The 71,630-nt window shown below is 46.3% G+C and overlaps 3 protein-coding genes, 1 long non-coding RNA gene and 1 pseudogene across 8 annotated transcripts in view; 4 read left to right on the top strand and 1 right to left on the bottom strand.

The window, feature by feature from the left end:
- Positions 1-32,496: 32,496 nt before the first annotated feature.
- Positions 32,497-33,507, top strand: LOC109752697 (BTB/POZ and MATH domain-containing protein 3-like). The gene is made up of 2 exons (XM_020311598.2): positions 32,497-32,695; positions 32,871-33,507. The coding sequence occupies exon 2, from the start codon at positions 32,878-32,880 to the stop codon at positions 33,301-33,303; it is 426 nt and encodes a 141-aa protein (XP_020167187.1). The 5' UTR covers positions 32,497-32,695; positions 32,871-32,877; the 3' UTR covers positions 33,304-33,507.
- Positions 33,508-33,577: 70 nt separating this feature from the next.
- Positions 33,578-34,833, bottom strand: LOC109752701 (probable serine/threonine-protein kinase PBL7; annotated as a pseudogene).
- Positions 34,834-37,458: 2,625 nt separating this feature from the next.
- LOC109752698 (probable disease resistance protein At1g61300) lies at positions 37,459-42,805 on the top strand. 5 transcript variants are annotated; one of them, XM_020311599.4, is made up of 4 exons: positions 37,467-37,800; positions 38,095-38,246; positions 38,662-39,879; positions 39,961-42,805. In XM_020311599.4, the coding sequence occupies exons 3-4, from the start codon at positions 38,689-38,691 to the stop codon at positions 42,601-42,603; spliced, it is 3,834 nt and encodes a 1,277-aa protein (XP_020167188.1). In that variant the 5' UTR covers positions 37,467-37,800; positions 38,095-38,246; positions 38,662-38,688; the 3' UTR covers positions 42,604-42,805. The 5 variants fall into 5 exon arrangements, with proteins under 5 accessions (XP_073358837.1, XP_073358836.1, XP_073358838.1 ...); XM_073502736.1 differs by having other exon boundaries at positions 37,459-37,800; positions 38,149-38,246; positions 38,662-42,805; XM_073502735.1 differs by having other exon boundaries at positions 37,459-37,800; positions 38,662-42,805.
- A 9,048-nt stretch (positions 42,806-51,853) lies between these two features.
- LOC141025459 (uncharacterized) lies at positions 51,854-52,465 on the top strand. The gene is made up of 4 exons (XR_012186923.1): positions 51,854-52,000; positions 52,079-52,114; positions 52,238-52,327; positions 52,409-52,465. It is a non-coding gene; the product is annotated as an uncharacterized lncRNA (long non-coding RNA).
- A 15,296-nt stretch (positions 52,466-67,761) lies between these two features.
- The window catches only part of LOC109752693 (alpha-1,3-mannosyl-glycoprotein 2-beta-N-acetylglucosaminyltransferase), a 4,976-nt gene continuing 1,107 nt past the window's right edge, over positions 67,762-71,630 (top strand). The window contains exons 1-15 of the mRNA XM_020311593.4: positions 67,762-68,018; positions 68,179-68,250; positions 68,358-68,433; positions 68,712-68,774; positions 69,240-69,274; positions 69,342-69,418; positions 69,691-69,736; positions 69,824-69,886; positions 70,586-70,652; positions 70,736-70,804; positions 70,894-70,963; positions 71,064-71,125; positions 71,215-71,305; positions 71,399-71,492; positions 71,617-71,630. The exon at positions 71,617-71,630 is cut by the window's right edge and continues 49 nt beyond it. Of these exons, the coding sequence (XP_020167182.1) occupies positions 67,950-68,018; positions 68,179-68,250; positions 68,358-68,433; positions 68,712-68,774; positions 69,240-69,274; positions 69,342-69,418; positions 69,691-69,736; positions 69,824-69,886; positions 70,586-70,652; positions 70,736-70,804; positions 70,894-70,963; positions 71,064-71,125; positions 71,215-71,305; positions 71,399-71,492; positions 71,617-71,630 (968 nt within the window). The 5' untranslated portion in view covers positions 67,762-67,949. The remainder of the gene's footprint in view (positions 68,019-68,178; positions 68,251-68,357; positions 68,434-68,711; positions 68,775-69,239; positions 69,275-69,341; positions 69,419-69,690; positions 69,737-69,823; positions 69,887-70,585; positions 70,653-70,735; positions 70,805-70,893; positions 70,964-71,063; positions 71,126-71,214; positions 71,306-71,398; positions 71,493-71,616) is intronic.

Here is a 71,630-nt window from a genome sequence, read left to right as displayed (position 1 = left end):
TCATGGTACAACCGTACAGCTTGATCTCCAAAAGTTCAAAGCATGGTTGACAACGCCGGTAATTTTGGTTGATGAGTACTATCTTTAGCCCCTGCATTCCTCAAGCTTCTGCTGCAGCCTCACGTTGTGCTTTAACTACAGAGTAGTGGAAAGATATGTTAAAACACAACAAATTAATTGTTCCTGATCATATATTTTAGCAGTCTTCACCAAATTTGTTGAAACATGAACGAAATGTTTTAGCAGTACCAATGATACATGTCAAATTAATTGTTCCTATCATGACAATGTAAAAGTAGTACTTGCATGCCAATGAAGACTTGCTAGTGTCAGATTCTATGAGGTTCAGGACATGTGTAATTGTGCCAAGTTCACTTGTAATGCCATTATTCATGATCTGAACTTTATCCTCCACAAAATAAAATAACAGTTGATCCATGCGAATGATATTTAATTTTGAAGCTACTGTTAATTTATAAACTGAATATAAAGTGAGTTTATAAATTCAGAAACAGAAAATTCAGTTAGGCTACTGTTAACTGAATTTTGCAGTGTATACTTAACAAAGGCTTCATTTGAATGTATGGTCAAATTAAAAAAAATGTGTTCATGGGGAATGTATTCTTGAGGCAGCAAGCAAGCAAACAATGCAACGATGTTTATCTCATTATAAGCACTAGGGTGTGACAACAGTAGCAGCAAGTTGAATTCTGTCAAGCATGTGAGTGGATTCAGACCAGCAGCAAACCAAGCAATTTGTTTCACACTTTAAACAGGCAGAGTATTTGTAGAGTTGAATCACATGAGAAAAACAGTGACCACCATAGGCTGCCTAAGAATGCTAGCTAATCTGGACGGCCATGAGTAAGAGCAGCAACAAGCAAGCAAATAGGAAGCAAGTAAGCACAGAGGTAACCCATGCCAGCCTAGGATTTCAAAACGAGAGAGGAGTGGAGGAGAAAATTGACCTTGAGCTGCTGCTGCTCCTCTCCATGGGCGGGCACATCGCGTGAGAGGACTTCTCCTGCAGCACATCACGAACAGGGCAGACAGAGAGGCGTGAGGAACCCACATCCACATCCGCGGCTGCCGGACTGAATCAAACAGAGAAGGGGGAGCACCTTGACCTCGAGTTGCTGGACGACGGCGCCGTGGAGGTCAGGATCCAGGTCGTAGAAGCCCTCGACGGCGGCGACCTTGGGGGCTAGGTGCGCCCCACCTGCTCCTGCTCCTCCTCCTCGAGTAGGAGGAGGCCAGCGGCTGCAGCGTGAGGAGAAGGGAGCCCTGCCCCCAGATCCGGCGCCCTCGTCGCCGGCGCTTGGCCCGCCCGCACCATGCCCGACCTCCAGAAAAATGGACGGGGGCGGAACCCTAGCCGCGGGTGAGACTAGAGGCCGCGAGCGCCGGATGCGTGGAAGGCGCTGGGGGAGGGGAGGAAAGGGGCGTGCTACGCACCGCCGGGTCTCGCGGGAAATGGCCGGCGTTCGTGGCGGCGGCGACGAGGAGTCAGTGGCCGGGGCTTCCCTATCTAGATCGAAGTCGAGGGAGGTGGGTGGGTGTGTCAGGAGGAAGGGGAGGGGAGAGAACGTGACTAGACGGAGGGGATAAGGGGTGATAGCAATGGCGCACTGGTAGGGGGTGCGGCATACGTATAGATAGTAATGTCACATCTCTTACTGGTGCGCCATTACTAGTTAAAACTAGTAATGGCGCACTATCCCCTGGTGCGCCATTAGTATTTTTGAAAAAAAAATTACTAGTGGCGCACCGTGGATGTGGTGCGCCATTAGTATTTGGACACTAATGGCGCACCAACACATGGTGCGCCATTAGTATATAGTAGTGGCGCACATTAGTGTCCATATTATCTATAGCCCTTTTCCTAGTAGTGCTTCCATGGTGCCATAGCTAATGAGCTGGCTCTGGCCCAAAGAATTGTGGACATCAAGAACAAGATTGATTACGAGAAGGCACACTTCAAAAAGAACAAGGACAAGCTCAGTGTGGCAGACGTGCAAATCTTCATGAAGATGTTGCACGATCTCAAGGCAGAGTTCATCACCAAGCGTGAAGAAGCAAAGGGTTCGCGCGAGCGCATGAAGTACTTTGCTGCAAAATGCGTTCAAGCGCATAATGAAGCTGAGAAGCGCAAAGCTCTTGGTCGTCCTGGCATCGACCCCAGAATGGCTGCCAAGAAGCTCAAGAAGTCTGCCGCAGCCCCAGCACAAGCACCAAGGCGAGAAGAGACCAGCATTGTCTTCCCAGCAAGCATGACCGGCACGAAGCCAAAGGTCACCTCAGCTGCTTCGGAGCTGAAAAATACAAGGGCTGCTGAAGCTGAAGCCAGGAAGCGAAAGAGCAAAGATGCTTCTGATGATGCTCCTTCCACGAAGAAGAGGAAGACAAAGTCTTCAAAGAAGGATCGGGCTGCTACCACAAAGCCCCTCGTTGTTGAACCCCTCTCCGTTGCCCAACCAGCCTCCACCAACCAAGAGAGACGTCTTGTGATTCACGAGCCTGCTTCCATAGAGGCTCCTGAAGACAAAGAAGTTCCAGCTGTTGACCCCACCGCAGCTGAAGACATTGGTCCCCAAGACAATGTGAATGATGATGAAGTCCTTCCTAAGATCGAGCACTCAATGGTATCATCGCCTGTTCTCACGACCATCAAGCTCATCAGCATTGGTCGTCCTTTGACGCCAATTGCACAGGATGCATCATGGGTTGATCACCCACAACCAGATACACCAAGTACTCCACAACCTCAAGTCACCTCATCGGTGCTTGACGAAGACTATGAGGCCCAGCTAAGTCCATCTCCAAAAGCGTCGCCCATCTTCCGAAGGCTTCGCAAAGGACCAAGGCCTCAAGTCGCTCTACCGAGCGTTCCAGAAGGAGAAGTGCAACAACGCTCTGTGGCACGTCAAGTGTTCCCAGATGCCACTCCAACTGTGAACATCTCCATGTCTGAAGCCAAAGCGGCTGAAGACATTCTGGCTGCATCAGCCGACGACAACCAAGAACCACCCCCAGCAGAAGACAAAGTTGCAACACCCCCTGCCAACCAGGAAGTTGTTCTCGAGGAGAACGAGTCTGTGCCCGACCCTCCTGCTCCTGAAGAGGAGGTTGAAAACAATCAGACGGCCACAACCAACACTGCTGACGCCAATGACGTTGTCATGGCTGAAAACAATGTGGCGTCTGAAGACTCTGTGGCGGCTGAAGCTCATGCGGTGCCTGAAGCAAATGCAGCTCCTGAAGCTAGTGATGCGCCAGAAGCCAATGCTGCACCTGAAACCTATGTTGCACCTGAAGCTGTGGTGCAACCTGAAGCCAATCTTGAATCTGAAGCTTTTGTGCCACCACCAAGACCACACACCATCGTGCAGGCATTCGATCGCGGCAATCCTGTCACAGTGAAATGGCCTGTTCTGGTTTCTCCTCCTGCTCCAGGACCACAATATGACTATCACGTGGAGCAGAGGCCTCAGGTCCAGAAGCCAAAGCCAAGGCTGCCAAGGTTTACCAGGTACTGCAACGTCACCTGGCTCATTCAATGTGAATAGCTTCAAGGCACACAACACCTTCTTTGACAGTGCAAAGAACCCATACTCGAAGCCAAGAATTGCCTCAGATCGGTTCTGGAGCTACCAGCAGCACAGCTACTACTCAAGCGTAATGTACAATCAAGAGCGCATATTCCCTCATATGCGTCTCGACAGTGAAGCCATTGCTGGCCTGCCCTTCCTGGAAGAAGCATTGGACTGCTTCAGAGATGTTGGCTGAAAGATCGTGGATGTCACCTAGAGGGGGGTGAATAGGCGCTTTAAAATAATTACGGTTTAGGCTTGAACAAATGCGGAATAAACCTAGCGGTTAATTTGACAAGCACAAAACCTACAACAACTAGGCTCACCTATGTGCACCAACAACTTATGCTAAGCAAGATAAACAACTAAGTGATAGCAAGATAAATGACAAGAAACAATATGGCTATCACAAAGTAAAGTGCATAAGTAAAGGGTTCGGGTAAGAGATAACCGAGGCACGCGGAGACGACGATGTATCCCGAAGTTCACACCCTTGCGGATGCTAATCTTCGTTTGGAGCGGTGTGGAGGCACAATGCTCCCCAAGAAGCCACTAGGGCCACCGTAATCTCCTCACGCCCTCGCACAATGCAAGATGTCGTGATTCCACTAAGGCACCCTTGAGGGCGGTCACCGAACCCGTACAAATGGCAACCCTTGGGGGCGGTCACCGAACCCGTACACTTTGGCAACCCTTGGGGGCGGTCACCGGTACCCGTCAAATTGCTCGGGGCGATCTCCACAACCTAATTGGAGACCCCGACGCTTGCCCGGAGCTTTACACCACAATGATTGAGCTTCGAACACCACCAACCGTCTAGGGCGCCCAAGCACCCAAGAGGAACAAGCTCAAGGGCACCAAGCACCCAAGAGTAATAAGTTTCTCAATTTGTAACTTCCACGTATCACCGTGGAGAACTCAAACTGATGCACCAAATGCAATGGAAGGGCACACGGAGTGCCCAAGTCCTTCTCTCTCAAATCCCACCGAAGCAACTAATGCTAGGGAGGAAAATGAGAGGAAGAACAAGAAGGAGAACACCAAGAACTCCAAGATCTAGATCCAAGGGGTTCCCCTCACATAGAGGAGAAAGTGATTGGTGGAAATGTGGATCTAGATCTCCTCTCTCTTTTCCCTCAAAAACTAGCAAGAATCCATGGAGGGATTGAGAGTTAGCAAGCTCGAAGAAGGTCAACAATGGGGGAAGAACACGAGCTCAAAGGATAAGGTTCATTGGGGAAGAAGACCTCCTTATATAGTGGGGGGAACAATCCAACCGTTACCCCCCACACCAGCCCCGCAGAGAGCGGTACTACCGCTTGGACAGCGGTACTACCGCTCCCCCTCGCGGTACTGCCGCTGGGCCCAGAGCGGTACTACCGCGGTGGTCAGGGCGGTACTACCGCATACGAGCCGTACTACGGCCCCCACTGCCGCGGCTAGTACCGTAAAACCCGACACGAAAAAGACCCCTCGAATCGAGGCGGTACTAGCACGAGACCGCAGCGGTACTACGGCTGGGGGCTACCAGCGGTACTACCGCTTGTAGCACCCAAGCGGTACTACCGCTCCGGCCCGCGGTACTACCGCAGGGAGAAAAACAGAACTGCCAAAACTTCTTCATATGAGCTCCGAATTGAGCAAACTCAAGCTTGTTGGATAGAGGAAGACGAGTAGCATCAAAACAGCGGAGTGAAACCTCCAACCGAGAAGAACCGGCATAACCTCCAACATCGAAAACATCATAGAAGATGTGAGTGAACTCCATTTTCGATGAACTTGAGCTTGTCATCAAGATGACCATAAGCTCCAAAACTCACAAAGAGAAGAACCAAACAAGAACCAATAAAGATGATGCAAGGATGCAATGGTTTGAGCTCTTTATGAACGATACGATCAAGCTACTCATCGAGAGCCCCCCTTGATAGTACGGCAATCAATCCTATAACCCGGTCTCCCAACTACCATTATGAGACCGGTAAAATAGAAAACGTATCAAGAGCAAACCTTTGCCTTGCACATGGTCCACTTGAGCTAGATGATGACGATCTTGACTCCCTCAAGATGGACCACCTTTCTTGATTGCGTTGGCTCGATGAAGACTAGTTGATTGCTCCCCCATACTCCACTATGGGTGAGCCACTCTTCCGCACATCTTCACAAGTCCATTGTCACCACAATGGACGGCAAGCTTCAAGAATTTGATCTCTTCATGATGCTTCACTTGAACTTGCACACCGCAACATCTTCACAAGTCCATTGCCACCACAATGGACGGCAAGCTTCAAGCATTTGATCTCTTTCATGATGCTTCACTTGAACTTGCACACCGCAACCTAACCCCACAAAGAACTCTCATGAAGATCATGGGTTAGTACACAAAGCGTAATTGACAATGCTTACCACACCATGGGATCGCTTGATCCCTCTCGGTACATCTTCTACGCTTTGTGAGTTGATCAAGTTGATTCACTCTTGACTTAGTCCTGATCAACCTTGAATCTTTTCAACTCTCTTCTTTTGGATGATGTCTTGAAGATATACATGAATGATCACACAATCTTCTTCTCCAAGACATGCTTGCAATAAGCTCAACTCTCACATGACCAATCTTTGGATAATTCCTTAATAACACCTTGATCACCACATAAACTCCTTGAAACCAACACATGAACTTCAAGAAATGCCTATGGACAAATCCTTCAAATATAACTCAAGGCAACCATTAGTCCATAGAGATTGTCATCAATTACCAAAACCAAACATGGGGGCACCACATGTTCTTTCACTGGCCTTTTGCAGTTTGTAACAGATAAAGAGCATTGGAATGAAGAGCTTCTCCTACAATTTTATCCAACACTTCACATCCGTGGCTACTACCGGGATATGAAGACTTGGGTCCTCGGGTGGATGACAGGCGATGTGCACCATGAAGCCAAAGCTCTTGATATTATCGAGCTGTCTTCCCTGCCCACTCCTAGCGAACTCTATGAACCTGGTTGCAAGCTCCACAGTGATGCTTTGGAAAGCATATTCCAGAAGCCTGAGCCAAACATGAGCCAAATGCTGATCATGATGAAGCTTCTGCCCCAAGATGCTGAATATCCCAAGGAGTTCTTTATTGAAGACCTCGAGTATCTGCCTCGTACCATCTATCATATTATCAGGCGAACTCTCTGGCCTGTCAAAGGACATTCTCCAACAGCAAAGCTTGAAGGTGCAATGAAGACATTGGTCGTCTATATTCTCAATGGCATTAGCTTCAATGCTCAGGATTTCTTCATAAGGCAACTTGCTGCATCTGGCTCCGATATCTTTGGCCTCAAATTTTATGCTCCATGGGTAATGCGCCTCATCAAGCTACACTCATCGGTCAACTATCAGCCCTCAGCGTGCAATCATATCATCTTCTTGCCTAAAGTTGATATGTCTGTCGAAGCCATTTACCCTGAGCCTGCCAAGGAACCACTTTATCTTCACAATGTAGATCATCAGAGCTTCACGCAACAACTTGAAGGGACTCATGTACCCTATGCTGCTACTCCTGCTTATCCATTGGCTGGCAATACACGTGCACCTCTTCAAGCCAATACTAAAGCCACTGAAAGCACAATTGCTCAAAGGCCTCGGAAGCGGTCTCGCATTCTGAATGACCGAGAGCTTCTTTTTGCCCTTCATCAGAAGCAGGATAAGCATCATGATTGGATGAAGCATCAATTTCAAAGCCTCTTGGTGGATGTCAATCGCATTCGCAACCTTGCCACCAAGAATGCCTTTGTCTCTCATGAAGCCTGTCGGCGATCGTGGAAGAGTCTGACCCTGCTGAGCTCTGAAGATGATCTTAGAGAGGATGGATTCACAGAGCGTTACAAGTTTGATTCCACTCCTCCCAGGAATGCAGTTCCGCGTCGGACTGCATCTCTTGAAGACTCTGAGTACTCCTCTTCTGCAGCAACAGTCAATGCCAGAGTCGTCGATGATGAAGATGATGTCACTTCACTAACCGCTACTTTACCGTGCATCGACACTGCACCAGGCTCCTCTGCACCACCGGACTCCACCGTCATGTTGGAAATATGCCCTAGAGGCAATAATAAATTGGTTATTATTATATTTCCTTGTTCATGATAATCGTTTATTATCCATGCTAGAATTGTATTGATGGGAAACTCAGATACATGTGTGGATACATAGACAACACCATGTCCCTAGTAAGCCTAGTTGACTAGCTCGTTGATCAATAGATGGTTACGGTTTCCTGACCATGGACATTGGATGTCGTTGATAACGGGATCACATCATTAGGAGAATGATGTGATGGACAAGACCCAATCCTAAGCCTAGCACAAGATCGTGTAGTTCGTTTGCTCAGAGCTTTTCTAATGTCAAGTATCATTTCCTTAGACCATGAGATTGTGCAACTCCCGGATACCGTAGGAATGCTTTGGGTGTACCAAACGTCACAACGTAACTGGGTGGCTATAAAGGTGCACTACAGGTATCTCCGAAAGTGTCTGTTGGGTTGGCACGAATCGAGACTGGGATTTGTCACTCCGTGTAAACGGAGAGGTATCTCTGGGCCCACTCGGTAGGACATCATCATAATGTGCACAATGTGACCAAGGAGTTGATCACGGGATGATGTGAGTTACGGAACGAGTAAAGAGACTTGCCGGTAACGAGATTGAACAAGGTATCGGGATACCGACGATCGAATCTCAGGCAAGTAACATACCGATAGACAAAGGGAATTGCATATGGGATTGATTGAATCCCCGACATCGTGGTTCATTCGATGAGATCATCGTGGAACATGTGGGAGCCAACATGGGTATCCAGATCCCGCTGTTGGTTATTGGCCGGAGAACGTCTCGGTCATGTCTGCATGGTTCCCGAACCCGTAGGGTCTACACACTTAAGGTTCGATGACGCTAGGGTTATAGGGCATAGATATATGTGGTTACCGAATGTTGTTCGGAGTCCCGGATAAGATCCCGGACGTGACGAGGAGTTCCGGAATGGTCCGGAGGTAAAGATTTATATATGGGAAGTCCTGTTTTGGTCACCGGAAAAGTTTCGGGTGCTATCGGTAATGTACCGGGACCACCGGGAGGGTCCCGGGGGTCCACCAGGTGGGGCCACCAGCCCCAGAAGGCTGCGTGGGCCAAGTGTGGGAGGGGACCAGCTCCAGGTGGGCTGGTGCGCCCCCCCACCAAGGCCCAAGGCGCAGGGAGAGTGGGAGGGGGCAAACCCTAGGTCCAGATGGGCCTTAAGGCCCACCCTAGTGGCGCCCCCTCTCTTTTCCCCTTGGCCGCACCCTAGATGGGTTTTGGGGGCTGCCGCCACCCCTGGGGAGGGAACCCTAGATGGGGGCGCAGCCCCTCCCCTTCCCCTATATATACTTGAGGTATTTGGGGCTGCAAACACACGAGATGATCTCTCTCTTGGCGCAGCCCTACCTCTCTCCCTCCTCCTCTCCCGCGGTGCTTGGCGAAGCCCTGCAGGATTGCCACGCTCCTCCATCACCACCACACCGTCGTGCTGCTGCTGGACGGAGTCTTCCCCAACCTCTCCCTCTCTCCTTGCTGGATCAAGGCGTGGGAGACGTCACCGGGCTGCACGTGTGTTGAACACGGAGGCACCGTTCTTCGGTGCTTAGATCGGAATCAACCGCGATCTGAATCGCTACGAGTACGACTCCTTCATCCGCGTTCTTGCAACGCTTCCGCATCGCGATCTACAATGGTATGTAGATGCACTCCCCTTCCCCTCGTTGCTAGATTACTCCATAGATTGATCTTGGTGATGCGTAGAAAATTTTGAATTTCTGTTACGTTACCCAACAGTGGTATCAGAGCCAGGTTTATGCGTAGTTTCTATGCACGAGTAGAACACAAAGTAGTTGTGGGCGTCGATTTTGTCAATTTACTTGCCGTTACTAGTCTTATCTTGATTCGGCGGCATCGTGGGATGAAGCGGCCCGGACCGACCTTACACGTACTCTTGCGTTCCACCGACTGACATGCACTAGTTGCATAAGGTGGCTAGCGGGTGTCTGTCTCTCCCACTTTAGTCGGATCGGATTCGATGAAAAGGGTCCTTATGAAGGGTAAATAGAAATTGGCATATCACGTTGTGGCTTTTGCGTAGGTAAGAAACGTTCTTGCTAGAAACCCATAGCAGCCACGTAAAACATGCAACAACAATTAGAAGACGTCTAACTTGTTTTTGTAGGGTATGCTATGTGATGTGATATGGCCAAAAGGATGTGATGAATGATTTATGTGATGTATGAGATTGATCTTGTTCTTGTAATAGGAATCACGACTTGCATGTCGATGAGTATGACAACCGGCAGGAGCCATAGGAGTTGTCTTAATTTATTGTATGACCTGCGTGTCAATGAATAACGCCATGTAATTACTTTACTTTATTGCTAACCGTTAGCCATAGTAGTAGAAGTAATAGTTGGCGAGACAACTTCATGAAGACACGATGATGGAGATCATGGTGTCATGCCGGTGACGAAGGTGATCATGCCGCGCCTCGAAGATGGAGATCACAGGCGCAAGATGATATTGGCCATATCACGTCACTTTATGATTTGCATGTGATGTTTGTCATGTTTACATCTTATTTGCTTAGAACGACGGTAGCATAAATAAGATGATCCCTCACTAAAATTTCAAGAGACGTGTTCCCCCTAACTGTGCACCGTTGCGAAGGTTCGTTGTTTCGAAGCACCACGTGATGATCGGGTGTGATAGATTCTAACGTTCGAATACAACGGGTGTTGAGGAGCCTAGCATGTACAGACATGGCCTCGGAACACATGCGAAACACTTAGGTTGACTTGACGAGCCTAGCATGTACAGATATGGCCTCGGAACACAAGAGACCGAAAGGTCGAACATGAGTCATATAGTAGATACGATCAACATGGAAATGTTCACCGATGATGACTAGTCCGTCTCACGTGATGATCGGACACGGCCTAGTTTGACTCGGATCATGTATCACTTAGATGACTAGAGGGATGTCTATCTGAGTGGGAGTTCATTAATCAGATGAACTTCATTATCATGAACATAGTCAAAAGGTCTTTGCAAATTATGTCATAGCTTACGCTTTAGTTCTACTATTTAAGATATGTTCCTAGAGAAAATTTAGTTGAAAGTTGATAGTAGCAATTATGCGGACTGGGTCCGTAAACTGAGGATTGTCCTCATTGCTCCACAGAAGGCTTATGTCCTTAATGCACCGCTCGGTGTGCTGCACCTCAGCATCGTCTGTAGATGTTGCGAAACATTTGACACACACGTTTTGATGACTACGTGATAGTTCAGTGTGTGATGCTAACGGTTTAAAATTGTGGCACCAAAGACGTTTTTGAAACGTCGCAGAACATATGAGATGTTCCGAAGAGTGAAATTGGGATTTCAGACTAGTGCCCACGTCAAGAGGTATGAGACCTCTGACAAGTTTCTTAAGCCTGCAAACTAAGGGAGAAAAGCTCAATCGTTGAGCATGTGCTCAGATTGTCTGAGTACTACAATCACTTGAATCGAGTGGGAGTTCATCTTCCAGATGAGATAGTGATGGTTCTCCATAGTCACTGCCACCAAGCTATTAGAGCTTCATGATGAACTATAACATATCAGGGATAGACATGATGATCCTTGAGCAACTCGTGATGTTTGACACCGCGAAAGTAGAAATCAAGAAGGAGCATCAATTGTTGATGGTTAGTAAAACCACTAGTTTCTAGAAGGGCAAGGGCAAAAGGGATACTTCATGAAACAGCAAATCATTTGCTGCCCTAGTGAAGAATCCCAAGGTTGAACCCAAACCCGAGACTAAGTGCTTCTGTAATGAGGGGAACGGTCACTGAAGCAGGGCTACCCTAGATACTTGGTAGATGAGAAGGCAGGCAAGGTCGACAGAAGTATATTGGATATACATTATATGAATGTGTACTTTACTAGTACTCCTAGTAGCACCAGGGTATTAGATACCGGTTCAGTTGCTAAGTGTTAGTAACTCGAAATAAAAGCTGCGGAATAAACGGAGACTAGCTAAAGGTGAGATGACGATATGTGTTGGAAGTGTTTCCAAGGTTGATGTGATCAAGCATCGCATGCTCCCTCTACCATCGAGATTGGTGTTAAACCTAAGAAATTGTTATTTCGTGTTTGCGTTGAGCATAAACATGATTGGATTATGTTTATCGCAATACGGTTAATCATTTAAGGAGAATAATGGTTACTCTGTTTATTTGAATAATACCTTCAATGGTCTTGCACCTAAAATGAATCTCGATCGCAGTGATACATATCTTCGTGCCAAAAGATATAAAATAGTAATGATAGTACCACATACTTGTGGCACTGCCATTTGAGTCATATTGGTATAGAACGCATGAATAAGCTCCATGTAGATGGATCTTTGGACTCACTCGTTTTTGAAAAGATTGAGACATGCGAACCATGTCTATTGGTATATATGCATGAAGAAACTCCATGCAGATGGATCGTTTGGACTCACTTGATTTCGAATCACTTGAGACATGCAAATCATACCACATGGGCAAGATGACTGAAAGGCCTCGTTTTCAGTAAGATGGAACAAGAGAGCAACTTGTTGGAAGTAATACATTTTGATGTATGCAGTCCAATGAGTGCTGAGGCAAGCAGTGGATATCGTTATGTTCTTAATTCACAGATGATTTGAGTAGATGCTGAGTGTATTTACTTGATGAAACACAAATCTGAATTATTGAAAGGTTCAAAGTAATTTCAGAGTGAAGTTGAAGATCGTCGTGACAAAAGGATAAAATGTCTGTGATATGATCATAGAGATGAGTATCTGAGTTACGAGTTTGGCACACAATTAAGACATTGTGGAAAGTGTTTCACAATTAATACCGCCTGGAACACCATAGTGTGATGGTGTGTCCGAACATCATAACTGCACCCTATTGGATATGGTGCATACCATGATGTCTCTTATCGAATTACCACTATCGTTTATGGGTTAGGCATTAGAGACAACCGCATTCACTTTAAATAGGGCACCACGCAATTCCGTTGAGACGACACCGTTTAGAGAAACCTAAGTTGTCGTTTCTTAAAAGTTTGGGGCTGCGATGTTTATGTGAAAAAGTTTCAGGCTGATAAGCTCGAACCCAAAGCGGATAAATGCATCTTCATTGAATACCCAAAACAGTTGGGTATACCTCCTATTTCAGATCTGGAAGCAAAAGTAATTGCTTCTAGAAACGGGTCCTTTCTCGAGGAAAAGTTTCTCTCGAAAGAATTGAGTGGGAGGATGGTGGAGACTTGATGAGGTTATTGAACCATAACTTCAACTAGTGTGTAGCAAGGCACAGGAAGTTGTTCCTGTGGCACCTACACCAATTGAAGTGGAAGCTTATGATAGTGATCATGAAACTTCGGATCAAGTCACTACCAAACCTCGTAGGACGACGAGGATGCGTACTACTTTAGAGTAATGCGTGATCATGTCTTCGAAGTCATGTTGCTAGACAACAATGAACCTACGAGCTATGGAGAAGCGATGGTGGGCCCATATTCCGACAAATGGTTAGAAGCCATGAAATCCGAGATAGGATCCATGTATCAGAACAAAGCATGGACTTTGGTGAACTTGCCCGATGATCGGCAAGCCATTGAGATAAATGGATCTTTAAGAAGAAGACGGACGTGGACGGTAAGGTTACCGTCTATGAAGCTCGACTTGTGGCAAAGAGTATTTTCACAAGTTCAAGGAGTTGACTACGATGAGATTTTCTCATCCGTAGCGATGCTTAAGTCCGTCGGAATCATGTTAGCATTAGCTGCATTTATGAAATCTGGCAGATGGATGTCAAAACAAGTTTCCTTACCAATTTTCGTAAGGAAAGGTTGTATGTGATGCAATCAGAAAGGTTTTGTCGATCCTAAGGATGCTGAAAGGTATGCTAGCTCCAGCTATCCTTCCATGGATTACTGCAAGCATCTCGGAGTCAGAATATACGCTTTGATGGAGTGATCAAAGTTTTTGGGTTTATACAAAGTTTGTTAGAAACTTGTATTTACAATAAAGTGAGTGGGAGCGCTACAACATTTCTGATAAGTATATGTGAATGACATATTGTTGATCCTAAATGATGTAAAATTTCTGGAAAGCATGAAGGGTTGTTTGAAAGGAGTTTTTCAAAGGAAGACCTGGATAAAGCTGCTTACATATTGGGCATCAAGATCTATAGAGATAGATCAAGACGCTTGATGACACTTTCAAAGAACGCACACCTTGACATGATTTTGAAAGAGTTCAAAATAGATCAGCAAAGAAGGAGTTCTTGGCTGTGTTACAAGGTGTGAGTATTGAGTAAGACTCAAGACCTGACCACAGCAGAAGAGAGAGAAAGGACGAAGGTCGTCCCCTATGCTTTAGACGTAGGCTCTACAGTATGCTATGCTGTGTACCGCACATGAAGTGTGCCTTGCCATGAGTTGGTCAAGGGGTACAATAGTGATCCGGGAATGGATCACATGACAGCGGTCGAACTTGTCCTTAGTATCTAGTGGACTAAGGAATTTTCTCGATTATGGAGGTGAAAAGGAGTTCGTCGTAAAGGGTTACGTCGATGCGAACTTTGACACTAATCCGAATGACTCTGAGTAGTAAACCGGATTCGTATAGTAGAGTAGTTATTTGAAATGGCTCCAAGTAGCGCGTGGTAGCATCCACAAGATGACATAGATATTTGTAAAGCACACACGGATCTGAAAGGTTCAGACCCGTTGACTAATAACCTCTCTCACAAGCATAACATGATCAAACCAGAATTCATTGAGTGTTAATCACATAGTGATGTGAACTAGATTGTTGACTCTAGTAAGCTCTTTGGATGTTGGTCACATGGTGATGTGACCTATGAGTGTTAATCACATGGTGATGTGAACTAGATTATTGACTCTAGTGCAAGTGGGAGACTGTTGGAAATATGCCCTAGAGGCAATAATAAATTGGTTATTATTATATTTCCTTGTTCATGATAATCGTTTATTATCCATGCTAGAATTGTATTGATAGGAAACTCAGATACATGTGTGGATACATAGACAACACCATGTCCCTAGTAAGCCTCTAGTTGACTAGCTCGTTGATCAATAGATGGTTACGGTTTCCTGACCATGGACATTGGATGTCGTTGATAACGGGATCACATCATTAGGAGAATGATGTGATGGACAAGACCCAATCCTAAGCCTAGCACAAGATCGTGTAGTTCGTTTGCTCAGAGCTTTTCTAATGTCAAGTATCATTTCCTTAGACCATGAGATTGTGCAACTCCCGGATACCGTAGGAATGCTTTGGGTGTACCAAACGTCACAACGTAACTGGGTGGCTATAAAGGTGCAGTACAGGTATCTCCGAAAGTGTCTGTTGGGTTGGCACGAATCGAGACTGGGATTTGTCACTCCGTGTAAACGGAGAGGTATCTTTGGGCCCACTCGGTAGGACATCATCATAATGTGCACAATGTGACCAAGGAGTTGATCACGGGATGATGTGAGTTACGGAACGAGTAAAGAGACTTGCCGGTAACGAGATTGAACAAGGTATCGGGATACCGACGATCGAATCTCGGGCAAGTAACATACCGATAGACAAAGGGAATTGCATACGGGATTGATTGAATCCCCGACATCGTGGTTCATCCGATGAGATCATCGTGGAACATGTGGGAGCCAACATGGGTATCCAGATCCCGCTGTTGGTTATTGGCCGGAGAATGTCTCGGTCATGTCTGCATGGTTCCCGAACCCGTAGGGTCTACACACTTAAGGTTCGATGACGCTAGGGTTATAGGGAATAGATATATGTGGTTACCGAATGTTGTTCGGAGTCCTGGATGAGATCCCGGACGTGACGAGGAGTTCCGGAATGGTTCGGAGGTAAAGATTTATATATGGGAAGTCCTGTTTTGGTCACCGGAAAAGTTTCGGGTGCTATCGGTAATGTATGGGGACCACCGGGAGGGTCCCAGGGGTCCACCGGGTGGGGCCACCAGCCCCAGAAGGCTGCGTGGGCCAAGTGTGGGAGGGGACCAGCTCCAGGTGGGCTGGTGCGCCCCCCCACCAAGGCCCAAGGCACAGGGAGAGTGGGAGGGGGCAAACCCTAGGTCCAGATGGGCCTTAAGGCCCACCCTAGTGGCGCCCCCCTCTCTTTTCCCCTTGGCCGCACCCTAGATGGGTTTTGGGGGCTGCCGCCACCCCTGGGGAGGGAACCCTAGATGGGGGCGCAGCCCCTCCCCTTCCCCTATATATACTTGAGGTATTTGGGGCTACAAACACACAAGATGATCTCTCTCTTGGCGCAGCCCTACCTCTCTCCCTCCTCTCCCGCGGTGCTTGGCGAAGCCCTGCAGGATTGCCACGCTCCTCCATCACCACCACGCCGTCATGCTGCTGCTGGACGGAGTCTTCCCCAACCTCTCCCTCTCTCCTTGCCGGATCAAGGCGTGGGAGACGTCACCGGGCTGCACGTGTGTTGAACGCGGAGGCACCATTCTTCGGTGCTTAGATCGGAATCAACCGCGATCTGAATCGCTACGAGTACGACTCCTTCATCCGCGTTCTTGCAACGCTTCTGCATCGCGATCTACAATGGTATGTAGATGCACTCCCCTTCCCCTCGTTGCTAGATTACTCCATAGATTGATCTTGGTGATGCGTAGAAAATTTTGAATTTCTGCTACGTTACCCAACACGTCGACCCTGCACCTTCTTCTACTCCTCAAGGGAACGAGTAGAGGCTCTATGTCTTCAAACCTTTTTGGTCCTTACTGACAAAAGGGGGAGAAGCATATGAGTTGATAGTCTTCAAGCGGGTCATTATGGGTGGTTGCTATATTTTTGCCAGGGATTACAACTCTCGCTTTTGATACATTTGGTTCTTTGAGTTGTAACACTGAAACTTGACGGTCGTCTACTACTTTGTCTGTCAAACTATGTGATGCGATGATAAATTCCGCATGTGCGACGATAAATCCCGCACGAAGTCATTCCGCACACGTTCATTTCTCATTATGCATGTCATTATCATTGTTATATCTTTTCGTGCATGATGAATTGTCTTCATAAGTTGAAGAGGATCTCCATAAGTACAACCTGCCATGTGCATTTGCATTCAAAAGCAAAATACCTATATGCACATCTTCAGGGGGAGCCTTTTGCAATTTATGAAGACAATGCCTCAATACTTAAACTTTCACATACTTTTATCCCCGTTGAAAACTTCAACCAGTTCGTCATCAATCACCAAAAAGGGGGGAGATTGTAAGTGCATCTAGTGCCACCCTTAGTTGGTTTTGGAGTATTGATGACAAACCTGGTTGAGGGACTAATGTGTTTGTGAGAATTGCAGGATAACACAGGTAGTAGTCCCACATTGATTCGGTTTACCTACCAGAGATGACCCCTAAAAATGTATGAAGACATTGAAGACAATGGTGGTCTATGAAGATATTCACTACGAAGATTATGACTTGAGAAGACATTCATGTGAAGACTATGGAGTACGAAGACATAGTTGTTACGTAGTTTCCTTTTCTTCTTTGTTGAGTCATGGAAACCACCGCACTGTTAAGTGGGGTCCAAGTGAACTAAGTTAGAGTGACTGAAGTGATGCTCAACCAAATCCTATGTCTTCGAGCAAAGACAATGAGAGAAAATCTTATCCAGAGCCGGATAAGTCAGCTTTACTTATAGCCGAAGTCAAGCTGCCGCGTGTGTTTGAAATCTGACGGTTGGAACACGTGTTAGTTCCTTAGTGACCCAGGGTCATTTCGGACAAATCAGGTCGGGTTGCCCAGTGGCTATAAATAGCACACCCCCTACACCATAAATTGGCGGCTGCTCAGAGTTAGTGCACGGCTTTTGTCGTTTGAGAGCAACCCACCTAGAAGCCTTTGAGAGAAAGATCCTTGCGAGGACAAAGCCCAAAACACCCAGAGCCAAAGAGTGTTAGGCATCACTGAAGTCTTTCTGTCTGTGTGATCTGAAGACTTATTACACTTGAAGACTGTGAATCCTCCAGCCGGTTAGGCGTCGCGTTCTGAGCATCCAAGAGTAATTGTGGATTGTCGGTGAACGAAGTCTGTGAAGGTTTGGAAGTCTACCTTGAAGACTTATCAGAATGATTGGGCGAGGACTGGGTGTCCTTAGCTCAAGGGGAATAAGGTGAAGACGCGGTCTTCTGAGTTGAATCTCAGCCTCCCTAACCAGACGTACAGTTGTCACAGCAACTAGAACTGGTCCAACAAATCCTTGTCCTTATCGAGCTACTGGTTCTATCTCATACCTCTCTTTACTTACCGTTTGTCTTCGTGAAGTCTTTGCATGCTAACATTTTTTTCATAATCATGAACATTTTTTGCTGAATATGCTAACATTTTTTTTCAAAATCAAGAACATTTTTTAATCCCGACGAGGACACACGCATGCCATTGGAGGAGACCTGGGCGTGAAAGCTCAAGACCTAAGAACGTGTTATACCAAAGAATGACATCATATCCATCAATGGAACATTTTTGGCAGCAACATTTTTTGAATGGAACAGCCAGACCAAAACAGCAGCAGCAAGTAACATCTTGTTTCCTTGGAACAGCCAGACCAAAACAGCAGCAGACCCATGCATTAGTAATACTCCTACTGGCGGAGAAAGGAAAAAGTATACTCATGCATCATGCATGCCTTATTCTGCTTTCTCTACTTTTAATTACTAACCCGTAGCGGAGTGTCAGCTAAGATAAGTTGTGATACGTTGTTAGTCCTCTGGAGCCAGCGACCCTTCCAGCGGTGGGATTGGTCGGTCGTGGGATTAAAAGCTCGAACCGGTACGCTCAGACTCACTTCAGATCCTGGGAGCTGGGAATTGCTCGCTCCTCAACTCCACGTGAAATACACTACCATGATAGCCAGCTTCTCTTCTCCATAACCACGATTTGGAGCGTTCAGACCTGGAGTCGTGGAGTCGAGGAGCCGGAGGGCTCCCGAACACGCCCTTAGTAAAATGCCAACATACAAAACCTGTCAAAGTTGGTTCCCTTTTGGAATCTTCTTGTCAGTTAAGGGGGGCGATCGCCCACCTGATTTTTTCTATATCAATACTAGCAAATATGCTCGTGCGTTGCAAGGGAGAAAAAATAATCAGATTATGCCAGGACGAGATTACAACTTTTAAAATGTCATTGCATAAACTGCATATGAATCATGTTATGATAAGGGACTATTAAAAAGTCATTTCAAAAACTGAAAATATGATGAACTCATCACGACTTCAATATATTTTGGGCTAAACAAACTGCATTGATGGACTCTGCCTTAGCTAGATTGATGAATGATGTGTCTCACCTTGACCTAGCTTCGCGCTGTTTTTCATGACCAGAAAAACATAGCTATCTATGAAGGCAAATTAGAAATTTGGCCATTTTCATATGGCTTACAAAAACTAACCTATAGAAAGTTGTGGCAATGTTTTGGGGGGTCAACGTTGTACAGACCAGGAAATCTTTTTTTACCCGACGCGCAATGGACTAAATAAAATCATAAAATGACTTCCACAAATCACATAGAAATCGGTTCGTTTTGTTCGTTATGTTACACTGTTTCAATGGATTTTTTGTGAGCATTTCCTGAAGTTTCACCAACATTTTTCGAAATTCCTGAATATTTTTTAATACATAATTATTTTTCAAAAAATCATGAACTTTTTTTAAAAATCGTGAATTTTTACAATATACGAATATTTTGTGATTTTTTTAAGTTGTACCTTTTTGAAATTTGAAATTTTTGTAAATCCCGAATTAATTAATAAAATTAAAATCAAAACATAAATGAGAAAAGAAAAGAAAAAAGAGAAAAAACAGGCCTTCACTCCCCTCACATGGGCCGGCCCATGAACGCGTGTGGTGAGAAGGAGGCATGCACTACTAATAAGAGAGAAAATGGGAAGACCCTGGATCAAACCCGGGTCTCCACAATGGCATTTGAGGATATCACGATATGAGAACCGAATACGACGACGACTTTGAAAAAAAATTGAATCATTTTCTTCATGACCAGTAAAATTGTGGTACCAGAATAAACATAGCTATGTATGGAGGCAAATTAGAAATATAATCATCTTTATATAGCTTACAGAAAATAACCCATAGAAAATTGTGTCAATTTTTTTGGGGCTCAGCGTTGTACGGAACACGGATTTTTTTCCCGACGCACGATAGACTAAATAAAATAATAAAATGGCACCCAAAAAAACCTCTATGTAAGTGCCCGTTGGTTTTGTTCGTTATTTACGAATTTGTTTCAATGGATTTGTTTGAATTTTTGTGAACATTTTATAAAATTTCTTGGACATCTTGTTCAAATTTCTGAATCTGTTTTGAACACATGATGGTTTTTTAAAAATCATGAACATTTTTTTAGAAATATTGATTTTTTTTATAATTTGCAATCAGCTTTTAAAAATCATGAAAATTTTGTGATTTTTCAAAAAAAATGAATTCACAAACATTTTATGATTTGCAATTTTTTTAAAGTCACAAACTTTTGAAAATGAAATTTTTAGAAATCCCAAATTAGTTTAAAAATAAAAAATAAAAACATAAATAAGAAAAGAAAAAAGAAAAAACAGGGCTTCACGCCCCGCACATGGGCCAGCCCATGAACGCGTGCGGTGAGGGAGGAAGCATGCTCGCTATTAATAAGAGAGAAAAAAGGAAGTCCCTGGGATTGAAGCCGGGTCTCCTTTCTGGTATATGAGGGTATCACTATATAAGAACCGAACATGATGACTACTTTGAAAAAAATCGAATCGTTTTCTTCACTTATGGGTATCACAATATAAGAACCGAACACGATGGCAACTTCATGGATAATTTTTGGACGAACGAACAGAAGCACTAATTACTTTATTAGTAGGGTATAGACAATATGACAGGGTTTGGCTAGTACATAGTTCCTCTAATGAATTCTTTCACAGGCCACCGCTTTTGACTTAATGTAGCTCTGGACATGGGTCCTTCACACGAGGTTGCCCATTTGCCCATGCTAACAGCCCATGCCCGAGGTGTGGCTTGTTGTGTCCCCCCCTCCCTCGCGGTGATGAAGAGGAGGAGGCCAGGTGACACATTGGCTAGCAAGAGAGGATAAGGAGCCGACTTGGGGTGGAGCAAGAGGCCAGGCGGCACAATGGCATGATGAAATGAAGCGGAGGCATCGACGCATGAGAGGATATATAGGAGGCGGATGCCAGACGACGTTGCAAAAGAAGGGACGAGGCCAGTGGAAAATATATTGTCTGCCAAAAAAAATCATGAAATGGTCGATGATCGATTGCGAGTTCCTTTAAAATTAGAGAGGTGAAACCTTTTTTTATTAATTACAAAAATCTTATTGTTTGGCAAAAAAATAGCTGCCAATTGTTGCATCCTGAAAAATCAGCGATGGGCTTTGCAGCTCGTGAACTTTTAGGGCCTTAATAAAGCCCATCCAACGTGGTGAGTTATTAACCCTAAAGAGCTTCGCACGCCGCAAACCCTGTCTCCGGGGAGGACCGGCGGCGGCGCGAACTCTGTCTCCGGGGAGGACCGGCGACGGCCGCCGGACGTGAACCAGGTTTGCCCCTCGGCTCATCGCTCGTTCCCAACTCTGAAGCTCGGAGTGCCAACGATGGACTGGTTACATATATTTCCGATGAACTCGCAGGTTCGCCATGGCGTCGTTCGCCGGCGTATCCGTCCTGGACGACGGCGGGCTGTGCCCAGCCACCGAGTCGCCCGTCGAAGCCAGCGCGGACTGCGGGTACCACCTGCTCGTGGTCCAAGACTACTCGGCGAGAGCGTCGCCTCCCGCCCTTTCATGGTAGGAGGCCATCATTGGATCATCAAGTACTACCCCAACGGTGCGACATCATGGTCTTCAACAACACCAAGGATGATGCATGTTGTCGAAAGGCGCTCCTGCCTGACATTTGCCATGATTTTAACATTCTCTTCCGAACCGAGGTGGGTGCTGATGTCAAGTTTGAGGTTGGCGGTGCCATAACCATATATAATTGATGCACACCGATGTGTGCTTGCAGCCCGATCTAAGGTCTTCATGGCACAACTCTTTGGCCCCATGAAGGACACGTCCAGTGTCATACAAATCAAAGACATGGATGCAAAAGTGTTCGGGGCCTTGCTTAGCTTCATCTACGTACACGGACTCATTCCCTGAGATGTTGTATGACAACGACATGCATGAAGACGGACAAAATGCCACGAGTTGTGAAACAAGAACAAGAAGAGGAAGCAGCAGAGGACAAAATGTCAGAAGGCATGGAACAAAGACAAAATGTCAGAAGATTAATAATTCATACAGACAAAATGTCCGATTTATTTATTTGTTGACCATCCAATTCCAAACTTTGAAGATTAATTCATGGATATCGTTCCTCTACAAACGTGGGACTCAGGTACCAGCCGGCGCCACAAACTAAACCCTCTCTGTCTGTCTCGGGCGAGAAGCTAGCGACGATCTGCGCACAGCGAGTCGGCCATGTCGTCGTTTGCCGGCGTATCCGTCTTGGACGGCGGCAAGCTGTGCCCTTCAACCAAGACCTTTGTCAAGACCAGCTCAGACTGCGGGTACCACCTGCTTGTGGTCCAAGGTTACGCTCAAACCAAGAAGGAGACACCCGCTGGTCGGTGCACGCCTCTCGTGATTTCGGGGTAGGAGGCCATCGCGTACTATCCTAATGGCGAAAACATGAATCGTGCCGAGTTCGTTTCTCTCTATGTTTGCCGTCTCGACTGCGACGAAAAGCATGTGGAAGCCAAGTTTGAATTTAGTTTCATCGACGAGGTTGAGTGGCAGAATCAAGTGTGCATTCGTGGGACAAAAACATATAGCTTCCCCTCCGATGCCTCTTCTTGGGGCCTCTACAAGTTCATTAACATAGATAGATGCCCTTGAACGATCAATGAATCTAAAGGAGGACGACGGTTTCACCATCCGGTGTGACATCATGGTCTGCAACACCGATGATGATGCTAGTGGCACCGAGGTGCTCCTACCTGATATACACCACAATCTTAACAATCTCCTTCGCAGTAACACTAGTAGAAAAAGAGGCTTCCATACGCCCCCATTAGTCCCCAAAATAATCTAAAGGGATTTGAGGCCTCATTTTCAAACTCTACCCCCCCTTCCCCCCGGTGGATCGCCTTTTCAGTTTTAGAAAAACCAAAAGAAAATGATGGGAATGTCAAAAAAATAGAATAAAATAAGTTTCTCATGTGATATGTGGTCTAGTTGTTGGGAAAATTAACAAATATGAATTTCGACTTTATTTGCAAAATCTCTCTGGAAATTCTTAAAATGGGCATAACTTTTGCATACGAACTCGGATGAAAAAAAATTTATATGAAAAATCATCTACTCGAAAAGTTACATCCGAATTTAACAGGGGCAACCCCGTTAGACATTTTCAAAATCCTCAAAAACCTAACAGAAAAAAAGATACGGGGCTTTTAAGGTCTGGAGAGGCAAAAAAATTCAAATTGTGGTCAAACAATGGTCAAACTAATTATTCTAGAATATTAGTGTTACTAAATAATTATTTCAGTTTTTTTTAAATTTTGGTCAAATCTGGTCAAACAGTGGTCAAACAATGGTCAAACTAATTATTCCAGAAATATTAGTGTTACTAAATAATTATTGTTTTTTAAAACAATAGTTTCAAACTCAAACAGTGAAATGTGTCACTTCATGCTCAAGCTAAATTCCTGAGGGTTAATAGAATTGACATCCTACTATTGTCAGGAAAACAACAAGTGCAGACTTGGAAACGAGGGAGAATAGAACCCGGAAGTTAAGCGTGCTCAGGCTGGAGTAGTTCGAGGATGGGTGACCGTCCGGGAAGTTAGATGATTTGGAATGATGAGGGGTGATTGGAGATTAGAGGATAAATTGAGCAGTGCTGAGGGGTGGTGATTAGAGATTAGAGGTTAAAATAATTCAGAAATTTGAAAATAAAAAAAATAAAAAAATTTCGCAAAAAACCAGGTTTAAACCTGCGGAGGTGGCCTTTAGTCCCGGTTAGCCACGAGAACCGGGACTAAAGCCTTTAGTTGCGGTTCGTAAGAGGCGCGACTAAAGGGGGGTCTTTAGTCGCGCATATTTAGTCCCGGTTGCACAGTCGGGACTAAAGGCCTTTGCGAACCGGGACTAAAGGCCTTTTTTCTACCAGTGTAAGGTGGGTGCTGATGTGACGTTCGAGGTCGGTGGTGAGATGTTTGCGGGCTAAATTTTTTTAAATAATACCTTTTTTTTATTAATTTTCATAAATATTACGCTGGATAAAAAAATTCAAAAATAATACACCGTCGGCCCGCTGCAGGCCGACTGGGCCTAGTCGGCCCACAGCAGGCCGATTGGATTCCAGTCGGCCTACAGCTGGCCGACTGGCCCCTATCGGCCCACTGTGGGCTGATTGCGTCCTGTCGGCCCACCGTGGGCCGATTGAAGCTAATTGGCTCACTGTGGGCTAATTGTTTTTGCAAAAAAAGTAGGCATAAAAAATATATCTTTAAAAAATGTTAATCATGTAATTAAAAATTGTTAAACGTGTATAAAAAAATGTTCCTGATGTATACAAAAAATGTACAATATATATGCAAAAAAGTTGACATAAAAAATATGTTTTAAAAAGTGTTAAGCATGTATTTAAAAATTGTTAAATGTGTGTATAAAAAATGTTCCTTATTTATACAAAAAATATAGAATGTGTATGAAAAAAGTTGACACCAAAAATATATGTTTGAAAAATACCGGTGACAAAGGGAACATACCGGTGACACCAAAAAAGTTGACCCTAGGTATTGAGATACCGACGATCGAATCTCGGGCAAGTAACATACCGGTGACAAAGGGAACAACGTATGCTGTTATGCGGTTTGACCGATAAAGATCTTCGTAGAATATGTGGGAGCCAATATGAGAATCCAGGTTCCGCTATTGGTTATTGACTGGAGACGTGTCTCGGTCATGTCTACATAGTTCTCGAACCCGTAGGGTCCGTACGCTTAAAGTTAGGTGACGATCAGTATTATGAGTTTATGTGATTTGATGTACCGAAGGTAGTTCGGAGTCCCGGATAAGATTGGGGACATGACGAGGAGTCTCGAAATGGTTGAGACGTAAAGATCGATATATTGGACGACTATATTCGGACATCGGAAAGGTTCCGAGTGATTCGGGTATTTTCGGAGTACCGGGGAGTTACGGGAATTCACCGGGAGAAGTATTGGGCCTTATTGGGCCATACAGGAATAGAGGAGAGAGGCCAAAAGAAAGGAGGCGCGCACCCCCCCTCTGGTCCGAATTGGACAAGGGGTGCAGCCCCCTTTTCCTTCTCCCTCTCCCCCTCTTTCCTTCTCTCCTACTCCGGAAAGGAAAGGGGAATCCTATTAGGACTCCCCACACTTGGCGCGCCCCCTCTAGGGCCGGCCTCTCCCTCCCTCCTTTATATACGGGGGCAGGGGGCACCTCTAGACACAACAATTGATCTCTTCATCTCTTAGCCGTGTGCGGTGCCCCCCTCCACCATAATCCACCTCGATCATATCGTAGCGGTGCTTAGGCGAAGCCTTGCGTCGGTAGCATCATCATCACCGTCATCACGCCGTCGTGCTGACGGAACTCTCCCTCAAAGCTCTGCTGGATCGGAGTTCATGGGACGTCATCGAGCTGAACGTGTGCTGAACTCGGAGGTGCCGTGCGTTCGGTACTTGATCGGTCAAATCGTGAAGACGTATGACACACTCTCCCCTCTCGTTGCTATGCATCACCATGATCTTGTGTGTGCGTAGGAATTTTTTTTGAAATTACTACGTTCCCCAACAGGAACATGTATAAGTCATGAAGAAAGCAATAGCAACATACTAAACGTCAAGTGCTAAGCTAACGGAATGGGTCAAGTCAATCACATCATCCGTTAATCAAATGACAACTCATGTCAATGGTTAGGAAACTTAAGCATCTTTGACTAACGAGCTAGTCAAGTAGAGGCATACTAGTGACACTCTGTTTGTCTATGTATTCACACATGTACTAAGTTTCCGGTTAATACAATTCTAGCATGAGTAATAAACATTTATCATGAAATGAGGAAATAAATAATAACTTTATTATTGCCTCTAGGGCATATTTCCTTCAGTCTCCCACTTGCACTAGAGGCAATAATCTAGTTCACATCGCCATGTGATTTAACACCAATAGTTCACATCACTATGTGATTAACACCCATAGTTCACATCATTATGTGACCAACACTCAAAGGATTTACTAGAGTCAGCAATCTAGTTCACATCGCCATGTGATTAACACCCAAAGATTACAAAGGTGTGATCATGTTTTGCTTGAGAGAGAAGTTTAGTCAACGGGTCTGCTAAATTTAGATCCGTATGTATTTTGCAAATTTCTATATCAACAATGCTCTGCACGAAGCTACTCTAGATAATTGCTCCCACTTTCAATATGTATCCAGATTGAGATTTAGAATCATCCGGATCAGTGCCAAAACTTGCATTAACGTAACCCTTTACGATGAACTTTTTGTCATCTCCATAACCGAGAAATATATCCTTATTCTGCTAAGGATAAGTTTGACCGCTGTCCAGTGATCTACTCCTAGATTACTATCGTACTCCCTTGCCAAACTCAGTGTAAGGTATACAATAGATCTGGTATACAGCATGGCATACTTTATAGAACCTATGGCTGAGGCATAGGGAATGTCTTTCATTCTCTTTCTATCTTCTGCTGTGGTCGGGCTTTGAGTCTTACTCAATTTCACACTTTGTAGCACAGGCAAGAACTCTTTCTTTGACTGTTCCATTTTGAACTACTTCAAAATCTCGTCAAGGTATGTACTCATTGAAAAAAACTTATCAAGCGTCTTGATCTATCTCTATAGATCTTGATGCTCAATATGTAAGCAGCTTCACCGAGGTCTTTCTTTGAAAAACTCCTTTCAAATACTCCTTTATGCTTTGCAGAATAATTCTACATTATTTCCGATCAACAATATGTCATTCACATATACTTATCAGAAATGTTGTAGTGCTCCCACTCACTTTCTTGTAAATACAGGCTTCACCACAAGTCTGTATATAACTATATACTTTGATCAATTTATCAAAGTGTATATTCCAACTTCGAGATGCTTGCACCAGTCCATAGATGGATCGCTGAAGCTTGCACATTTTGTTAGCACCTTTAGGATCGACAAAACCTTCTGGTTGCATCATATACAACTCTTCTTTAATAAATCCATTAAGGAATGCAGTTTTGACATCCATTTGCCAGATTTCATAAAATGCGGCAATTGCTAACATGATTCGGACGGATTCTAAGCATCGATACGAGTGAGTAAATCTCATTGTAGTCAACACCTTGAACTTGTCGAAAACCTTTTGCGACAATTCGAGCTTTGTAGATAGTAACACTACTATCACTATCTGTCTTCCTCTTGAAGATCCATTTATTTTCTATGGCTTGCCGATCATCGGGCAAGTCAACCAAAGTCCACACTTTGTTCTCATACATGGATCCCATCTCAGATTTCATGGCCTCAAGCCATTTCGCGGAATCTGGGCTCATCATCGCTTCCTCATAGTTCGTAGGTTCGTCATGGTCTAGTAACATGACCTCTAGAACAGGATTACCATACCACTCTGGTGCGGATCTTACTCTGATTGACCTATGAGGTTCGGTAGTAATTTGATCTGAAGTTTCATGATCATCATCATTAATCTTCCTCACTAATTGGTGTAGGCATCACTGGAACTGACTTCTGTGATGAACTATTTTCCAATTCGGGAGAAGGTACATTTACCTCATCAAGTTCTACTTTCCTCCCACTCACTTCTTTCGAGAGAAACTCCTTCTCTAGAAAGGATCCATTCTCAGCAACGAATATCTTGCCTTCGGATCTGTGATAGAAGGTGTACCCAACATTTTCTTTTGGGTATCCTATGAAGACGCACTTCTCCGATTTGGGTTCGAGCTTATCAGGTTGAAACTTTTTCACATAAGCATCGCAACTCCAAACTTTAAGAAACGACAACTTGGGTCTTGCCAAACCACAGTTCATATGGTGTCATCTCAACGGATTTAGATGGTGCCCTATTAATTGTGAATGCAGCTGTCTCTAATGCATAACCCCAAAACGATAGTGGCAAATCGGTAAGAGACATCATTGATTGCACCATATCCAATAAAGTACGGTTACGATGTTCGTACACACCAAATCGGTAAGATGGTAACCTGTTACTGTTACTGCTGGCTCTGTTGTACTCCCTCCGTTCGGAATTACTTGTCGCGAAAATGGATGTATACAAGAAGAGAGTATCGATAAAAAAACAAGCTAGGACTAGAAGAACAAGCAAGAAACAGCCTAACCGCAGTATATAAGATACTCTGTTCTTGTATATAAGAATGTTCTTCTTATATACAACATGGTGCACAACCTAACCGCAGTAAAAAAATGGATTCGATCAGGAACATTTCGGTCATTTCACTACTAAAAATACTCAGAGCACACAAACGAATAGCAGCAGCCTCAACTCAAAAAGAAGAAGAAAAACAAAGAATAGCAACAGCCTCCACTCCAGTATATGATATGGGCAAAACAATATGGGCTTGTCTGGTTCAACATAGCCAGCCGTACAGCAGCGATAGATACAAGAGTGTGAATCACTCGGTCACTGAACTACACAGACAGAATGCACAAACAGAATATACAAACGAATGTATACTCCGCCGCGCCGAGATGTTGGCAGGTCGTGGCTCAAGGGTTACTTCTTCTTCCATGGCTGGATCACCCCGAGCACGACGATGGCCACTACCACCAGGAGAAGGATGATGGCTTAGCACATCCACTTCCTCGACTTCTTCTGCAACGTCTTTGCCTTGTGGAGAGCGCCCACGCCTTGCTGTATGTGGTTGCTTTATTTATTTTATATGATAAATCGGTTTACGTCTATTTAGAAAGAAAATATAAGATGATTTCACAAGTCGTCTTGGTCTTACATGTGTCTCTATGTGGTTGATCATGTCGCCTTGAGCGTCAACCAACACCGCCATGTCCAGGAATATTTTTTTTTTTTCGAAAAGGGGGGATTCCCCGGCCTCTGCATCAGAACGATGCATATGTCCAGGAATATCTACAAGCCAAAACCCAAAACCCAGGAAAGGAAATGCCTTCTGTTCACATATGGATATGCATGGTGGGTGTCAAATATAAACAAAATTGCACTCTAAGAGCTTGTGCAAATGAAAATTGTATAACCTGCTGCAGCTCCAGAAGCTTCGTCTCTAGATCTCTTACAGCATCGCATCATGCCGCTCCTTCTCGGCAATGACTCATGGTTGGAAAATTATCCTCATGAGATTTCCATGCATTTTCCCACAAGTGTCCAAATCATGACCTCATATACCTACCTGGCCTCTCCCCTGCTGCTGAACCGCGTCTTTGAAAATCTGCTCGCTTCTCCCTGTCTCGATTAAATCGTCAATTGTCTGCAGGTTCAAAAAGTAACAAAGGAGGCTAACACAGTGTAAGAAAGATAAACAATAGAAAATGGACATCACTTTCAGTACCTTTTGTACGGGGCAAAGAAACAAAATGTAAAGTAAAAGATACTCTTAAATCATATGTATATAAAGATGGGGTGAGTGCACATGTATATACATACAAGAACATTAGCTTGTAACTTTCTTACATCATCAACCAGGTTTATGTTGATAAGAAACAAAGGAAACAAATATCCAGGATGTGGCTTGAAAAATTGGATGTTTATCCACGTATGCACAATCTAAAGTCAACAGAAGCAATGAACATAGAGAAAAATAAGGCATCACTAACAAAGAAGTAACACTATATCATAAAGTAAGGAATGCAGAATTAATAGGACAAACACCACAGCCACAACATTTTGCAATGATAATTTGCTACATGCATATGTCAATGATGAAAATGATACAATAGGCAGGTCAACAACTATGCATATGTCTATTTTACAGGTATAAGACCAGACCACAACGACCGGATGGCGACCAGAGCGGACGCGCTGGAATGGGGGTGGTTAGAGGCTGTGCGTGCGGCGGGCCGTTCAAGACCATCTTAGGACGGCAAGCATGGCGGACGCTGGCGCCGTAAGGACCCGAACGCCCCCAATCCTGGTTGCCGGCTGCCGACACCTTCGCTGCTCCCGGCCAACGCCTCCCATCTGCTCCCGACCCGTCTCCTGCCGTGCCTCCTCTGGTCCCGGCCACCTCCTGTCGTGCCTTGGTCGATGTCCCGCTCGGTAGGTGGTTCGCGCCGACGAGATTGAAATGAAGCGCCCATTGGCATTGCCTCTCGGTCACCATGATACCCGTGTCGTGGTCATCTTCCACGACCTTGATGACCGCCGCCGCACACCAGACTCTTACACGACACCTTTGGCGCCGATTCCGGCCGGCCTCCGGTCCGCGACGACGCAACAAGTGCGTACCCGCCACTTGCGCCTCCTCAACTCCAGCGCTCGCGGGAAAAGAGAGGTGAATGGCCGGCGGCGAGCAAATCTGGGGGGCTCTAGAATAATCTGTTTCGAGAGAGAAGGAGAAACTTCTAGACTATCTGTGTTTTGGTCACTGGCTGGGCACAACATGTCTCTGTTTCAATCCCAGCCTCAGATTTCAGATCGGACGGCACATATAGCCCAAAGGCAGGCACACCATCATCACCAACTCGCATTTTTATAGGAGTAGAGATAGAGATACTCCTTTCCTCTCTTTTTTATTTTATAAGCCTGTGCTTGCTAGGCGCCGGCCGACCGGCCCAACATTAATTTGGTCCGCCCCCTCACAAGCCATCCACATCGACGCCGTTCCCTTTTCTTCCCCGACACACATCGAACCACCCCCGCACGCTGCAAGAGAGATAGTGACCCAACCTGCCGGATCCCCTGCCCTGACATCCATCTCCATCGACGCCCCCTTCTGATCCCGCAACACCCGCCATGGCTGCTTGCAGCTCCTGCTGTGAATGGCCGCATACGTGACAACGCTGACATGGAGCCTCGACCAACGGCGGTTTCAACTTTGCCACGTGGTTGCAACATCGGTTGCACCGCCGTCATTAACGCCCGCGCGCACAGGTGCATGTTGCAGCACCGCCATCATCTCCGCAGTTACTGGTTCCATCAATTCTGCTTGCTTGTTGCAACATTTGCCCCTGCTGGTCGTGTGCTCGATTCTATTCTAGCAAAAATGTAGCCAGTTCCAGCAAAACACGTACATAATGTAGCAAACACGACCTCGCCAGTTGTCCGGTTCCAACAGTGGACTCATGTGGTCGCAACTTTCTAGCTAACCGATTCCATCAAAATGACACGCCAGCTGCACACCGTAGTTGCTGGTTGCAGCGTCGTCGTCAGCACATGCAACACAGATACAACTAGAACCCAAACACCATTACCACCGGTTGCAGCACCAATAGGTGGCCCCATCGGGTTGAAGTGTGATTGGTCACCATCATTGGCACCCGTGACCTCCGTCGAGGCTGCATGGAGAGAAAAATGGGACCACGACCATGGAGAAGTGCTTGTATGGGCAAGCACATTGAGGGGTGGCGACCCCGGCGTGGCTGGGCTAGATTGACAAGGAGTGGGGAATGACTACCGGAGTGAAAGAAATCGAGAAGATGAAGACATAGGAGGAACATATAAGGTGGGCGTTTGCAAGACACATGATGGGTCGCGGTCGCATGGCTCGTGAGACTCGCGATGGACGCGACGCGGAGTGGAGAAAGACACGGTGACACAACGACACAGGGTGAGCCTAAGGGAATAACATGGGAGGAGCAAAAGAAGAGATCGGGCGACACAACAACATGTGGAAGGGAAGGGAAGGGAAGGAAGGAGAAAGCACCGAAAGGCCCTATTTAAGTGCAGTATGCATTGGAAGTGCACCAATCATGCATCGTGTTGCCCCACGTTGTTGCAAACTCGGCCGACCCAGTATCTAAAGCAAGGCTACGGTACATAAGTATTCTTTGTTTTTAATCGGTTTATACACTATCCATTTTTTGGCCGATTTCCTATTAATTTTATTTTTCAAAAAAATTTAGGAATGCCAAAATGTCTTTGAATAAAAACCAGTTTTTCTTTAAAAAATATTCAATAATTTTAAAATATGTTCCCAGTTTTTTTTAAATATTTGCGATTTTAACAAATTTTCACAAATTCAAAAAAATCTTTGTTTTTTTAAATCCCGTATTTCAAGGAGTTTCACGAATTACAAAGATTACACAAACTTCAAAATGGAAAAACAAAAAATGAAAAACAGAAAAAATAAAGAAATATAAAAACACACCCACAAAAATAATAAAAAGAAAATATCAAAAAAAGAAAAAAACTGATGGAACCCCAAACACAGTAAAGTGTTGGCCTATGATAGGAGGATGAGGGCAGACAATGGTGAGGGGAGGAGAGGCGGGCGGAAAGTATCTTGACCTATCGAAAAAATAGAGGGCGAAGATCAGCCGTGAGTTCATGAAAATACAATGGTGGTTTTTTTTAACTCAAATTTGTTTTCTTTTGTGATTAAAAAAATCATTCAATTTGTGTTTTGGCACCCCACAAAATTCAGCTTGATTGTTAGTAAAAAAACCCGGCTCGACTTATACCGAATTTTGATTTTGAGACAAACTTATGCCGAATAAGTAGTATGCCCTCTATTTTGTGTTGGGCTTTGCAGCTGGTGGACTCGAGCCCAATAGCAAACGTGGTGAGTTGTCCTTAACCAACCCTAGGAGAGCTCTAGGCAGGCCCAGGACGAGCCGGCGGCGCAGCCAGTCAGAGGAGCGGCGGCGGCGCGAGCTCTGTCTCCGGGGAGAAGCCGAGGAGCGAGTGAGCAGCAGCCACTCCGTGCGTTGCGGGGTGGGGAGGCAACTCCGTGAGCTCGTCTTCGTGCGGCCGCCGGCGCCGGTGGTGACCAGGCCAGGTTTGCCCCTCAGCTCGCCGCAAACTCTATTTCCGGGGAGAAGCGACGCCGGCGAAACCGTGAGGCCGGCCGCCGGCGCAACCCCATCCATCCCAGCTCCAAACTCTGAAACTTGGTTTTTTTCTTTTCTGAAATGACCTCTGAAACTTAGCAATGGTTAATGGTGACTGAGTAGGTCCGCCATGTCGGCCTTCACCGGCGTGTCCATCGCCGACGGCTACAAGCGGTGCGGCTGCGAGACGCTGGCCGTGGACGCCCGCGGGGACAGCGGCTACCACCTGCTCATGGTCAACGGCTACTCGCGCACCAAAGAGCTGATTCCCACCGGCCAGAGCATCACCGCCAACTCTTTCAATGTGGGAGGCCATGACTGGTTGATCGAGTACTACCCTAACGGCGAGAACCTTCTCTACGACACCGATGACGACGACGAAGAGCCCGTGGAGGTCAGGTTCAGTTTCAGCTTGGTGGACCAGGTGGAGAAGCAGATGCCCATGTACATTCGTGCAACCCGCAGCTTCTCCAGCACCACTTCAATCTGGGGCAACGACAGGTTTATCAGAAAGAGCGATTCATTCCTGATAAAATCCTTATGTTCTATACCATAAGAGAACCTACCTCAAGGCCAACACGTTCCCTAGTGGAAAATGATGCTGATGCTTGTTCTATACTATATGTTGGTGATGCATTCTTTCAGCATTGCCATGAGCCTCTGTTTTCTTTCTACTCCTCTGTTTTCTTAGTTTTTTTCCTGAAAGAGTATGTTTCTTTCAGTGGAAGCACTATGCATGTTTACGTCATTCATTCATTCATTCCTGCTAGAGTAGAATTTGAATTTCATATTATTATCATATATGCTTCTACAAGAAGAAGATTGAATTATCATATTTGGCACGATTTGGCACGATGATGGGCTGCACCGGCGCCGGGTTGCCAGGGCTGCGATGCCACGTGGTCGATGGCCCGGGTGACGTCCGACATGGTCGGCCGGAGGTTGGGCCTGTCGTGGAGGCAGAGCGAGGCGACGACGGCCAGCTGGTAGAGCGCGCGCCGAGGGAAGCGGCCGCGCAGCGCCGGGTCGGCCAGCCGGCCGTACATCTTGCGCACGTCCGCGAGGTAGGGCCTGGCCCAGTCCAGGAGGCGCCTCTCGTCGCCGGCCTCGGCGTCGAAGGCCCTGCGGCCGGTGATGAGCTCCAGGAGCACCACGCCGAAGCTGTAGACGTCGGACTTGACGGTGAGGCGGCCGGTGAGCGCGTAGTCGGGCGCGCAGTAGCCCAAGGTGCCCATCACGCGCGTGGACACGTGGGTGTCGTCGCCGGAGGGCCCGATCCGGGCCAGCCCCAGGTCGGACAGCTTGGCGGTGAAGTCGTCGGCCAGGAGGATGTTGGACGGCTTCAGGTCGCGTAGATCACCGGCGGCGACACCGCCTCGTGCAGGTACCGCAGCGCCCTGGCCGCGCCGTGCGCGATCCTCACGCGCGTGTTCCACTCCAGCGCCGGCCGGTCACCATTGCCTTGGGCTTGGGCGGAGAGGTCGCCATTGGCGGGGAGAGGGAGGAAGAGGTGGGCGTCGAGGCTGCCGCGGGGGAGGAGCTCGTAGACGAGCAGCCGCTCCTGGGCCTGCGCGCAGTAGCCGACGAGGGACACCAGGTTGGGGTGCCGCAGCGTCATCAGCATCGCGCACTCCACCACGAACTCGCGGCTCCCCTGCGCGCCGCCGCGGCACAGCTGCTTCACGGCCACCGGCGTCAGCGCGTCGTCGTCGTCGTCCAGGCGGAGACGGCACCTGTACACCCTGCCGAAGCCGCCCTGGCCGAGCAGGTTGGACGCGGAGAAGCCGTCCGTGGCCGCGGACAGCTGCTCCAGCGTGAACTTGCGCGCGGCGCGGCCGGCCACGCTGCCGCTGCCGTCGCCGCGGCGGCGGAGGCTCATGGAGGTCTCCGCGGCTTGGCTGGAGGGGCTGGACGGGCTGCACGGGCGGCCGGCTGCATCGCCGGCGCAGGGGACGCAGGTGAGGCTCGGTAGGCGGGGGCCGGCCCAGGAGAAGCAGCGCGGCATGGCGGAGGCCGGCGAGAGAGCTAGCCGTGGCGTGCGTCTCCATTCCAATGGCAGGAGGAGAGCGAGGGCCGCCTAAAAAACGGGAGGCCGCCATTATTTGAGCTCCAATTAACCACGTTTTGGTTGTCACTCTCTATCCTCGATTGTGTTGAATTCAGTCAAATTTTAACGAATCTTGTCGAAATGTTTGCATATTATGCCAACATATATGCGGCTAGTTGTATCATATTCATACCGCTCTTAATTGGGTCAGGTTCGATTTAACGAATACTGACATGTGGATCCCCACTAAAGTATAAAATGTAATATTTTTATTTTAATGGACTAAAAACTATCACATGATCACAACCAAGGGGTACAAATATGCTACTCCCTTCCATTCATATTAATTGACGCGGCTTTGGTATAAAATAATAAACTTTGTACTAAACCAACATCAATTAATATGGATTGGAAGAAGTAATATAATTTTAAAATATGGTAAAAACCATCCAATGAACACAACTAAAGGTCAAAAAGCCGCATGCCTTTTGCTGGATGGGCTCTAGGTAGGCCCCTCTTTTTTTTCTCACGAAATTCATTTTCATGTGGCAAAAATATTTTTGAAAAAAGTGTGCATATACAAATACATGTATACTATGCATAGCTTCATAATAATATATTTTCATATTGTCAAAATGGTTTTCTGTTTATTTTTTGGACAGAAATTTGATTATGTGTTGTAGCTTACAGATTATCATACTATTTAATGAATATTTTATGGATATGTGGTGAACTCGTGTAAATTTTCAGAAAAATAATATGATTTTTTAAGTTTACAATGTGTTTTTTTCGTTTTTCAAAATACCGGGCTTCTTGGAGTCTGGGAGCCAAACTTAAAATTGCAGTATGCTCAATTACCTCAACTGAAAGAAGAGAGAATTAACTATTACAAGCGTAGCAAAACATCTCATGCATGGGTGAAAATTAACATTTTTGCTAATTTTCGGTCGATTGATTCTCTATTAGCGTCCTGTCGATTTTTCATTCGTTGGAACGGGGGTTGGCGTGATTGTTGACGCATGCTCGACTTGGCATTCTGGTTATGCCCATCGACTCATTGGACATGAGGTTTTTCTTCCAAAAGCCCACCTGATTTGAGGGGTGTGGGGAGGATATCCTTCATTTCGTCTTTGCCTCCCGAGGGGAGGAACTACTCGTCTCAGTTCAGGACAGGACGAGCTATTCGCAGGGAAAGAGAGAGGGGGTAAGAGATGGTCCACTAGGGTGGGATCGGCGGTCGTCGTGGGGCGACACGTAGTTGATGTTTCCCCTTTTCTCCGCTCAATTATTTTTCTCGGTTTTGTTTTGGATTTTGACGTGCGTGGAGGCAGATTGTCTGCAGCTACCACTCCCCCCCCCCCTCTCCTCCTACCTAGCCGAAAGAAAACATCCTCTTATGACTGTTCATTTGATTTCCCCTATAGATATGCACTGCGCCCATGTAATGACTTAGTTCCTGCCTCCCACCATGCAGAGGATTTTGGTAGGTGGTCCTTTTTGCTCGTGTGTTCTAGTATCTTAAATACTTCTAGCTCGACAATGCTCCAAGTATTGCATAATCTCCTAGATCTATAAGGCTATGGTATTTTTGTTTGCCGGTCTTTATGCTTGCATAATTCATCTTTGTACGAGTCTTGATATAGTTTAGCTATCTATCAATTTTGAGACTCCCTTTTTTGTTTTAGTATTATCTAATTCTATGAAAGAGAATGCAATAAGCATAGAAAGCAAATAGGCTATCATATCACTATTGATATTCTCATTTTTATTTCTTAATGTTCCCTTTCTTTGAAGCTACAATCATTTGACTTTGCACCTATTTTGAGCTACATCATTGATGGTATTTCTTGGATCGGTGAAGGTAATGTTGTCGTGGCATCATTGATTTCAGTGGCGGCGGATTCTAAAGCGTGTGCGTGTTGAGGGTCTGCTAGACCAGTTGGTGCTCTCGGCTCGCCGTGGGGCAACCTGGTGAGGCCACCAGATTAGATGGTGTGCGTGGATGCGCCAGGGCACTTCATCCGACTTGTAGTGTAGCGATTGTGGTCGTCAGGAAGGTGGCTTTGGATTGATGCATGTATCTGTTTTGTGAGACTCCGTTGAATAATTTAATAAAGATGGTTGGGTGCATCGTTTGATGCAGAGGCCGGGGGTAATCCTCCTTTTCGAACCACAATGTATCTGTTTGGATTTACCATGATGTCAATCATTTGCACATATTTTTTCCATCGGACGACGATGATAGGTGAAGATCCACCAGCTTATACTAAGTCAAGGTTTACATGCTCGCATGACTGGGAGGCTCTCACTGATAAGGATATCAATCAAACATACGTCAAGGTAAAATTACTTCACATATGTTTTACCTTGACGTACAATATAGGCTTATGTGTGTTTAGGTTTGACAACAGCAAGTTTTATTCTTTAAAACTACACATCCATACAGGTCCTTTGCTATGAAAAACTCTGCAAATGATTGGCAGAGTTGGACAACTCTGCTTCTCCAAGTCAGACATTTCCTTGCTATCTGAGCTAAGACCGAGCTTGGATCTTGTTAGACAAGCCATGGCGTCCCTTCCTCCTGGATTCCAGTTCCACTTCTCAACAGTTGCTTTCTGAGAAAATGGGTCCCAAGCAATCACCAACCAATTTAATTAGCTTCTCAACAGTTGCTTTCTGGAGTAGCTGGTAGTTGATATAAACTAATGGCCAATAATTGAGCAGTTTTCTGCAGCTTGGTTGTTGACTATTCTCTCCCTCACTTCCAAGGGAAGGGATCCCTTCCCAATCACAATCTCCCACAATCATTTTCCTCTTCTGCTTCTTCTTCTTCCTCTTCTTCTTCTTCTTCTTCTTCTTCTGCATCCACAATATCTCTTTCTGTGTCAAAATAGTCTATTGGAGGAAGTTTTCTTTTCCTTGTGACAAAACCAAACCTTTATACTTGTTCTGAAACAAGTTCCGGAGAAGGGCTCTTCCCTTCCACCATAAAAGAAGAGACACACAGTAAGCACTTTCTTTCTTGCAACTTTATCTGTTGTAGCGTTATCTTTTATCTATTCAGTTTCAAACCTCTTAACAATTAGCGGACATATTTCCACAACTCCAATCCGCTATAGCTCAAGTTACAGTACATCATCCATATAGAGCGTGATATATATATTCTACTTCGTCTTATGCTAGCAGCCTTTGATGAATTTCTTAGTCTCTTGATACTCAATATGCTTCTGCCCAAAAACTGATAAAAACTTCTCAAGATTTCCCATCGTCGTCTAACATCGGTGTCCTATCTGAATGAAGAAACAAGACTCAAACAGGATCTTCTCGTGGCCATGTTTTCATTTGTGTGGTTAGGTCTCCTGGAGGAACATACATACCAAGATTAGTTCTCCTGGAGGAACATATATACCAAGATTGTTTTGTTTACCTGCAATTATTATACAAGAGACACAGTAAGCACTTTCTTGCGAACTTATCTGTTATTACAACAAGTGTTATCTCCACAATCAAACATATTTCCACAACAACTTTCTGATGCAGTCATATACTCCCCCCGTCCGGAATTACTGGATGTAGCAATTCCGGACGGAGGGAGTATATAATACGCCTTCCATATAGAAAAGTTCTTCATAGGGATCTGTTAGCATATACAATCACGTAAGACATATTGGGTTACAAGTAGTATAGCAGTGTAAACTTGCACAAGTTCAAACATAATGACACAAGATTTATGAGTATTCAACATCTCAAAGCTCGCGCTTCATCTGCCATTGCATGCAGTCTATGCTTTTCATAAACGTAACTGATTGGTGTTTTTTCTTGCCATATAAGTACATCACTGAGACACAACAATTGTCTGTCTTGCAGTACTGATTCTTCGAACAAGTGCCAAAAATGCCAATCGTCCCGCCAGCGCTTGGTCCTTTGCTCGGAAATACTGTCAACACGGTCATAAGTCCATTCTATACGCTCTTCTCCACAAATGCCACGTATTGCTTCACCGCTCGCACAAACGTGAGGAATCACAAGACTGAAACTGAGACTTTGAAAGGCAACTTACATAGTATCAAACAGAGAATTACAGATGGCGAAAGGAATGGCCTGATACCAACGGAAGAAGCAAAGGATTGGGTGCGAAGGGCGGAGCAAGCCATATCTGAAGAAGCGGCAAACCGCGAGTCTTTTGATCAGAGGTGCAGAATCTTTGGGTGCTCCATGAATTGCTGGGGAAACTATAAAACCAGCAAGGAAGCAGCTGAGAAGGTGCATGCTGTGAGAACATATATCAGTAGCACACCTCAACCCAATAATATCACACGCATACCACCTCCGCCTCCTGTTGTAGATTTGTCCACCCACTCTGCTCAACTTCCGCCAAGCAGAGAGGATACTCTCAACAATGCTCTCAGGTGCATTACGGCAGTGGGAGCCATTGGAATATGGGGTCCAGATAGAGATGAGAAAACACATCTTCTCAAGAAGATCAACGATTCATTTCTTGAGGAATGCCCCTTTGATTTTGTCATCTTTGTTACAGCCTCCAGTGAGGTCTCGGTACAAGCTCAAATCGTAAGCAGGCTCCGTACAGACGCGGTTCCTGATGTGGCAACTCAAGCTACCAGGATATCTGAACTGCTCAGCAAAAAAAAATTTCTGCTGTTGGTGGATGACCTTCGTGTGCAGCTAGACCTTCAAGCAGCTGGCATTCCATATCCTCTTGGAGATGTGCAAGTTGTGGAAGCCGGGCAAGTTTCTCGCTGGGTGCAGAGGAAAGTGGTAGTCACATCAATATCACAATCCATATGTCATCTGATGGATGTAGAAAGGGATATACATGTGCCTGATTTGGGAGAGGATGAAGCACGCCAGTTGTTTGCAGAAGAATTTGGTGCGCAGGATATTTATTCTGATCCTGTCATCGGGGCTCTTGCAGAGCAACTTGTAAGAGAACTAAAAAGCCTGCCATCAGATTTGATACGTTATGGGAAGGTAATGCAAGGAATAAGAGATGTAAGGCGGTGGCAAGATGCAATTGATGCCGTAAGGAAAGCAAACCTTCGAAGGGACGGCGACCCATTAAATTTGGTAAGTATTTATATCAACGCTCATTTTTCATATTGTCGTTTTGAATATTTATTAATTTATGTGTGTTATTTGTCCTTGAAGTCGGAAAAGATTGTGAGAAATCTCAAGAATGCGACAGAAGACCTGAATGCCAAGGGGAAGGATGTCCACCGGGAGATCGCGGATGCTGAGCTACAACATAATAAAACACCAACGAATGAGGCGAAAAGATGGCTGCAAAAAGTGTATAACATCATTCATGATGTACAAGTGATGTCTCACGGTTCCAGGCAGTTGAAGATGGATGTTACCATGGAGGCATCTGAGAAGCTTCGTGAGGTTCAAGAATGTCTCAGTACTTGTCCCAGTACTATTGTTGTTGAGTCAATGCCACCTCCTGTACAAGAGATGCCTGGTCCATCTATGTCAGCTGAGAACCTTAACCTTCAAGATGCGCTCCACTTCATTAAGGATGAACCCACAGTGGGAATGATTGGAATTTGGGGTCCAGGTGGAGTGGGGAAAACACATCTTCTCAAAAACATCAATAATTCATTTGGAGAGGGCATGGACTTTAATTTTGTTCTCTTTGTAACTGCCTCCAAAGAGTGCTCGGTGGAAAAGGTCCAGTCGCAAATCATAGAAAGGTTCAAGCTGCCAAGCAGTGGTTCTAAAAGTCGTACCATATATGAGTACATGAAGACGAAAAGCTTTCTTGTACTATTGGATGACCTATGGGATGAAATTGATCTAGAAGATGTTGGAATACCATATCCCCTTGGAAGTGTAAACAAACTCAGTAGAAAAGTGGTGCTAACAACAAGATTAAGAAAAGTTTGCGGCCAAATGAAGGTGAAGAAAGAGTTAAAAGTCGCATATCTGCAGGAGCATGAGGCATGGCAGCTATTTGAAGAAAATATTGATGCCGAAACTCTTTCTAGTCCCCATATTGAAGATCTTGCTAGAGAACTTATGAAGGAACTGAAAGGCTTGCCATTAGCTTTGATAACTATTGGAAAGGCAATGTATCAGAAAGATGAGTATCAATGGGAAACTGCCATCCAATATATGAAAAAATCATGCTGCACTGAGGACAAAGACCCAATAGAACTGGGTATGGAAACTAATGTTTTCAGGCAGCTGAAGTTTAGTTATGAGAAATTAAGAAACGACACATTAAGATATTGTTTTTTGACTTGTGTACTGTGGCCAGAGGATGCGAAGATTCGCAAAGTTGACCTTGCTCAATGTTGGATGGGCTTAGGTCTAGTGAATGAGCATGACATAGAATATTCCTTCAGGAAATCATATAGTTTGATAGCTGACCTTACAGCTGCATGTTTGCTAGAGAGCAGCGATGTTCGCCCAGGATCTTCCTTTGAAAATTCACATGGTTCTGTTAAAGTGCATGATGTGATTCGTGATATGGCTTTATGGATTTCTTGTGACTATGGTGAGAACAATGACAAATGGATTGTGGCGGCACCAGGTGGCAGAGACAAAAGAATCATTATCCTTTCAAACAAAGCTGAGTGCATCTCCTTGAGTTTCAACAGAATTCCTATCAGGTTTAATCTTGATCCATTAAAATTGAGGATCTTGTGCCTTCGGAACAACGAATTGGATGAAAGCATTGTTGAAGAAATTAAGAATTGCACTTCACTGACATATCTGGATTTGAGCAGAAACAACCTCAAGAGGATACCGGAAGAATTATGTTCCTTGGTAAACCTGGAATACCTTGATTTGTCAGAAAATGTATTTGGGGAAAGTGGAGTGCCTCAATCCTTTGGAAAGCTTATCAACCTCAAGTTCTTGTACCTAAAGTCTGGTAGTGGTTACGTGAGAATACCAAGTGGGGTCATTTCTAGACTTAAAGCATTGCAGGTAATAGACTTGAGGAGTCTCTTAAGAAAATGTACCCTATTCCTATTCCGGGAGTTGGGCACCCTACCTCAGTTGAAAGCGCTTGGTATTCTGGTAAGAGATTTAGCTCAGTTGGAGTCACTAGAAGCAGCAAACCTCCCTGTTAGATATTTGGCTCTAAATGATGTAAGTGCACTCACTCGTATTTTATCAACCGACTTTGCACAAAGGACCTTGTATGAACTGGATATCAATTTAGAAAGATATTTTCTTGAACAAGATATCAACGAAGAAATCGACACTCGAGAAATAACAGTAGAACATGATACGGAACAACCAAACAACCGTTTTGGTGCTCTCAACAACCTCCATTTAACTATGACGAGATCCTTGAGAGAGATAAAGTGGATGGGAGCAACTCCAGCATTTATATTCCCAAGGCTCGCTTATTTGGAATTGATTATGTGCCAACATCTATTGCACCTCTCTTGGGTTATGCATTTGCCTCGCCTTGAACAACTTCATATAGTTTCCTGTGATGGCATGGTGCAAGCATTTATGAGGTGCCATGGTGACAAATTGTGCAACGGACAGGACAAGACAAAAACATTTCCTCGCCTCAAGCTTCTCTTTCTTATTTATAACGAATCGTTGGAAACTATTGGGGACAATGGTATGGAATTCCCATCCCTAGAGCGACTTGAGCTTGAAGGTAGTCTCGCATTGAAGAGGCTTCCTTTCCAGTCGGACAGTGTGCCGCCAAAGTTGAAGGAGCTACGGTTTGATGATGCTCGATGCTGGGAGAGACTGGAATGCGAAGAAGGTGTCAAAACTATCCTGCAACCCTATCTTAAATTTGGCAGACGACATCAGGGTTAAAAATTTCAACGAAATTTGGGCGAAGCTGATTTGTATGATTAGTAGTTAGTCCATTAATTACATGATGTATGTAATAGATGTTGCTTTCTCCTGGCATGGACACTCATGGTCTCATGTTAAGACACAAGTAGCAAACATTGTACGTAGGAAATATTCAAATTATTGCAGCCAGGATGTGCAACTGTACACGCCTTCCTTTGCTTTCGGCGGAGCACCCCTCTTGTTTCAATTAAGTCTTATAAAACTTGTTGCTGCAGCCAGAGCTGACGAGATTTATTTTTTAAGGGACGAGAGACGAGATGAAATGGGGAGTAGATCGATGCGATCCAGTGTTGCTCATTAACTGCCCTGTTGTTTTCTAAGCATCACTAGGTGAATGCCCATGCGTTGCACAGGGGCACACATATTCTAGTTGCTCGTTACTATTCATGTCGAACATACATCTTCAAGTTCTAATGCACTTCAGGTGACATTTTCAACCTTTTTTACTGCCAAATCAGTTTTCTTCTTATTCTTGTTCTTCCTCCCTGTTGTCTCCGCCTACAAATCCATGCTCACCACCTCCATCGATACAGCTTGTTCTTTGAGTCACAAATACTATTCTTCAAAATAAACCAAAAGGCCAATTATACCCAGCATGTAAGGAAAAGGGATATTTGGGTTTGTCTAAATATCACATGTATATTGCGAAAAAGTTCATCAACTAAGCATCTCATATCACATGTCTATCTAGTTCCTGTAGAGAAGAACACAATCTATCATTTTAGCTTTCATCCAAGATATCAACATTATTCATTTACTGCAAATATATTATTACACACAATAATTTAATTTGAGGAAAAAAAGATAATTTTGAACGGACATTAAAGCATGTGTTTTACTCGCTTTTCAGCATAGGGAGTAAAGAATAACACAATTAGTCCATGATGATGAAACAGTCAAAAGTATTTGCTCTATTATATGACATGCAGCCGGTAGAAGTAAACTCCAGATTAACATCACCTCCGTTGCCTAAAACGGATGGACCTAAGGAGCCAATCTCAGGCTAGCTAATCTGCTGATCATTTGCTTATGATACTACTCGAACAGGGAGCATTTGTATACATAAATGAGAGCTGTAACTCAGTGGAGGAGCTAGAAACAAAAAGCTGAGCGGGCCAAGCTAAAGTACAACACAAATTCTGAACCATTTATTTATAATTTTATATACTACTCCCTATGTAAACTAATATAAGATGTTTTAGATGATTTAAGACGTCTTATATTAGTTTATAGAGGTAGTAGTAGACATAATAAGTACTCAGTACATTATTGAATAACCAGCCTTCTCATGGCTGATAGCTATGTACACTAAACTGTAAACACAATTGAGTGAACTATTTATGCTAACAATTGAAAACTTTTGTTAAACAATTGTGCCTTTGCATAGTCTACAAACAACAAGACCACCGAACAAGATCTTCCACAATTTATTTATGGTAATACAGACAAATAGACAATAACCTAAGTAAAATTTAGGGAAAGAAGTTGGGAATGAATCAAAGAAAATTACATGTGGACGGGCTCAGATTCAGTAAAGGAACTGTGTTGCGGGCTTGCCGCGTTGTGTAGCTTGCAAATGATGCAAGGAACATTGGAGAGAATCAAATTCAGATAAGGAAGGAAACTGTGTTGCTGGCTTGCTGCCGCTAGCTAGCTGTGTGCGCTTGCGCTCCACGGAACAGAAATGTCAAGCACAATTGTCAGCTGGAAAGGGCGAGATTGCTCGGAAATTCAAATGGCATCAGCAACACCTACTCCCAAGTTGTCGTAGAATTGTCACGGCAGATGTCCTAGTGTGAGGACTTAGTCGTGAGGCCAATGCATCTATGTGGTAGCTTGAGAGGGGTTCATTTGGACGAGAGACGCGAGGCGGATCAACACACAAAACAAGGATTTAGACAGCTTCGGGCCCCAGGAAACATCATCCGGTAATAGCCCTACATGCTGTTTGTGGCTAGGTCTCATTATGCTCATGAGGGAGACGCCGCATAACCGGCTCTCCTCTAGTTGTGTCTAGCCTTGGAGATTATTTTCTGCTTCTCTCCCTCTTTGGGGAGTGTCGTGGAATTGTCACGGCAGATGTCTTCATGAAAAGGACTTAGTCGTGGAGCCATCGCAACCAGGAAGCTTAAAGGGGTTAAATCGGGACAAAGGACACGAGGATTATACTGGTTCGGCCCCTTACGGTGAAGGTAAAAGCCTACGATCCAGTTTGGAGTGGGATTGCTTATGTCTCGATAACCAGGGAGCGAATCGCTTGACCTAGCTCTCGATCTGATGTTACCTACCTTGAACCGCCGCTGGGTCGTCCCTTTATATACAGAGGTTAACGCCCAGCGGCTCTCAGAGTCCCGGCCGGCTCATAAACAGTGTCCGGCTCGGTCTCTTAACTATTCTTGCCTTATAATACAAGTCACGCACTTATGGTGGTTTATCACTACGGGCCTTAAGTCGCCTCTAGGCTTTGGGCCCTTAACTGACCCGCCATCTTCAACCTTGGTCTTGGGCTTCGAGAATGCTAGTAGGTATAATCCGGCCCCTACTGGGCGGGTCATACCAGTAGTTATTGAAGGAAATATGCCCTAGAGGCAATAATAAAGTTATTATTTATTTCCTTATATCATGATAAATGTTTATTATTCATGCTAGAATTGTATTAACTCGAAACTTGATACATGTATGAATACATAGACAAACAGAGTGTCACTAGTATGCCTCTACTTGACTAGCTCGTTGATCAAAGATGGTTATGTTTCCTAGCCATAGACATGAGTTGTCATTTGATTAACGGGATCACATCATTAGGAGAATGATGTGATTGACTTGACCCATTCCGTTAGCTTAGCACTCGATCGTTTAGTATGTTGCTATTGCTTTCTTCATGACTTATACATGTTCCTATGACTATGAGATTATGCAACTCCCGTTTACCGGAGGAACACTTTGTGTGCTACCAAACGTCACAACGTAACTGGGTGATTATAAAGGTGCTCTACAGGTGCTTCCAAAGGTACTTGTTGGGTTGGCGTATTTCGAGATTAGGATTTGTCACTCCGATTGTCGGAGAGGTATCTCTGGGCCCACTCAGTAATGCACATCACTATAAGCCTTGCAAGCATTGTAACTAATGAGTTAGTTGCGGGATGATGTATTACGGAACGAGTAAAGAGACTTGCCGGTAACGAGATTGAACTAGGTATTAAGATACCGACGATCGAATCTCGGGCAAGTAACATACCGATGACAAAGGGAACAACGTATGTTGTTATGCGGTCTGACCGATAAAGATCTTCGTAGAATATGTGGGAGCCAATATGAGCATCCAGGTTCCGCTATTGGTTATTGACCGGAGAGGTGTCTCGGTCATGTCTACATAGTTCTCGAACCCGTAGGGTCCGCACGCTTAACGTTACGATGACGGTTATATTATGAGTTTATGTGTTTTGATGTACCGAAGGAGTTCGGAGTCCCGGATGAGATCGGGGACATGACGAGGAGTCTCGAAATGGCCGAGACGTAAAGATCGATATATTGGACGACTATATTCAGACTTCGGAAAGGTTCCGAGTGATTCGGGTATTTTTCGGAGTACCGGAGAGTTACGGGAATTCGTATTGGGCCTTAATGGGCCATACGGGAAAGGAGAGAAAGGCCCCAAAGGGTGGCCGCACCCCTCCCCATGGACTAGTCCGAATTGGACTAGGGAGGGGGGGCGCCCCCTTCCTTCTTTCTCCTTCTCACTTCCCTTCTCCTATTCCAACAAGGAAAGGAGGAGTCCTACTCCCGGTGGGAGTAGGACTCCCCCCTTGGCGCGCCCTCCTCCTTGGCCGGCGGCCTCCCCCTTGCTCCTTTATATACGGGGGCAGGGGGGCACCCCATAGACACAACAATTGATCATTGATCTCTTAGCCGTGTGCGGTGCCCCCTCCATCATATTACACCTCGATAATATCGTAGCGGTGCTTAGGCGGAGCCCTGCGTCGGTAGAACATCATCATCGTCACCACGCCGTCGTGCTGACAAAACTCTCCCTCAACACTCGGCTGGATCGGAGTTCGAGGGAAGTCATCGAGCTGAACGTGTGCTGAACTCGGAGGTGCCGTGCGTTCGGTACTTGATCGGTCAAATCGTGAAGACGTATGACTACATCAACCGCGTTGTGTTAACGCTTCCGCTTTCGGTCTACGAGGGTACGTGGACAACACTCTCCCCTCTCGTTGCTATGCATCACCATGATCTTGCGTGTGCGTAGGAAATTTTTTGAAATTACTACGTTCCCCAACAGTGGCATCCGAGCCTGGTTTTATGCGTTGATGTTATATGCACGAGTAGAACACAAGTGAGTTGTGGGCGATATAAGTCATACTGCTTACCAGCATGTCATATTTTGGTTCAGCGGATTGGATCCGTGATCTGAGGATTATCCTCATTGCTGCACAGAAGAATTATGTCCTTGATGCACCGCTAGGTGATAGACCTATTGCAGGAGCAGATGCAGACGTTATGAACGTTTGGCTAGCTCAATATGATGACTACTTGATAGTTTAGTGCACCATGCTTAACGGCTTAGAATCGGGACTTCAAAGACGTTTTGAACGTCATGGACCATATGAGATGTTCTAGGAGTTGAAGTTAATATTTCAAGCAAATACCCGAGTTGAGAGATATGAAGTCTCCAACAAGTTCTATAGCTAAAAGATGGAGGAGAATAGCTCAAGCAGTGAGCATGTGCTCAGATTGTCTGGGTACTACAATCACTTGAATCAAGTGGGAGTTAATCTTCCAGATAAAATAGTGATTGACAGAATTCTCTAGTCACCATCATCAAGTTAGTAGAACTTCGTGATGAACTATAGTATGCAAGGGATGACGAAAGTAATTCCCGAGCTCTTCGTGATGCTGAAATCGACGAAGGTAGAAATCAAGAAAAACATCAAGTGTTGATGGTTGACGAGACCACTAGTTTCAAGAAAAGGGCAAACGGAAGAAGGGGAACTTCAAGAAGAACGGCAAGCAAGTTGCTGCTCAAGTGAAGAAGCTTAAGTCTGGTCCTAAGCCTGAGACTAAGTGCTTCTACTGCAAAGGGACTGGTCACTGGAAGCGGAACTACCCCAAGTATTTGGTGGATAAGAAGGATGGCAAAGTGAACAAAGGTATATTGGATATACATGTTATTGATGTGTACTTTACTAGTGTTTATAGCAACCCCTCGACATTTGATACTGGTTCAGTTGCTAAGAGTAGTAACTCGAAACGGGAGTTGCAGAATAAACAGAGACTAGTAAAAGGCGAGGTGACGATGTGTGTTGGAAGTAGTTCCAAGATTGATATGATCATCATCGCACACTCCCTATACTTTCGGGATTAGTGTTGAAACTAAATAAGTGTTATTTGGTGTTTGCGTTGAGCATGAATATGATTTGATCATGTTTGTTGCAATACGGTTATTCATTTAAATTAGAGAATAATTGTTGTTCTGTTTACATGAATAAAACCTTCTATGGTCATACACCCAATAAAATGGTTTGTTGGATCTCGATCGTAGTGATACACATATTCATAATAATGAAGCCAAAAGATGAAAAGTTAATAATGATAGTGCAACTTATTTGTGGCACTGCCGTTTAGGTCATATTGGTGTAAAGTGCATGAAGAAACTCCATACTGATGGGATTTTGGAGTCACTTGATTATGAATCACTTGATGCTTGCGAACCGTGCCTCATGGGCAAGATGACTAAAACATCGTTCTCCGGAACTATGGAGAGAGCAACAGATTTGTTGGAAATCATACATACAGATGTATGTGGTCCGATGAATATTGAGGCTCGTAGCAGGTATCATTATTTTCTGACCTTCACAGATGATTTGAGCAGATATGGGTATATCTACTTAATGAAACAGAAGTCTGAAACATTTGAAAAGTTCATATAATTTCAGAGTGAAGCGGAAAATCATCGTAACAAGAAAATAAAGTTTCTCTACGATCTGATCGTGGAGAAGAGTATTTGAGTTACGAGTTTTGCCTTCAGTTAAAACAATGTGAAATAGTTTCACTACTCACGCCACCTGGAACACCACGGTGTAATGGTGTGTCCGAACATCGTAACCGTACTTTATTAGATATGGTGCGATATATGATGTCTCTTACCGATCTACCACTATCGTTTTGGGGTTATGCATTAGAGACAGCTGCATTCACGTTAAATAGGGTACCATCTAAATCCGTTGAGACGACATCTTATGAACTGTGGTTTGGCAAGAAACCAAAGTTGTCGTTTCTTAAAGTTTGGGGTTGCGATGCTTATGTGAAAAGGTTTCATCCTGATAAGCTCAAACCCAAATCGGAGAAATGTGTCTTCATAGGATACCCAAAGGAGACAGTTGGGTACACCTTCTATCACAGATCCGAAGGCAAGACATTCGTTGCTAAGAATGGATCCTTTCTAGAGAAGGAGTTTCTCTCGAAAGAAGTGAGTGGGAGGAAAGTAGAACTTGATGAGGTAACTGTACCTCATCGCTTATTGGAAAGTAGTTCATCACAGAAACCAATTCCTGTGACACCTACACCAATTAGTGAGGAAGTTAATGATGATGATCATGAAACTTCAGATCAAGTTGTTACTGAACCTCGTAGGTCAACCAGAGTAAGATCCGCACCAGAGTTGTCGTGGAATTGTCACGGCAGATGTCCTCGAGCTAGGACTTAGTCGTGGAGCCATCGCAGCTAGGAAGCTTGAAGGGGTTAATGCGGGACAAGGAACACGAGGGTTTATACTGGTTCGGCCCCTTACGGTGAAGGTAAAAGCCTACGTCCATTTGAGGTGGTATTGATTAGGGTTACGATCACCAGGGAGCTAAACTGCTATGCCCGGCTCTCGATGAGATTGTCCTTGTCCCTAAACCGCTGCCGGGTCGTCCCTTTATATAGGGAGGCTGATGCCCAGCAGCTCTCAGAGTCCCGGCCGACTCATAAGAGTGTCCGGCTCGGACTCTCAGCTATTCTTGCCTTGCACTACAAGTTCTACCATGATAATGATTGTAACTACGGGCCTTAAGCCATATCCGGGTCTTAAGCCCATCTCTGGCCCACCGTCTTCAAGCTTGGCGCCGGGCTTCTGGTAATGACCATTAGAGTAACCCGGCCCCTCCTGGTGGGTGACTCTAAGGTCTATATCCTCAACATTAGGCCCCAGATTGATTTGAGCCGGCTCATGTCAATCTTCCATTCCTTCGACAGAAAACCTCCGGCTTACAATTGTGTGAAGGCCATAACCCGGTGTGACGTCATCCTCTGGACTCCGGATAATCCGTCGTGACGTCATCTTCCATTAAGCCCGTTTTTTACTCCGCCAGATCCGCAACGGATCTTTTTCTTTACTGTCATCCCGAAAATCGAGGCGTTTCGTGGGGAGATAACCACGCCGTGGTCTCCTTGATTCTCATGCCCACTTATGAACTTGCCTTATAAATAGGCCGGCCCGACGGGCTCTCAGCCACTTCTCTCTCCATCTTCTTCCTCGTGCCACTGCTCCCCTGCCCGAGCTCTGCTACTGCCGCCGCCGTCGCGCCCCCGGTCTTCGTCAACCTTGGCCGCTGCATCACCCTGACTCGGACCAGAAAACGGCGGCAACCTCCGTTCCTCTCCAGCTCTGGTGAGTTTCCGCTACTCCATAGGCAGATCCGTACTAGGGCTCGAGTAGTTCGTCCGTGTTCTTCGTAGTTTATCACGGGCCTCAGTAGATTTGAATTTTGCTGCCCCTTTTTGATCTTAGCTCTGTATAGGCTTACTGCGGTAGACGTTGAGAGCCCAAGAACTTCTCCAGCGTCTGTTTCTAGGTCTAGAAACTTTTCTTTTGCCCGACTATTTTGATCCAAAAATTTTACTGCGATGTGTGAAACCTGTTTTACCACACTTAGTAAAAATTGCAATCCTTGAATCTCGGCGGTTTACAGTTCCGGTTTAAAGAAACCCCGCGCCATAGAACTTTCCGGCTTAAAGAAAACCATGCGCCATAAAATTTCCGGCTTAGCTGTGATAAAGCCTGTAGACAATCAAATTACTCTCAATCCCTCGGCGGCTTAAATAGTCCGATGCACTTAAATGTATACCATTAGTCCCCTTCATAAGCCGCCACCTTGACCTTGAACCGTAGATTTCTTCCGGCTCATAATTAACCCGGACGTTCTTCCTTTTATCATAGACTGCCGACTTTCACCATGCCTCCCAAAGCTCCCATTACTTGCAACTGGATGAGGTCCAATGTCACCAATGAGACCCTAGCAGATTTTGTCAAGTCCGGATATCTGCCCAAGAAGGACGTCATGTCCTACCGTGCCCCTGACCCGTCAGAAGAGAGACCACAGCCAAAGGACGGGGAGGTAGTGATTTTTGCGGATCATATGAGCCGGGGCTTCGCACCGCCCGGTTCAAAGTTTTTCAGAGACGTTCTGAACTTCTTCGATCTGCGGCCTCAGGACATAGGACCCGACTCAGTGTCCAATATCTGCAACTTCCAAGTGTTCTGCGAGGTTTACCTTGGAGAAGAACCTAGTCTGCTGCTCTTCAGAGAGCTTTTTTACTTGAACCGTCAGAATGAGTGCGCCAACGGGCCAAGTCTGGAATTAGGTGACATCTCCATTCAGCGGCGTAGGGACTGCCTCTTCCCTTATGCAGAGCCGCCGAGCCACCCAAAGGACTGGAATATGACTTGGTTCTATTGCCAAGATACGTCACCGGCTGACGAAAGTCCGCTGCCCGGCTTTCGCCCATCACGTCTGGAGTCAACACACCCACTGTCAGACAAACTGACTCCGGCGGAGCGCCAGCCTCTGCTCCCTACTATCAACAAGATCAAGGCTCTCCTGGGCAATGGTCTGAATGGAATCGATCTGGTCCGGGTCTGGATCTCGTGGCGGGTGATCCCATTGAGCCGCCGCCCCGGCTTAATGTGTGAGTACACGGGCCGAAAGGACGACCCTCAGAGACACAGCCGCAATGATCTTCCTGAAGACGTTGCAGAGGAGATGACCAAGGCTCTTTTAAACGAGAGCCTGGCAGACTGCGGAAGGACCGGGTTAGCCCCCTTCTGCAAGACCAACCCAGCCCCAGCGGTAAGCCGCCAATCTGATCATCCTATCTTCTTCTGTATATAACTTTCATCTGAACCGTTTGAAGAAATCATCATTGTATTTTTCAGGCTGACGACAAGTTCTGACGGGTCAAATATGACCATGAGGCGGCCAAGAAGGCCAGAAAGGTGAAGAAAGCCGCCAAGAAAGCCGCCCCTCGCAAGAAAGGAAGCAGGCCTACTGCTTCAGAGCTGATGCAATTAAGCGACAGCTCCGAGTCAGAGGTAACCCCTGAGCTTTTAAGTCCTTGCTGTATTCACTGTTTGTTGCTGTCTGCCTTATCAATACTTTCTCATTGACAGGATGACACCGGCGCAAGTAACCCGGTGGTTGAAGAGGTAATGTCACTTTCCTCCGACTCGGAGCCCTTGCCAAAGCTGAAAGTCCGAAGGGTAACCCGGAAAATAAGCTTTTCACATCCTTTAGCTTATCAAGATCCTCAATTTGTTTTGAAGCGACAGGTTCATGAGAGCCGGCGTCACACCCGGACCAACAAGGACACCGACCTCTCCTCCGGGTTACCTGACACATCAAGGAAGCGCCGAACTGAGGTTATTTCCCACTTGTACCCTTTTCATCCGTTGGCGGGTGTTATCCGTCAGCCACTCAATTCTTCTGACTCAAATTATCAGGAGACCTCCCCCTCTTCGGGCGACTCTATGCAGTCGAGTCTTCCGGCTTTCAAGACCGTGCCCGGGTAATGACAACCATCTCATATTATACTTGTCTGTACTTACCCTTTTTGTGCTTAACGTTTCTGTCCTTTCAGTGCCCAGGCAAAGCTCACCAAGAGAGCGAAGAAGACCAAGTCAGCCGGAGTGCCGGACTTACCTGAACCGGAGGTGACGGCTCAAGAACCGCCAGCTGCTTCCGCCCCCAAAGCCACCATTCCAACCGACAAGGCACCTGAGGCGGCTGCCCCAACTACCAAGGCAACTACAGAAGCTTCTGTTAACCCGGAGGCCTCCAGCTCGGCTCCACCAGCAGATGACCCGGACGTGGTAATCACCCGGACGGAGTTCGTTGAGCCGGGGAGACCTACCGTGCTGGCCAAGTGCTCCGCTAAGGGGGAGTTGCTGCAGCCCCACCGGGTGAACCTGGACCTCTCCGACTACACCAACCTGAGCATTGGAGAGCTCGTCTCTGGCTACATCAGCCAAGTGCACAAGAGCCGGGACGCAGAGGTTGCCATGGTGAACCAGATCCAGCAGAAATCTGAGGTATCATTCTGCTGTCCTCTTACTTACTGCATAGTTACCTTTACCATGCTAGCCCCCAAGTCGACGACTTATGATTGAATATGTTGTAGACTTAGGTTCCAGCTTACTCAATTGAGCCGGCAGTTTGTAGATAGATACGTTCCATATGCATTAGCCCCCAAGTGCCAAGTGTCTTTGCTTGGAAAACGCTTGGGACTTATATAGTAACTGTTCATGCCATAACCCGGAAAATTACAGGCTGCTGGCAAGAAGCTTGAGGCTGACCTTGCTGATGTCAAAAGCCGGCTGAAGATGCAAGAGATGGAGACCCGGAAGGCAAACGCCAAGTTCGTGTCAAGCATCGCCGCGCAAGAAAAGCTGAAGACGGAGTTCGACGCTGAGCGGAAGGCGTGGGCCGAAGAAAAGGCCGCATTGGTGAACCGGGCTGAACAGGCGGAGAAGGCTCTCTCCGAGAAGACCGCCGAGCTCTCCGGCCAAAAGCGCCAAGTGTCCCAGATGGTGGCCGCAATCCTCGGTAAGTCGTCGCGCCGGCTTTTATCAAGTTTAGAATGTTTATATCTCATAATTTCATCCTTGTCGGCGGCTTATTTGACTCTGTTTAAACAGGTCCCAGAAGTGCCAACCTCAACCAGAGCGTGGTAACCAAGCTGAAGGCCGTGTATACCCTGGTGGAGCAGCTCTACACCGGGTCACAGCGTGCCTTAGCTGTGGTGGCCCTATCCAACGAGGTGCCGACTCACCTGGCAGAAGTCCTTCACCGGCTTGCTGTACTGCCTCAACGGATCCAAGAGCTGCGACGGGCCTCTGCAAGAGCCGGAGCGATCGCCGCGCTGAGCCGGGCCAAGGCATTCCTGCCGGAGTTAGACCCGGCGGACATCGCCCTTGGCTATCCAAGCCTGAAGGAAGACGGCTCAGCTTTCGATCAAAAGGACTTCGCAGCTTGCGTGAAGGCCGTTCGCCCGGTGGCCACCCTTATCGGGAACGACACAGATCTGACCAAGTACCAGCCGGGTTACAATGCGGAGAATCAGAGGATTCCAACCCCTCGCTATGAAGCCCTCAACTTGATCCCGCCGGCTCGTCAGCACACTTTCGCCCCGGAGATTGACCCGGCCGGGCTAATTGACGAGGAAGCCCAATTCGAAGCTCTCAGCGGCATCGACTGGAAGTCATCAACTTTCCAGGTCTTGGGATCAGCCGGAGGAGAAGATAGGAACGAGCCGGAGACCTCAACTCAGCAAGCATCGTAACTCGGCTGGCGGTTTACCAAACAATGCCTCACCCTTTTGGACTCAACGAGTCTTGTAATAGAGTAGGACCAACACTTTATTTTTGCCGTGTCACCGTGCACGCCTTGACTGCTGAAGTCTTTTGAAGTTCTCTTTGATGTTTCTCCGGGTCATAATCAATCCTTTGTTTTTCTTAACCTCAAAAGAGGTGCCTTTAATTATCCTGCATAGAAGGGCAAATCACAAGTCTCGAGGCGGCTTACCGCCCTGAAAATCATAAGTTTTAGATAACCCGGAATATGAATCAAAAAGGACTTGTCTTCAATGATATCCTGAATACAGCCGTAAGAACATACTTAACGGCCTGCAAGCATACTTCCGGTTTAGATAACCCGGATAAGAAGGTTGGTACCGCAACTCCGGTTTACCTATCTTATAACACCCATTGCGTTCAGCAATACTGTAAACCAAAGTTAAGCCGGCAAAGTGAAACCCGACTGTACACACCTTGACATAATCAGAGAAAACTTGTGATAAACTGGAAGAACTTAGGGGCTTCCTGTTCGAATACGACCAGAGACCCGGCCCAAAGGGGTTATGCTAAGATTCGAAAACAATCATATAGCCCCCAGTGGGTGTGGCGATGCCAATCAAGAGGGTATCGACAGCTATGTTCTCTTTGGTTCGAATACGACCCATGTTTGAACAGGAAGCCCCCAAGTGATTTTAAGAATTGTTTAACGACGCTGATTCGAATACGATCCACGTCGGTTCCCAAAGGGGTGAAACCATGATTCAAATATGATCAAGGCAAACTCCCCAATGAGCTCGACACTTTGCCAATCAAATGGGTATCGACAGCTATGTTCTCTTTGGTTCGAATACGACCCATGTTTGAACAGGAAGCCCCCAAGTGACCATATTACCCACGGAAAGATTCGAATATGATCATAAGCCGAATCCTCCTTCAAGTTACCATGTTAATCTTGCAAAGAAAACACGTGCACATTTGGGAGGAGAAAAAAGGATAGACGTCCTGCTTTATTGCTTATCATAACATATACATGGCTGAGAGAAATATGTACATTATGAGAGCCGGTGGCTCAAGTGTAGTAAGGCCGAAGCTCAGCTATATTCCACGGCCGACGGGTCTCTTCCTCCGACTTACGTGAATCTTTGTGCTCCCGAATGTCAATGAGGTAATATGACCCGTTGTGCAAGTTCTTGCTGACCACAAAGGGTCCTTCCCAAGGCGGGGAGAGCTTGTGTGCATCTGTTTGATCCTGGATGAGCCGGAGCACGAGATCGCCTTCCTGGAAGACCCGGGATTTAACCCGGCGGCTATGATAACGGCGCAGGTCTTGTTGGTAAATCGCTGAACGGGCTGCTGCCACATCACGCTATTCGTCCAACAAGTCAAGAGCATCTTGGCGCGCCTGTTCATTGTCTGCCTCAACATAAGCCGCCACTCGAGGTGAGTCATGACGGATGTCACTGGGGAGGACGGCCTCTGCCCCATAAACCATGAAGAAAGGCGTGAAGCCTGTAGATCTGTTAGGAGTAGTGTTGATGCTCCATAACACGGAGGGCAACTCCTCCACCCAACAACCCAGCGTCCGTTGCAAAGGGACCAAAAGCCGGGGCCTGATGCCCTTCAGAATCTCCTGATTAGCTCTCTCAGCTTGACCATTGGATTGAGGATGAGCCACTGAGGAAACATCAAGTCGGATATGCTCTCGTTGACAAAACTCTTCCATGGCGCCTTTGGAGAGATTGGTGCCATTGTCAGTTATAATGCTGTGCGGGAAGCCAAAACGGAAAATCACTTTTTTCATAAATTGAACCGCCGTGGCTGCATCGCACTTGCTAACTGGTTCAGCTTCCACCCACTTTGTGAATTTGTCAACTGCCACCAAGAGGTGGGTCTTCTTATCCTTGTACCTTTTAAAAGGCCCAACCATATCAAGCCCCTAGACCGCAAAGGGCCAAGTGATTGGGATCATCCTCAGCTCCTGAGCCGGCACATGAGCCCGTCACGAGAACCTTTGGCAACCATCACACTTACTGACTAAGTCCTCTGCATCAGCATGAGCCGTCAACCAATAGAAACCATGACGAAAGGCCTTGGCCACAAGAGACTTTGAGCCGGCGTGATGGCCACAATCCCCTTCATGGATCTCACGCAAGATTTCTTGACCTTCCTCAGGGGAGACACAACGCTGAAACGCCCCTGTGACACTGCGATGATGCAACTCGCCATCGATAACGACCATTGACTTAGCCCGCCTGGTTATTTGCCTGGCCAAAGTTTCATCCTCAGGCAACTCGCCCCGGGTCATGTAAGCCAGATACGGCATTGTCCAGTCTGGTATGATATGGAGAGCCGCCACCAGTCGTGCCTCCGGGTCAGGGACAACCAAGTCTTCCTCCGTAGGCAACTTAACAGAAGGGCTATACAGGATGTCCAAGAAAGTGTTAGGCGGCACCGGCTTTCGCTGAGAGCCTAGCCGGCTTAGAGCATCAGCCGCCTCGTTCTTCCTGCGATCAATGTGCTCTACTTGGTAGCCCTGAAAGTGCCCAGCAATGGCATCAACTTCGCGGCGATAAGCCGCCATGAGAGGGTCCTTAGAGTCCCACTTGCTTGATACTTGTTGAGCCACCAAGTCTGAGTCACCGAAACACCTTACCCGGCTCAAGCTCATCTCCTTAGCCATCCGAAGACCGTGGAGCAAGGCCTCGTACTCAGCCGCATTGTTAGTGCAAGGAAACATCAACTGTAGCACATAATGGAACTTGTCACCTTTAGGGGAAGCCAATACAACGCCAGCCCCCGAGCCCTCCAACTGCCTGGACCCATCGAAGTGAATAGTCCGATACGTGTTATCCGGCTTTTGCTCGGGCACTTGTGACTCTGTCCAATCATTGATGAAATCCACCAAGGCCTGAGATTTAACAGCAGTGCGTGGCACATATTTGAGACCATGAGGTCCAAGTTCTATAGCCCACTTAGCAATTCTCCCTGTGGCCTCTCTGTTTTGAATGATATCACCAAGAGGGGCAGAACTGACCACAGTGATGGGATGACCCTGAAAATAATGCTTAAGTTTCCGGCTCGCCATGAACACACCATACACAAGCTTCTGCCAATGCGGGTACCGCTGCTTGGACTCAATGAGCACTTCGCTGACATAATAAACCGGCCGCTGAACCGGATGCTCCCTACCCCCCTCCTTGTGCTCCACCACAATAGCCACACTGACGGCTCGTGCGTTTGCCGCCACGTACAGTAATAAGGGCTCCTTATCAACCGGAGCAGCAAGGACTGGGGGCTCTGCCAGCTGCTTCTTCAAATCCTCAAAAGCGGTATTAGCTGCATCATTTCTAGACAAAGTTATCAGTTTTCTTCATCAACTGATATAATGGCATGGCCTTCTCACCCAAACGGCTTATAAACCGGCTTAAAGCAGCGATGCGACCCGCCAAGCGCTGAACGTCATTTATACACGCCGGCTTGGCCAGGGAGGTGATGGCCTTGATCTTCTCCGGGTTAGCCTCAATGCCTCTGTCAGAAACCAAGAAATCCAAGAGTTTGCCTGCAGGAACACCAAAGACACACTTGGCCGGGTTAAGCATCATCTTGTAGACCCGGAGATTATCAAAGGTTTCTCTCAAATCATCTATCAGGGTTTCCTCTTTTATGGACTTAACCACAATATCGTCCACATAAGCATGAACATTACGTCCAATCTGTTTATGAAGACAGTTCTGCACGCAACGCTGATAAGTCGCCTGTGCACACTTGAGTCCAAAGGGCATGGATACATAGCAGAAGGCTCCAAAGGGAGTGATGAACACCGTTTTCTCCTGGTCCTTAACCGCCATTTTAATCTGATGATATCCAGAATAAGCGTCCAGAAAACTTAAACGCGCACAACCGGCTGTAGCATCAATAATTTGATCAATACGGGGAAGGGCAAAAGGATCAGCCGGACACGCCTTATTTAAGTCCGTGTAGTCCACACACATCCGCCAGGTGCCGTTCTTCTTGAGTACGAGCACCGGGTTAGCCAACCACTCTGGGTGGAAGACTTCAACAATAAACCCGGCCGCCAAGAGCCGGGCCACCTCTTCACCAATAGCTTTCCGCCTCTCTTCATTAAACCGCCGAAGGAACTGCCTGACCGGCTTAAATTTCGGATCAACATTGAGAGTGTGCTCAGCGAGTTCTCTAGGTACACCTGGCATGTCAGAAGGTTTCCATGCGAAGATGTCCCTATTCTCACGGATGAACTCGATGAGCGCGCTTTTCTATTTTGGATCCAGATTGGCACTGATGCTAAACTGCTGAGATGAATCTCCTGGAACAAAGTCAACAAGCTTAGTTTCATCAGCTGACTTAAATTTCATCACCGGCTCATTCTCCGTAGTCGGCTTTTTCAGAGAGGTCATATCTGTTGGGTCAACATTGTCTTTGTAAAACTTCAACTCCTCTGTAGCACAAACAGATTCTGCATAAGCCGCATCACCTTCCTCACACTCCAGGGCCACTTTCCGGCTGCCGTGAACCGTAATGGTCCCGTTGTGACCCGGCATCTTGAGCTGTAAGTACACATAACACGGCCGAGCCATGAACTTGGCGTAAGCCGGCCGCCCAAATATAGCATGGTACGGGCTTCTTATCTTAACCACCTCAAAGGTCAATTTCTCCACCCTGTAGTTTTTCTCATCTCCAAAGGCCACTTCCAATTCAATCTTGCCGACTGGATAAGCCGACTTACCAGGTACCACACCGTGGAAAATAGTGTTGGACTGGCTGAGGTTCTTATCAACCAACCCCATACGGCGAAAAGTCTCATAATAGAGGATATTGATGCTGTTGCCTCCATCCATGAGCACCTTTGTGAACTTATATCCTCCCACTTGAGGAGCCACCACTAAGGCCAAGTGGCCCGGGTTATCCACCCGGGGAGGGTGATCCTCCCTACTCCACACTATAGGCTGCTCAGACCACCTCAAATAGCGTGGGACCGCCGGCTCAACAGCATTCACAACCCTCTTATGAAGCTTCTGATCTCGCTTACATAGACTGGTGGTAAACACATGATACTGTCCACCGCTAAGCTGCTTTGGATTGGTCTGATAACCCCCCTGCTGCTGTTGATGACCCTGGCCAGACTGCTGATTAAAGCCCCCTTGACCGTTCTGAGGATTAGAATTTGAGCCGCCGCCCGGGCCATGAAAGCCGCCGGCGCCTGAGCCGCCGCCCGGGCCATTGTAATTCTTAAATGCCTTCATGATTGCACAATCCTTCCACAGATGAGTCGCTGGCTTCTCTCTAGAGCCATGCCTTGGACAAGGCTCATTCAATAGCTGCTCCAGTGTCGGTCCTGACCCGCCGCCTCGGGGAGGGGGCCTCCCCTTACGTCGCTGGTTATTCCCTTGTGAGCTGGCGTTGGCCACAAACTCTAGGCTGCCGTCGGCCTTGCGCTTGCCTCCTCCTTGGTTCCCCGGGTTATGCTGAGGACCCTTGCCATTGCCGTTCTTCTTTCCCTTCCCTGTCCTTTCATCATCTGAAGGGGGATCCTTGGTACCATCAGAATCGGCGTACTTGACAAGAGCCGCCATTAGTGTACCCATATCATTGCAGTCGCGCTTAAGCCGCCCGAGTTTCATCTTCAGGGGCACAAAACGACAATTCTGCTCCAACATTAAGACTGCTGAGCCGGCATCCATCTTGTCTGACGAATGTATGATCTCCTTAACCCGGCGAACCCAATGTGTCGTAGACTCACCTTCCTGCTGCTTACAGTTAGTCAGATCCACAATTGACATAGACTGCCTATAGGTATCCTTGAAGTTTTGGATGAACCGGGCTTTCAGCTCAGCCCAAGACCCGATGGAATTCGGTGGTAGCCCTTTCAACCAAGTGCGGGCAGTCCCATCCAACATCATGGTGAAGTATTTGGCCATGGCCGCCTCACTGACCTCCAGTAGTTCCATGGCCATCTCATAGCTCTCGATCCAGGCTGCGGGTTGTAAGTCTGCCGTGTAATTGGGCACCTTCCTAGGGCCTTTGAAGTCCTTGGGTAGACGTTCATTGCGGATGGCTGGCACCAAGCAAGGGACACCCCCAGTCCTGGTAGGGATGCCCACATCGACGGACGTCGTCGGATAAGCCGGGGGAGTCTGGTAAGCCGTCAACTGAGGCACCTGCTCCGCCTCTTGCCGCGCTCTGTCTTGGTCTGCTGCGTGAAAGGCTCCATTATGAGCCGGGCCATGGCCAGGGGGCGGGTCATGGCGTCGGACGTTACTTGAGCCGGTCGCTGAGACCATGTGCGGCTGTAACTCGGGCTCCGGCCTGGACGAGGGGTCGAGTGGATCCTGTCCCGGCTGTAGGAGTACGCCTCTTGCTGTGCCAGTGCTGTCTGAAGGAGTTCCCTGACCCGGCGGGTTTCAATAGCCGTCGGAGAGTCGCCGTCGACCGGGAGAGCCGCCAGCCGTGCTGCCGCAGCGACCATGTTCTCCAGCGGGTTATTATAATGACCCGATGGTATTGGCACGTACTGAGGCGGGGCAGGGGCATCTGGGGAGGCCCCATTACTTGTGGCTGAATAGGGGTCCCTGACCCGGGCACTATGACCCCTGGCGGGTTACTAGACCCTGCACCTGGCGTGTTGAAGAGGTTGCGTGGATCGTAAACCGGAGGGAGTCGAGATTGAGCCTTTTGATGCCTCCTTCTCAAGACCTCATTGGCCGCGTTTTGATCCATCGTGAGCCGGAAGGACTGCGCTTGAATCAACTGGGTTTGGGCATCGAGAGCCGCCCGCTCCGCAGTCATCCTGATCCCTTCTGCTGCCAGATCCTCCTTAGCCTTTACTAGATCCAATTTCAATTGTGCCACCTCCGCATCATGCTGAGCTTGATCCGCCGGGTCAACCGTGGCGGTTAACAGGGCCGTCATCTTGTCCGTGAGATCCATTAGCACCTGAGCCGGCGAGGGCACCGGGTTTCCCGCTCCAGCAGCAGGGTTCTGAACAGGCTGTGCACCGGCCATAAAGACCCCAACCTGACTTGGCAGCTCAAACGGGTCCGGAATACTGTCACCATCGGAATACCCCATGAGCCGGCCATCTTGAAGTTGATACAACGAGTTTGACTCATCGGTGGCCGACTCGCCGTCAGAGCCGGTGGCCGTCTCATCACCAGATCCAGATCGATCAGAGAGTCCTCCATGGATACACCCCACAAAAGCATGCCTTAAGGCAGGCCGGGCCCGGGCGGGTCGTGCACGCTGGGCCACCTCGATGAGATCGGCGCCGAGATCCGGTTCAGGGCCCGGCTCGCCAATCTTGCCAATGAAAACATGAATTCCGCCGAAGGGGACCCGGTACCCGTACTCAATTGAGCCGGCGTCGGGGCCCCAGTTTGCATCGTCGATGTAGAGCTTGCCGCGACGACTCTTGGTCATCCGGCCCACAGCGTATCCCTTGAGCCCTTCGAAGCTGCCCTTCAAGAACTCAAATCCACCGTGTGCTGGCCCCACGGTGGGCGCCAACTGTCGTGGAATTGTCACGGCAGATGTCCTCGAGCTAGGACTTAGTCGTGGAGCCATCGCAGCTAGGAAGCTTGAAGGGGTTAATGCGGGACAAGGAACACGAGGGTTTATACTGGTTCGGCCCCTTACGGTGAAGGTAAAAGCCTACGTCCAGTTGAGGTGGTATTGATTAGGGTTACGATCACCAGGGAGCTAAACTGCTATGCCCGGCTCTCGATGAGATTGTCCTTGTCCCTAAACCGCTGCCGGGTCGTCCCTTTATATAGGGAGGCTGACGCCCAGCAGCTCTCAGAGTCCCGGCCGGCTCATAAGAGTGTCCGGCTCGGACTCTCAGCTATTCTTGCCTTGCACTACAAGTTCTACCATGATAATGATTGTAACTACGGGCCTTAAGCCATATCCGGGTCTTAAGCCCATCTCTGGCCCACCGTCTTCAAGCTTGGCGCCGGGCTTCTGGTAATGACCATTAGAGTAACCCGGCCCCTCCTGGCGGGTGACTCTAAGGTCTATATCCTCAACAAGAGTGGTACGGTAATCCTGTTCTGGAGGTTATGTTACTAGACCATGACGAACCTACGAACTATGAAGAAGCGATGGTGAGCCCAGATTCCGCAAAATGGCTTGAGGCCATGAAATCTGAGATGGGATCCATGTATGAGAACAAAGTATGGACTTTGATTGACTTGCCCAATGATCGGCGAGCCATAAAAAATAGATGGATCTTCAAGAGGAAGACGGACGCTGATAGTAGTGTTACTATCTACAAAGCTAGACTTGTCAGAAAAAGGTTTTTGACAAAGTTCAAAGTGTTGAATACGATGAGATTTTCTCACTCGCAGCGATGCTTAAGTCTGTCCGAATCATGTTAGCAATTGCCGCATTTTATGAAATCTGGCAAATGGATAAACAAAACTGCATTCCTTAATGGATTCATTAAAGAAGAGTTGTATATGATGCAACCAGAAGGTTTTGTCAATCCTAAAGGTGCTAACAAAATATGCAAACTCCAGCGATCCATCAATGGACTGGTGCAAGCATCTCGGAGTTGGAATATACGCTTTGATAAGTTGATCAAAGCATATAGTTTTATACAGACTTGCGGTGAAGCCTGTATTTACAAGAAAGTGAGTGGGAGCACTACAGCATTTCTGATAAGTATATGTGAATGACATATTGTTGGTCGGAAATAATGTAGAATTATTCTGCAAAGCATAAAGGAGTGTTTGAAAGGAGTTTTTCAAAGAAAGACCTCGGTGAAGCTGCTTACATATTGAGCATCAAGAGATAGATCAAGACGCTTGATAAGTTTTTTCAATGACACATACCTTAACAAGATTTTGAAGTAGTTGAAAATGGAACAGTCAAAGAAAGATTTTCTTGCCTGTGTTACAAGGTGTGAAATTGAGTAAGACTCAAAGCCCGACCACGGCAGAAGATAGAAAAAGAATGAAAGTCATTCCCTATGCCTCGGCCATAGGTTCTATAAAGTATGCCATGCTGTGTACCAGATCTATTGTATACCCTACACTGATTTTGGCAAGGGAGTACAATAGTGATCTAGGAGTAGATCACTGGACAACGGTCAAAATTATCCTTACTGGAATAAGGATATGTTTCTCGATTATGGAAGTGACAAAAGGTTCGTCGTAAAGGGTTACGTCGATGCAAGTTTTGACACTAATCTAGATGACTCTAAGTCTCGGTCTAGATACATATTGAAAGAGGGAGCAATTAGCTAGAGTAGCTCCGTGCAGAGCATTGTAGACATAGAAATTTGCAAAATACTTACGGATCTGAATGTGACAGACCCGTTGACTAAAATTATCTCACAAGCAAAACATGATCACACCTTAGTACTCTTTGGGTGTTAATCACATAAGCGATGTGAACTAGATTACTGACTCTAGTAAACCCTTTGGGTGTTGGTCACATGACGATGTGAACTATGGGTGTTAATCACATGGTGATGTGAACTATTAATGTTAAATCACATGGCGATGTGAACTAGATTATTGACTCTAGTGCAAGTGGGAGACTGAAGGAAATATGCCCTAGAGGCAATAATAAAGTTATTATTTATTTCCTTATATCATGATAAATGTTTATTATTCATGGTAGAATTGTATTAACTGGAAACTTGATACATGTGTGAATACATAGACAAACAGAGTGTCACTAGTATGCCTCTACTTGACTAGCTCGTTGATCAAAGATGGTTATGTTTCCTAGCCATAGACATGAGTTGTCATTTGATTAACGGGATCACATCATTAGGAGAATGATGTGATTGACTTGACCCATTCCGTTAGCTTAGCACTCGATCGTTTAGTATGTTGCTATTGCTTTCTTCATGACTTATACATGTTCCTATGACTATGAGATTATGCAACTCCCGTTTACCGGAGGAACACTTTGTGTGCTACCAAACGTCACAACGTAACTGGGTGATTATAAAGGTGCTCTACAGGTGCTTCCAAAGGTACTTGTTGGGTTGGCGTATTTCGAGATTAGGATTTGTCACTCCGATTGTCGGAGAGGTATCTCTAGGCCCACTCAGTAATGCACATCACTATAAGCCTTGCAAGCATTGTAACTAATGAGTTAGTTGCAGGATGATGTATTACGGAACGAGTAAAGAGACTTGCCGGTAACGAGATTGAACTAGGTATTAAGATACCGACGATCGAATCTCGGGCAAGTAACATACCGATGACAAAGGGAACAACGTATGTTGTTATGCGGTCTGACCGATAAAGATCTTCGTAGAATATGTGGGAGCCAATATGAGCATCCAAGTTCCGCTATTGGTTATTGACCGGAGAGGTGTCTCGGTCATGTCTACATAGTTCTCGAACCCGTAGGGTCCGCACGCTTAACGTTACGATGACGGTTATATTATGAGTTTATGTGTTTTGATATACCGAAGGAGTTCGGAGTCCCGGATGAGATCGGGGACATGACGAGGAGTCTCAAAATGGCCGAGACGTAAAGATTGATATATTGGACGACTATATTCGGACTTCGGAAAGGTTCCGAGTGATTCGGGTATTTTTTGGAGTATCGGAGAGTTACGGGAATTCGTATTGGGCCTTAATGGGCTATACGGGAAAGGAGAGAAAGGCCCCAAAGGGTGGCCGCACCCCTCCCCATGGACTAGTCCGAATTGGACTAGGGAGGGGGGGCGCCCCCTTCCTTCTTTCTCCTTCTCCCTTCCCTTCTCCTATTCCAACAAGGAAAGGAGGAGTCCTACTCCCGGTGGGAGTAGGACTCCCCCCTTGGCGCGCCCTCCTCCTTGGCCCGCGGCCTCCCCCTTGCTCCTTTATATACGGGGGCAGGGGGCACCCCATAGACACAACAATTGATCATTGATCTCTTAGCCGTGTGCGGTGCCCCCCTCCACCATATTACACCTCGATAATATTGTAGCGGTGCTTAGGCGAAGCCCTGCGTCGGTAGAACATCATCATCGTCACCACGCCGTTGTGCTGACGAAACTCTCCCTCAACACTCGGCTGGATCGGAGTTCGAGGGACGTCATCGAGCTGAACGTGTGCTGAACTCGGAGGTGCCGTGCGTTCGGTACTTGATCGGTCAAATCGTGAAGACGTACGACTACATCAACCGCGTTGTGTTAACGCTTCCGCTTTCGGTCTACGAGGGTACGTGGACAACACTCTCCCCTCTCGTTGCTATGCATCACCATGATATTGCGTGTGCGTACGAATTTTTTTGAAATTACTACGTTCCCCAACAGTTATATCCCCAACATTAGGCCCCAGATTAATTTGGACTGGTTCATGTCAATCTTCAACGCTTTAAGAAAAAATCTTCGGTCCTTGTAAAATTTCCATAACCCGCCATGACATCATCCTCTGGTTTTGCTGTAAACCGCCATGACGTCATCTGTCATAAAAGCACACTTTGTTCAATGGATCTTTGTCTTGACGACCATCCCGAAAATCGAGGCGTCCTTGTAGCTGGATAACTTAATTTTTCGGTCTCCTTGTTTTTTGCGCCCACTTATTGGTTTTTCCCTTATAAATAGGCACGAGTGGTCTTTCTTCATTCTCCCCCTTTCCATCGTCTTCTTCCTTTCGCAACCCCACTGTCGCTCGAGCTCCGCCGCCGCCGCAGCGCACCTCATCTCCGTCGACCTCGGCCGCTGCATCGACCTGAATCTGTCCAGAGAACGGCGGTGCCCCTCCGCAGCAGACCTGCTGCTGTAAGTTTTCTCCTTCCCGCACCTTAGATCTGCATTAGGGTTTGCGGGTTCCTGTGTTCTTCGTAGTTCATCACAGCATCTTCATAGTTCTTCCTCTGCAGCTTCTTTTGATCCAAAAGTGATATGGAAACCATGCGGTAGCTGTTTCGTGTCCATTTTTGATACTAATAGATCCCTTTTTCTCGCAAAGAAACTTCATTAGAATGCATGAACTCCTCTGTACCATGTTTTTAGGTCTAGAAATTTTTCTTTTCTGAACGACCATTTGATCCAAAATAATAGCTGCAGCTTGTGAAACCTGTTTATGTAATACTTAGGCAAAAATCTAGACTTGTTAGATCGCTCTAGCCATGGCGACTCTTACCACCGGCTTAAAGAGACGATGCTCAATTGATAACTTTGAACACCTATGGCGGCTTAAATAACCTTGACATAATTATCCTTATACCATTAGGCCCCTTCATAAGCCGCCATTTTGAACATACCTGTAATACTTTTTCTGTCCGGCTTAAATTTGAACCGGGATTTTATTCTTTCTCATGCCTCCATCACAATGGCACCCAAGGCCCCCACTTCTTGCAACTGGGTTAAATCCATTGTCACAGACAGCACTCTTGATGATTATGTGAAGACCGGCTATCTGCCAAGGAAAGAAGTCATGTCTTATCGTGCTCCTAACCCGGAGGAGGAATTCCCTCAACCCAAAGAGGGGGAAGTTATTGTTTTCACAGATCATATGAACCGGGGTTTCTCTCCACCCGGCTCAAAATTCCTCAGATATGTGTTGCACGTTTTTGATCTTCGCCCACAAGACATCGGACCCAATTCCGTGTCTAACATTTGCAACTTCCAAGTATTCAGTGAAGTTTATCTTGGAGAAGAACCCAATATTTTACTCTTCAGAGAGTTATTCAATTTGAACCGCCAGAATGAATGCGCCAGCGGCTAGAGTTTAGAACTTGGTGGTGTCTCGATCCAGCGTCGCAGGGATGTAATCTTTCCTTATGCCGACCCGCCAAGTCATCCCAAAGACTGGAACCAGACGTGGTTTTACTGCGAAGATACCTCTCCGGCTGGTGAGAACCCTCTGCCCGGGTTTCGCGCAACACGTCTTGGGCCTAACCACCCGCTTCCAGACAAGATCACAGCCGCCGAACGCAAAACACTCGCCCCCACCTTAGCTAAGATCAAAGCTCTTCTGGGGAACGGGTTAACTGGCATTGATCTAGTCCGGGTCTGGCTCGCCTGGCGAGTTATTCCATTGAGCCGCCGCCCCGGCTTGATGTGCACCTACACAGGCAAGAAAGATGATCCTCTGCGGCACAGCCCTGATGACGTGCTTGAAGACGTTATCGATGAGATGACAAAGTCTCTTTTGAACGAGAGCTTGGCAGATTGCCGTAAGGTGGGTCTGGCCCCCTTCTGCGAAGCTAACCCGGCTCCAAAGGTAAACCGCCCATCTGAACAAAAGTACTTGAATCCTTCAATATTTTACCCATACTCAAGCCTCTGTTACTCTCTTAGGCGGGTGATAAATTCTGGAAGGTCAAATACGACCATGAAGCTGCAAAGAGAGCCAGGAAAACCAAGAAAGCCAATAAATAAAATGCTTCTATCTAAGTATTGGTTGGTAGGTTATGTAATAATTGTGATTAGATTGGTAGTGGTGGCATGGAATGGATGGTTGGGGTTTTGTTGGTGACAGCTTGGAGTACTAAGTAGAGAAGAGAAGAGAAGAGAAGAGAAGAGAAGGTTCTTCATGTGATGGGTGTGAATCCCTCATTCTCATTGTAAAAATCTCATCTTTCCTTTCCTTGACTGAAAGAAAAGCAGAGCAGAGCCGTGGAGTCTCCCTCCCTCCCAAGTCAGTCAGACAGGGCGCGACTGCTCTGCCTGCAAAGGAGTCGTCTTTCTTCCCCCGCTCCGCCGCCGCCGCCGCCGGTGGCGATGGCGCGCAACCCCTGCGACATCCGCCTCCTCCTCGTCGCCGCCGCCGTCGCCTTCATCTACATCCAAGTAAGAATTCCCCTCCCCCTCCCTCTGCTCCGCCGTGGAACCAGATCCATCCGTGCTCGCCGGGGATCTGAACGCCTCTGCTTCCTCTTCTCCAAATGCAAATCAGATTGATTCTATTTTCTTGATTGTGATTTCCCCATACTTGCGTCTTCTTCTTCAGGTGCGGCTCTTCTCCACCCAGTCTTCTTCTTCTTCTAATTCCCACCTGGACGCCGGACGCCTCGCGGAAGCAGTAAGGATTCCCTCTTTTCTTTTCTACCTACACCTGCACTAGAGTAGGCTCTTTAATTCATTCATTCCATTCCCCGCTGCGCTGCGCTGCGCTGCACTTTTTTGAAGGAGAAATGCGAGAGCCAGCTGCACGCCATGATCGACCAGGTCAGCTCCCAGCAAGACAAGATCGCCGCACTTGAAGGTACCTACTTTTAGACCTTACCCATGATCCAGTCTTCTTCCTCAAGGTTCAAATGCACCAAACACATAATTAGTTAATGTACTTCTCAACAAAGATAGATAGGCATTACAGGTGCCTGTCTGTCTGTCTTCCTTGCTCTATCAACATACACTACTTCTCAACATAATTTTTGGGAGGAGCTCTTCTGCTCCATGCTACCACGCGCGCCGATAACCTGACTGTAGCGCTTCTGCTGACAGTTCATGACATTAACCCCTGTCTGTCTGTTGATGCAACAGAGATGAAGGTGCGCCAAGACGAGGAGCGTGTGCAGCTCAAGATTTTAATCCAAGATCTTGAAAGTATGTATATCGAAGGAATCATTGCCCTCTGTGTTTAGCCTTACTTGTTGATGTCATCTACGACGGCTCTTTCCGGCGTCTCTCTGACTCTGCTACCCTAGTTGATTTTCTCACGCTTCCTCTTCTTTTATTCATCATATTTTAAATGCACATTAGGCCGTAGACTACCACCTGTTTTATCCATCCAAACCATGTTGAACGTTGACAATACTCTGATATTTCATCTTCGAATTCGCGTGTTTTTTTAGACAGATACAAACTATTACTAAAGGTGAGAGTATTTTGACCTTGGCCATGTTTGTAGAAACAACTTTAGGAATATTGTTTAAATATGGCACTGCAATAAATGGTATTGAGTAAACAATTACTACAATACATTCAGTTTGGGCCGAATGCCAAAATGTTACCGAGACATCGGGAACTTGAAGAATCTAACTCTACCTTTAACATTTCTTTTGGATGCAGAAAGGAGTTTACAGACCTTAATAAACAAGAATGTGGTATGCATCTCATCTTGCTAACCTTTATTGCTCTACAGGATCGACCTGATCTCTTTCTGTACAACAGGTTCCTGTCGCCGCTGTTGTCATAATGGCTTGCAATCGACCAGACTATTTGCAGAGGACAGTGGAATCTATCCTCAAGTACGCTCTGTTTTCTCCATTCCTTCATTTCCCAAAAGAAGAAAATATTTATGTCGACTGTTTTGTTTATATCCACAAGAGCCAACTCAGTTGATGACACCTGTGTCAGTTATCTTTGAAATCGAGTTGCACTGTTGATTACCAGACAGCATCTCTGAGGAAACTTAGACTATTACTTCCTAATCTGTTGATTGCTCCTTCTAGATCCATGTAGCTTCAGTTTGTACAACACCCTTCCTGAAAAAATAAATGATGGACGGTAACTCTTTCAGGTATCAGAAAGCAGTTGCTTCAAAGTTTCCACTATTTATATCACAGGTACTGGTAGTAGCAATTTCAGTTCTTGTTTTCAGTATCTTTAAGTGTGTGGGAAGGAATTTTTTACACTGCTCCTTCCAATCGCAGGATGGAACAAATGGAGAAGTAAAAAAGAAAGCTTTGAGTTACACTCAAATAACATTTATGCAGGTGTGTAAAGCTTTATGCTTAATTGCCTGATAGAATAGAACCAAATCTGTTTCTTTTGTAATATTGCTAGCATAGCTGATACAAGCATTTATGCAGGTGCCGAAAGAAACACTTGCTTTATGCTTAATTGCCTGATAGAATCGAACAACTCTGTTTCTCTTGTAATATTGTTAGCATAGCTGATACATGTTATGCATGACTGCTTATACCAAGTAGACATATAAGTGCAAAAATTGAAATAAAATTTTGGCCTGCAAGAAGTTGTAGATGTACCGAGAGTTGGTAGCAAATCTAGATGGAGGTAGGACTTGAAGCATTTGTGACATGTCGGAGCAACTCTAGATCCAACAGCAAAATGACTTAGCCACAAGGGAGACATGTTCATTTGTGGCATCTTGATGTGCTGCGTTGTAGAGGGCACTAGATTATTTTGGTACTCGGAAAGTTGGTTATGTACGTGGATGTCAGATGTAGTGATGTCAATGGTCCAAACGTTGAAATGGTCTGCTACCCTCGAGGAAACAGTGCAATGAAGTGGGAGGGGGCTGGGGGGAGGTTCCTGAATTTGGAACATTGTATCTTTTCTAGTTTCAGTCTTCTCTACATAGCATTTCCAGTATTTTTCTAAGAGTGCAGGCTACCAGCAGATGATTTGTTTAGCTAGCACTCAGTATCCCTTTTGCCTTTGATGTGTTGCAGCATGTGGATCTTGAGCCTGTGCGCACTGAAAGACCAGGAGAAAACGTTGCATATTACAAGATAGCTAGTAGGTGTTCCTCAATTAATGAGTGTTTTCTTAGGAGTTGATGATATGATCGATTCTTGTCCTAATGATGTTTCTTAACCCAGACCACTATAAATGGGCCTTGGATGAGCTATTCATTAAGCATGATTTTCGTCGAGTAATCATTCTGGAAGGTCTGATTTCTTTTTGATGATTCTTTGACTGTCTTGTTTTTCAATATTTTCCGCATGCCATCTCATTTCCATGGTTTATTGGTTAATAGATGACATGGAGATCGCCCCAGATTTCTTTGACTACTTTGAGGCTGCAGCGAAATTACTTGACACTGACAAGTATGTTACAACTGTACTCTGTTTTATACTTACATGGCAAGACAGTGAAATTATATCAAGTGTGTCTAACTACGTTACTGTGATTGTTGTGGTATTGAAGGTCGATAATGGCTGTTTCTTCTTGGAATGACAATGGGCAAAAGCAGTTTGTTTATGACCCAAGTTAGTTCTCTGTTCTGATAAGCCTCTGTTCAACTTTATTTCCGCATTAAAAGGGAGAGTTGCTCAATTTTCTAGATAACGCTTTGCAGAGGCTCTTTACCGTTCGGATTTCTTTCCTGGGCTTGGATGGATGCTAACGAAGTCAACATGGATGGAGCTGTCACCAAAGTGGCCCAAAGCATATCCTTACTGCTGCCTACTGATTCTTAGATCAGCAGATATGCTTTTCTTTACTGTCTTTTATCATCTGTTTCTTCCTTGACAAGAGTTTACTTATTGGGATGACTGGGTGAGGCTAAAGGAGGTACACAGAGATCGGCAGTTTATTCGGCCAGAAGTATGCAGAACATACAACTTTGGCGAGCATGTATGTTGGCTACTCTACACCAATGCAAATTTATCACTGCATTTTTTGCACGCCGTAACAATATTTGAGCCATTGGTTCTGGATTGCTGATATTTACACTTGGGTTTTTGTTCTTCCGTTCCAGGGATCAAGCATGGG

The sequence above is a fragment of the Aegilops tauschii genome, chromosome 6 (assembly GCF_002575655.3).
Source record: "Aegilops tauschii subsp. strangulata cultivar AL8/78 chromosome 6, Aet v6.0, whole genome shotgun sequence".
In the NCBI taxonomy this organism is placed as follows: Eukaryota; Viridiplantae; Streptophyta; class Magnoliopsida; order Poales; family Poaceae; genus Aegilops; species Aegilops tauschii.
This window is presented reverse-complemented; position numbering and strand designations above follow the sequence as displayed.

What these genes read in the sequence shown, in the direction of transcription:
- LOC109752697 (XM_020311598.2), top strand. Translation starts at nt 32,878, where the DNA reads ATGTCGGCCTTCACCGGCGTGTCCATCGCCGACGGCTACAAGCGGTGC.
- LOC109752698 (XM_073502737.1), top strand. Translation starts at nt 38,689, where the DNA reads ATGCCAATCGTCCCGCCAGCGCTTGGTCCTTTGCTCGGAAATACTGTC.